Source organism: Eptesicus fuscus, chromosome 3 (assembly GCF_027574615.1).
Source record: "Eptesicus fuscus isolate TK198812 chromosome 3, DD_ASM_mEF_20220401, whole genome shotgun sequence".
In the NCBI taxonomy this organism is placed as follows: domain Eukaryota; kingdom Metazoa; phylum Chordata; class Mammalia; order Chiroptera; family Vespertilionidae; genus Eptesicus; species Eptesicus fuscus.
The window spans coordinates 40,941,857-41,013,945 of NC_072475.1; the positions used below are offsets into that span (position 1 = coordinate 40,941,857).

Consider the following 72,089-nt stretch of genomic DNA (forward strand, 5'->3'; position numbering starts at 1 on the left):
AATCTCCTAGCCATTTTTATCTGATGTGATCAGCAATAAAAAAGACTGCAACTTAACATGATTTATAGAGATTATTAGGAAGTGAAAAAATATTCTTTCTGAGATCACTGATTTGAAAAGTAAAGTCTTGCTTTGGAGGCAGAGTATAAGTATTAAAAAATTAAAACTTTACATAGAAGCCAGGAAACACTTTTATTTGAGAGATGACCTTGTGTGGTAGAAAAAACTTGAGTTTGACCTAGCTATGTGATCTTGGAAATATTTTTAGTATTTATCAAGGGGACCGAAATATTCTGGGGGAAGACCTCGTGACATTGTCTATCTATTTATTTTACAATTACCCAAAAGAAGGTCCTTCTAGAAAAATTTCACTTGAAGGCACACAATTTAAATTTATGACATTGCTCTCATTGCCAAAGTTTGTTCAGATGAACTAATCAGAGGATTAGCGAGCCATCTTCATTGTGACATAAGTCACCATAACCTTCCCCTTGTTATGGAGTTAGACACTGGTGTTACCCAGCTGAACAAAAATAAGGAATATTCTTAAAGTCACTGTGCCATGTCACTTCCTGCATGGGGAGCCCATTCATGGGCCAGGCAGATACAATGAGGACTGTTAGGGCAATAGAGGGATGAAAGGCACACATTGTTTCTGCGAGTCTATGGCAGCAGCTGAATAATGGCGTTTTCTTATGGACAGGAGCAGGTTTGCTTTCAGAGCATTTCTCTGTATTTTCCTTGGATCCAGGACTTGTCAGCGAGGACACAGTAAAACCCAAGGATAAGACTCAATCAGCAATAACTCAACACTCAAAGGAAGGGTGGTTTTCAAAGACAATTAGGAAGCTGTTTGTAATCTGAGCTTCTGAAACCACTTAGGAAGTTCAGGAAGTAGGAGAACAGCATGAGTGTCTCCCTTTGTGACCAGGTTGCATAATGCCATGGAAGGCCCATGGTGGGGAGCGCCTGCCTCATTCGTGTTACTTCATGCTTGGTCCTTATGTCTAAACCCCGCATGGTTTTGGTGCACAGGACCCTAGAGAAGGTTGGTAGTTTATAGGATTAGCACCCACAGAGTAGATGTCTACACATGTGGAATGATTTCAGAACAACCCTCTATAGTCTTCCCTCAAAGCCACCCCCTCCTGGTTTAGTTCCTCCAAATTCCTAAGAGGGTCAATGACTTTCATTTGATTAAAAGTGGTCAAGTTTATTACCACATCCCGAGTTTTTACAATTTAAACTCTACATAAATACTTTCAAGTTAACATGGGCTTCTCACCAACAGTGTTTATTCTTCACCATAACCCTAAGAAGGGATAGATACAAAGATATTATTACTATACTATTATTATACCAAATTATTACTGTAGATTATTTAGATTAGCTCTTTTGATAGGGGGATAGAGAGATCAATGTGGAACTGGAGTTGAAGGGGAACACATAGAAAAGATTCAAAATAAAAATAAATATGTCCTTTAAAGCAAGGAGCTTTACTTCTGGGAGTGTATCCTACGCAAGTACTTGTACATCCACATGAGTCCATCACCCCAGATGGATAAGGATATGCATATAACAGTGCTCACTGCCACAGAGTTTGGCATCACAAAAAACTGAAAACAAACCGAGAGTTGATTAAAAATAAATTGCAGCGCATCCACAAAATGGGGTTGTATGAAACAGTGAAAAAGAATAGGAACTGTGAACTGTAGGCTATCGTGTAACGATGTTAAGAACAAAGTGCCTATCAGCACGTAAAATATGACCTCATTTGTGATTATAAAAATGGGGAGCTAGCTACCTAAGAAGACCCTTAGATATACCAGGAGCATTTTCGGAAAGATGCTCTACGGTTACCTAGACAATAGGCCTAGAAATTTGGAGGCAGAGGGGGAGGTTGGAGTTATGCTTCCCGTTATGAACATACCGGTACACGTTTGAAATGTTTACCCATGGTAGAAACTTCACTCCTTTTTAAAAAATGAAAAAGAAGTCAATGTTTAAGTGTATATAAAGTTGTATATGAAAGGAAAAGAGAGGAGAAAAAATGGTCACAGAGTGTTAACATCTGCCGCACACCCAACTCTGCACATGTTATCGCATCGGCTCTTTATGACAACTCCTTGAGTTAGGACTTTTCTTCATTTTGTGAGTGAAAAGTAGAGGCCCCAAGAGGCTGATTCATTACCTTCACAAGCTGCATGAATAGACGCAACCCAATTTTCTGAGGCACCCAAATCCCCATGTATGCATTTCCATAGGCCATACTGATAAGATTGTGTATAAAGGTAATGCGAAGAACAACAAGCAAAGGCAAAAATATTCTAACTTGGGAATTGGAATTGGAAACCTAAGACTTGTCCACGGGGTCAGCCCATGATTCTGGCAGGCCACACCTTGACCTATACACTAGCAAGTAATAATTGCAGTGGTGCACTTGTCCTTATTAATTGCTTCTGGGGTTGTTGCACTGAAAAAAAATTAAAGGCAAACCAGAACACAGTGGCTCCAAAGAACAACGTGGGAAAGAAGGATTAGAGAGGCAACAAGGAGCAGTAGCCTCTCCGTGTTTCAAATATCTTCCGCTGTTCCACTCAGGGTTCGAAAGTAAAAAGCAAATATTGTTTCCTTTCAAGGCTAAATGGTAGAATGGAGAGCTAATTTGATGTTGCCTTTGTATCACCTTCCAATTAAAATTAAGGTCAGCCTTTTATAGAATCGGCTCGCCTTACCAAGGTTAAGAAATAATCAAACAAAATCCTATGAAATTACTCGTTTCGCTGTGACTTTTTTCTCTTTTGTTCTTCTACTGTTCAGAAAGCTTATTGACTTGTAAGTGACTCTTCATGCTAATATGCACAATATTTATACATCTATAAGTAATACCCACTTGCCCGGTGGCATTCCACACAGAAAAAATAGAATTTTATGTATCATTAAGCAGTTCCCAAGGTGTCAGCAATTTCATGCAAAGCGTAAGTATAATGACTAGTAGCAGTACTTAATAGCAAGTGTGCGTGGACATTTTTAAAACACTGCGCTGAATACACCTGGACTCCCTGCTTGAACTAAACTCTCCCTCCCTCATCCCCACAGGTTCTGCAGACACGAGCAGCCCCAGGCTCTTCACAGTGGTTTCTCTCTAGGGAAGCGGGCCTGGGGAGGGGACTGGGATCAGAGGCTCCAGCAGTCCCAGTGGCTGGCAGCAGAGAGACCCAGTGACCAAGGCCATTGCATGTTTGCAGGACCGGATGCCAAATGAAAATGTGGGGCTCCTTGTTTAAAAAGCAAGAAAAAATATGACATTAAAACAAAGTTTTTACATGTTTCCTGTGATCTCTCTCTCTCTCTCTCAACGTGTCATGGTATTTTTATTTGCTATTTAATGTCTTTCTAAGTAAAGAACAAAGTTAAAATTTTAAGTTATTAGCATGAATTTTACAATTCATCTTTATATTGTGCCACACCAGTTTCATGAAAGAGCATTTAACTCAAATGCAAAAATCATTGAAATTACACAATTCATTTATCATAGCTCGTGCATGCATATGTATATTGTTCTTACCAGAACAGTGAAAAATGTTACACAAAGCTAATTCAACTGTTTTTTTATTTCATTTCTTTTTTTAAAATATATATATATATATATATATATATATATATATATATATATATATATATTTTATTTCAGAGAGGAAGGGAGAGGGAGAGAGTGATAGAAACATCAATGATGAGAGAGAATCATGGATTGGCTGCCTCCTGCATGCCCCACCCTGGGGATGGAGCCCACAACCCAGGCATATGTCCTGACTGGGAATTGAACCATGACCTGTTTCATAGGTTGACGCTCAACCACTGAGCATTGCCAGCCTGGCTTTATTTTATTTCCACCAATACTTCTCCACTTGGTTTAAGATAAATCAGGAAAGACTGAACTAGGAGTTGCCCTATTTTTCCTTTTCCTTCCATCATCATTTGCAACATTAGTGGATGGCTAATACAAAGAAGTAAAACAACTAAGAATGGATGTGTTGAATTCCTTGGTGTTTTGTTTTTTTTTTTGCGGTTCTTAGAAGGCCCCTGCCTTTTTTCTGGATTAGAAGCAAGGATTGGATTCACTTTGAGGCTCACTGAAGTCCCACACATTGTGGGTCCAGCACAATTCTGTGCTTGCTGGCACCCCAGATCCTATATGCGAATGAGGAGGAAGGGAATGGTGACACTATATTGTGTGTATTTTCTTTGCTTAAGTTAATGCTCCATTACCCCACTGGTTTGACTTAGAAAATGCAGTTCAAAGGTAAAACTATTAAGAACTTAGAGACAGTAAGAGGAGAGCATTAACCAAGCATTGGCCCTTCTGAGTTGGAGGGAGGGGTCTTGTGTGACTGCTCACGTCACCAGGTCATAGCCCTGCTTTTGAATCAACAAAGGCAAACCTATGTCCCTTCCTATGATCAAAAGTTCAGGGGTGGTAGCTGCGCAAGTGGAGGATGGGGGTTGGGCTGGGGCGGGGGTGGGGGGGAGTGGGGTGTGTGGGGAGCAGAGTGAGAGAAGGGAAAAGTTGCCTCCCCCTGCCCATTCAGGAAGAACTATATAATTTCTCTCTCTCTCTCTCTCTCTCTCTCTCTCTCTCTCTCTCTCTCTCTCTCTCACACACACACACACACACACACACACACACACACACACACACAAATTCTAGCCCAATCCCAGCCTAGACAAATTAAGTTGGCCAGTAGTTTACCAGATCATTCAAATGCTTTCTGGTCCTTCACAAAATGATAATTTGTTGTCAATATATATATACTTAAATATTGTTTTCAAGCACAGGAAAATGTTCCTGTGTTATAATCAGTAGCAACAATTCTCTCCTATCCTGGGGCTGAGAGTTGTATTTCTTAAAATGCCAAATGTATATGTGAGAACCTCAACCTTTATGAGGAATAAGCCCCAAATACCTAATAATCCCAGACTAGAGAAAATGGAAATGTTTTTACATGGCCCTGGATGTCCCATGAATTATTTTCTGTGCATATTTTCATACCACAAATTTATGGCCTTTTCAATTGTCACTAAATATAATTCCTCATTTACTGGGTACTGTTGCACAAATAAAGTTTATTTTGAATTCTTAAGAGTTACTATATGAATAGGAAAAACACAAAAAATTATTCTCTTTCACAACTCAGATGCACAGCGCATGTGATTAAATTTTGTGCCTCAGAAAAATTGCAAAACACTACATAGGCTAGGCCAGCGGTCGGCAAACCACAGCTCGCGAGCCACATGCGGCTCGCGAGCCGTGGTTTGCCGCTCTGTTGACTAATGAGTTTGCCAACCACTGGGCTTGGCTGACTTACTAAAATGACAAGGGTTAAGTCTTCAGCTATCCAGGACATGCTCTCTATATTTCTATGTACACCGCACCTAAAATGTACCCTTCCTCTTCCTAAGGAGTTTGCAAAAAATAAAGCATGTTTGCTACTGCTAGGACTTTTAGGCTTTTTAAAATTCAGTTTTTCAACTATAGTTGACATACAGTGTTATATTAGTTTCATGTGTACAACATAATGATGAGACATTTACACTAAGTGGCCAGATTATTATGATCTCTGAATGCATAATAATCTGGCCACTCAGTGTACTTCTCTTGAGTACTTCATTTATTTGATATCAAAGATACTATAAATCGTGCACCTGATCAGTTTTCCCCTTTGCACTGGCTGATAGAAAGCTCAGGGCAAATAGGTGGTTGATCTCCAGCAAAAGTCTAGAATACTTTTGGTACCCATTTGAGATACAAATACACTGAGTGGCCAGATTATTATGCGTTCAGAGATCATAATAATCTGGCCACTCAGTGTATATGACTTACAAGGTGATCACCGCAATAAGTCTAGTACTCATCTGATTCCATACATAGTTACTACAGTAAACTTTTATTTATTTTTTAAAATATATTTTTATTGATTTCAGAGAGGAAAAGAGAGGGAGAGAGAGATAGAAAAATCAATGATGAGAGAATCATTGATTGGCTGCCTCCTGCACACCCCCTACTGGGCATAGAGCCCACAACCCAGGCATATGCTCTTGACCAGAATCAAACCTGGGACTTTTCATTCCTATTAGGAAGTCACTAAGTTATGATACTTTAAATGTCACAGAGACATTCTTTATTCATTCATTCATTTATCTTTTAATTAAGCAGCTATTTTCCTGGCACTTTGATGGGCAGGAAGGATGCACCAGTAAATTAGAGAGTTGTGGCATCTGCTTTAAGGAGCTTAGGGATTGGTGGGGAAGATAAACTTAAAGACTATATTGCTGGCAGAAACATTACCTTCATGGGCTGGCACACACACGTGCATGTGCATCAGTTAGTTGAGGAATGGGGGGAGGGGGATGAAATTAAGTGGCACACATGGTATCAAGGAAGGACCCCAGGGAAGGCACAGAGAGAAGGGGAAAAGTCACAAGGAGTGGGTAGAGAATGAGGAGTTGGAGATTTCTCAAGGTTAAGGTAAGAGTGTGTGTGAAGTAGTAGGCAGAAGTGATAAGGGATAAGGCACACTAAGAATGTTGGACTTCAACCTGGCATATAGGAATGCAGGAATTATCACAGTGGGGCGGTGGGGACTCAGAAAGGCACCTCAGAGCAGGTGGTACCATTGACACACGGGGTCTTGTAAAATGGTGGCATAACAAGCATATTATAATTCAACATAATGAACTGGACCAAAGCTCATCAAGTCTGGGTTCTATCCTAGAAAAGCTTTCATGATCTCTGTCCCTGGCATCTTGGTTTCCTTCTTTCTAAAATGGAGCAGCCCATCCTGTGTGCCTCAGTGGTTGAGCATCGGCCTATGAACCAGGAGGTCATGGTTTGATTCCTGGTCAGGGCACATGCTTGGTTGCGGGCTCAATCCCAGTAATGGGTGTGCAGGAGGCAACTGATTAATGATTCTCTCTCATCATTGATGTTTATATCTCTCCCTCTCCCTTCCTCTCTGAAATCAATTAAAATATATCCTATCTAATAAAGAGGGAATATGCTAATAGACCCTCACGCCATTGCAAAGATGGTGGTGCCCACAGCCAATAAGGAGGGAATATGCTAATTGACTGTCCCTCCCTCAAAGATGGCGGCACCCATAGCCAATAAGAAGGGAATATGCTAATTGACTGCCCTGCCTTCAAAGATGGCGATGCCCATAGCCAATAGGAGGGAATATGCTAATTGACTTCCATGCCCTCAAAGATGGCACCGCCCAGTCCCCTCAGCCCAGCGGGCCCGGCCTTGCTGTGTGCCTGCCTCCAGAGACCCCAACCGCCCAGGGCCGGCCTGAGGTGCAGGCAAGCCTCAGATGGCAGCTTCCCAGCCGTCCAGGGCTGCCCGAAGCTCAGATAACCAGGGCCAGCCGAGGCTTGCACTGCCAGCAGTGACAGCAGCAGAGGTGTGATGGGGCGTCACCTTCCCCTGATCGCCAGGTCACCTTCCACCCCTGGAGGGCTCCAGGACTGTGAGAGGGGGCAGACCAGGCTGAGGGACAACCCCCCCCCCCCCCTGTGCATGAATTTTCATGCACCAGGCCTCTAGTTTTAAAGTAAAATGGAGCAAGTATCAACTGCTAATTTCTTTGTAAAAGGTGTGCCACATGTAAGTTTCATTGCCTGTGAGCTATAAAACTGCTTAAACTGAAAGAAAAAAAAAACTTTATCAGAATACATTGCTAATATATTATGAGTTACAAGCTACTGATATAGAGTTAAAGAGCAATTTAGCTCAGTTAATATTCTCCCAGATAATATACATTAAAATTAACTGAATAAAAGCCAAACAATAAGCCACAATTCTTAAGATCTTACCTCTTAGTGGAGGACTGCATAGGGAGTAAGATTGGATATGTTATAGAAGATTCACTTGATGTAACATTTGTCTGCCTCTTGGCTCCATAGAGTCTAACAGCCATCTTTCATAGGGTTTCTTGAGTTCTCTCAATCTATAGTCATTTTCAACATAACTGTTATTCAGTTACCATTATCAACCAGGTTATGATGGGTATAAATGGAAGAAAAGTGGGCACCAGCTCTCTCAATTATCACCACTAGGATCTTTCATTTATAATATATAGTTAGTACCACTCTGCTTAGCACATGGTCTCTAAATGCTCTCTTTGTGTTACTTTTAACTCTTTAACCAGATCATTCTCATAACTGCCGTAAGCCTCAACGCCTCACTATGCCCAGAATAACACTCATGGATTAATTTCAAGAGACCCTGACCAGACCACTGTAGCCATTTCTTAACCTTTTGCACTCAGATGTCGAGTGTAACTCAACACGGTTAGCATTAGAATAAAGGAATCGAGAAAAAAGCAAGCGAGTGCAAAGGGTTAATAGTATAGTCTGCGCACAGCTGCTTCCTGGTCACATGATCATGAAGGCAAACAGAACTGGATCACAATCAGTATTTCCAGGCCCAGGTGAAATTGTGAAAAATAAAGTACCATAGTGACCACAACTGTGGGTCTGCAGCAATCATTTTCAGCAACAAAGTGGCACAGGTTTTTGCTAAATTTCAAAGTTGAACAAAATGATTGGTAAATGAATACTTTTTCTCCACTCCAACAAATTAATTGACTACTTAACAATAGATTCTGATATAAAACTGTGAATTGAGTGAATTCTGTATTTCACATCAGGATAAGCACAGTCAGCATTTTGCTAAGATTAGAGCAGGAAGTGTGTTTAAATACTCTTTCTGATGATGGTTTTGAAAAAGACAATCAAGCCTTTGCTAATTATTCTTCCTCGCTACCGTCTTTGGTCTTTGTAACAGAGCCAGAAGAAAAGCTCACCCACTTTATTATCTATGATTTCCACTGAAATCTTTTGCAAAGTATGCACTTTCATAACTCTAGTCTTAGGAGATGTTCTCTGAAAAATACTTTAATGAAAAAAAGAGTTCCAGGGTCAAATAAGTTAGGGAAAGACTACAAATTATGTCACTCCTTGCATATTCACAATAGACATTAGCATACTAAAACCACTGAGAAGTTCTACACTGAGAAACTTATGTGATTTCATTTCACCCACAGACACCCCAAACTACCTGACCACAAAACTCTGTTTTCAAATACCACTTATTAACATCCTGTCAAACAGTGACCCATAGAATGTCCTTGGGGAAGGATGCATTAGAGCAAGGAAACATCAAAGGTATTTTCTGAGCCCCAAATTTATAAAAAAACTAGAGGTCCGGTGCACAAAAATTTGTGCACTCGGCGGGGGGGGGGGGTGGTCCCTCAGCCTGGCCTGTGCTCTCTCACAGTCCCGGGACCCCTCGGGGAATGTCCACCTGCCGGCTTAGGCCCGCTCCCTAGGGGATTGGGCCTAAGCTGGTAGTCAGACATCCCTCTGACAGCCTGGGAGCCCACCACCACCACTGCGCTGACCAGCCATGAGCTGGCTTCTGGCTGAGCGGCACTCCCCCTGTGAAAGCACACTGACCACCAGGGGGCAGCTCCTGCATTGAGTGTCTGCCCCCTGATGGTCAGTGTGCATCATAGCGACTGGTCGTTCTGCTGTTAGGGTCAATTTGCATTTTACCCTTTTATTATTTAAACTAGAGGCCCGATGCACAAAATTCATGCAAGAGTAGGCCTTCCTTCCCTTGGCTGCCGGCACTGGCTTCCCTCCAGCACCCAGAACCCAAGCTTCCCTCTGGTTGCCGGCAGGCACCTGGGACCCGGGCTTCCCTCACAGCCCTGGCTTCGTCCGGAAAGACATCCAGTCTAATTAGCATATTACACTTTTATTATCATAGATAAATGCCACACTCCAGTTGCACCTATTCAAGTGCCTAAATTATAATTCATTTTATTTTATTTTTTAATTTTATGTACTTATTTATTTATTTATTCATTTATTTATTCTGAATTTATTTTAGAGAGAGGAAGAGGAAGAGAGAGAAACATTGATGTGAGAGAAAAGCATTGATCAGTTGCCTCCCTCACTAGGGTATGTGCTCTGACCAAGATTCAAACCTGCCACCTTTTGGTGCAAGGGATGATGCTCCAACCAACTGTGCCACATCAGCCAGTTATTTACTTATTTTTATAATTCATTTTAAAAATACATATTCATAACATTCACTAGGTTACACTATGATTGTAGTCATTGGGTATAGGAGCTATATCAATACAGTATCTACCCCTACGCGCTTCTAGTATTCTTGGGAAGAAAAGACATATCTCCTTAAAGGAAGTTGCACAGAAAGGCCACATGTAATTGTGTAAAAATTAGTGGGGCAGAAATAAGTGCTACGGGAGTTGAAAGGGGGAGGGCAAGTGAATGAACTTTATCTACTTTTAGAGACAATGGCAAAACATGCCCGCCCTTTGTTCCCTTCTGCCTGTCAGTTTCTTTTTTCCTCCAGAGACACTCTGAATACGAAATGTATTATTTGTTCTGTGCCTACAGCTTTGGCAGTTTAAGCCGAAAAACATTCAACTTTAGAGTGTATTGTCAGGAAGTCATAGGTCTTAGAACCAGGGTGGAAAGAAACTGTCACCCTCATCTAAGCTACCAGGATCCCTTGAGGGCCCCCAATAGTCCCCTTGCTTCTAACCTGGCCCCCTTATGCACAGTTCCCCTGGCAACAGCCAGATGCTTTTCAAAGGTAAATTTGAATGATCTTTTTACAGTGGCTTCCTATCACACTAGACCCGTGGTCGGCAAACTGCGGCTCACGAGCCACATGTGGCTCTTTGGCCCCTTGAGTGTGGCTCTTCCACAAAATACCACGGCCTGGGCGAGTCTCTTTTGAAGAAGTGGCATTAGAAGAAGTTTAAGTTTAAAAATTTTGGCTCTCAAAAGAAATTTCAATTGTTGTACTGTTGATATTTGGCTCTGTTGACTAATGAGTTTGCTGACCACTGCACTAGACTAAAACCCAAATTCTGTACCAAAGACTATAAAAACCTTGTGGTGATCTATCTGGGCTACCTCTCCCACTGTTCTTCCTACCACACGACTCTGAGCTCTATCCCACTGGGCCTCATGGCCTGTGTACTTGATATTCCTTTCCCCTCACTTCTTCAGGTCCCTGCTCATCTGCTATCTCCTCAGAGTAGCTTTCACCAGACCCCTCATCTAAAATAGCAGCCTTATCCCCCACCTCACTCCCACTGCATCCTCCATGCCCCTTGCCCTCCTTACTTTTCTTCAATAGGCTTATTGCTATTTTAAAACATATTTACATATCTATTTGTTTACCTCTCTGAAGCCAGAAGCATGATTCTATATTTCTGCTTTTGCCAGTCTATATGCCTAGCACATTTTAGGCACTCCATAAATGTTTGTTGAATGCATGAGTCTATCAGTGAATAATTGAATGATAAATTTACAGTAGAATAAACCTGTACAGCAAAACAGTTTATATGTCAAAGAATGGCTGAATGGACTAGAAAATATACATTTTCTCATCAAAATCCAGCAGGTAATAACTTTGGTGGTAGCACAGGAATGTTAAGAAGTTGTTCTGGAGAGAATCTGTCACATAGCTGGAGGCCTTGAATAAGCTACTCACATTCTACTTGCCTCAGCCTCTTATCTGTGAAAAGAGAACAATAATATCTATCTTGCAGGATTATTCTGAGGATTAAATGAGATAATGGATATAAAGTCCATGGGACAAGTGCCTTCCACAAAGGATGGTAGCTATTATTAATTCCTAAAAGCCTCTTTTACAGAATTTTCTTAAATAGAAAGGTACCTTTTATTAATTTTAAGTGGAGGTCCTTTGCCCTGCTAATAAATGAGAAAGATAATCAGATACTCATGAAACATATGGTGAGTACCAAGCCAAGAAAACTTTTAGGTTCTTGTTCTGAACTGTCTAGACAAAGTAACCTCAGCATTCTTAGGATATGAATATGTGATACATCACCTTTCCACTAATGTTTTTGACTTCTTAGCTTTCTGGGAAAAAGCTATATGAAGAGTTGTTTATATTTTTTAATGACTTTAATTTTGAAATAGTTTAGGATGCCGAAAAAGTTGCAAAAATACTACAGTGTTCACGTAGCCTTCCCCCAGCTTCCACCAATGATTACATCAGACATAACCGTAGTATAGTCAAAACTAAGAAATTAACATTGGTGAAATTCTGTTAACTCCGACATATACCTTATTTAAATGCAGATGAAGAACTTTTTTAAATCTTAGGATTAGAAATTAATTAGGAGCATATCTTGGCTCCATTAATCAGGCAATCTATAATAATAAAAATGTAATATGCTAATTAGACCGGACAGCCAAACTACTTTCCGGATGTCATTCTGGATGTTCTTCCAGATGAAGCTGCTGTGGCAGTGGCTGAGGCAGAGGCAGGTAGGGGCAATCAGGCAGGTGAGCAGTTAGGGGCATCAGGCAGGCAGGCAGAGTGGTTAGGGGCGATCAGGCAGGCAGGCAGAGGTGGTTAGGGGTGATCAGGCAGGCAGATGAGCAGTTAGGGGCAATCAGGCAGACAGGTGAGTGGTTAGGGGCGATCAGGCAGGCAGGCAGAGGTGGTTAGGGGTGATCAGGCAGGCAGATGAGCAGTTAGGGGCAATCAGGCAGACAGGTGAGTGGTTAGGGGCAATCAGGCAAGACTCCCTGATTTTAATCTCTGTGGTCAAAGCCTTTCTTTCCATGAAAAACTAATTCCTCCTTTTTATTAGTTCTGGATATTGTTGTGCATTAGTATTGGAGGAGAAATAAAGTTGAGAGCAGGCCCAAAATTGAAGAAGCATTTTAACTCCTGTTAGATGAGTATTAGGGCGGAGATGTAGGGGCAATCCAATCACTGGTGGAGGAAAGCCATCCCTTGTGCCTAGAGAAGGCCTGTGCTCAGGAGGCATCATCACCTGAGCTCCCCCAGCCTGTGCAGGTGCAGAAACCACCTGCAGTCCAGCTGGTCACACACAGAGGAGCACATCCCAGCTGTCCCTCACCCAAACCACATTCCCTTTGCCCCACAGCCTCCCCTCCCACCACTTTTGGGAAGAACACGTTAGGCAAGGAGGTATCTCCCAGCTCTGAATGTGTACAAATTAGCATCAAATTTGTTCATTTGATGGAGCAGAAAGAGGTACAAAAATGTTCTTTAAAGGGGAAAAAATTATCTAGAAGTACAAATACAAAATTAGCTACAGGTGAGACACTGATGCTTTTGTCATGTTGTTAACTAAATGCTTTCTGCTTTTCTTTTTTGTGTAACCCTACCCCACAGGGTGGTCTACTTGGGATCATAAAATGTAGCTTTAAATGCACCAGGTTTGAGATGACTCACTCTTTGTAATTAGAGTGTCCTGGGACTGAGAACATGGCTTTTCATGTCAGGTCTATCCTGGTATTTGAAATTTTGGTTCTCTATAAGACTTTCCCATAGTGTGATCATCTTATCCCAGAGAATAAAATTGAGCATGGCAAATGTCAAAGCACCACCTTCTTTTGCATGGAGTAAAAGGAACACAGAATTTGGAACCAGAGGACATGGGTTTGAGTCCTAGCTCCACGATTTATCAAATGTGTAAACTTGAGCAAATCATACTCTCAGATTTCTCATCCATAAAATGGGTAATATAACAACAAGAAAAATAACAATAACTATCTACAGGGTTTGTTTATAACAAATGAGAATCAAATAATATTATAAATGTGAAAGTCCTTACAAATGAAAGAGCTCTAAAGGTATAAGTTATTACAATGTCAGAAATACACGATCAAAGAAATACATGATCAAAGATCTTATTTAAGTCCGTTGGGACATTTTTTAAATGCCACCCTAATGAAATGATTTAACAAATAAGCTTTTCCTTTTTTTTTTTTTCCTTCTCTTTTTGTTTTTAATTGTCGAGTGAAAAGACTGTATAGAGAATGGGTGGTAGTTCTTCATAAAGAAATCTTCCAAAAGTTTTTCTTCCCAAAGTTCATAAGGTTTATGAAATCTGTAGTGTTATTTTTCTCTTCCTAAGTACTCCTTACAAAACTATTCCCTGGTCTGGCTTTTATGAAGAATCTGGAGGGAAAACCTAAAGCTAGTCTGCAAGAGATTTTTTTCATAAGTTTTCATGGTAATGAGAAAAATAACCACAAGTTGGTGAGCTAAATTAATTAAATTTACGTGACTGTCATTTATCCTGAGATTATGTCCTTCCTACATTATTTAGGGTAGAAATCCCCTTTCTCTTCTGCAATGATGGTGATAGTGGATGGCAACTGTTTTGTTTGTTCTCAATGTCCTTACTCTGCAAAATAAGAAGTTGGCTACCCCATGTCAGGTCCCAATTATTTTTTGCAGTTGGACTGGCCCCTGACATGCCAGCCTATGGGAACCCTTGGCTTAGAAGGTTAATTGGAGATGGCAGGGATGGCGGTAGGGAAGCCAGCTCAGCTGCCTGGGTTTTGCTCCCTTCCCCAGAGTCCCCCAGGGCCCACTGCCCCACATCCGGGCTGCCGCCAGTCCCTGGCTATGTATCTGCGCCCCAGCCCCCCTGGCTCCTCATCCCTGTCTGCTTCACTCTCCCAGCCTCTCTTAGCTGGCGTCATCCTTCCAGACACAGCTCCCTAAGTTTGCCATGTTCAGTGACCCTGTGTTGACCCCGAGCCATGATACAAACTATGGGATTGTAATGAATCTCTAATTACCCACAGTACCTCCATGAGTTGTCAGTCCTGCTGCTCAGCTATATTCCTCACCAATTTGGTCATCACCAAGCATTCAGAATGCAGCCAAACTCTGCGCCTGGAAGCTGGGAGGCCTCCCCCCGCCCCACCCTCCACCCTCCACCCCCAGTCTCTGCCAAATGAGGCTGGCTCTGCAGGCTTCTGGGAATGACAGGATGATTTCCTCCCTAGTTATGAATCAGAGAGGGCTTTTGCACGTGAATCATCCAGCTCTGCATGGGGACCTTGTCCTGACTTTTCTTTATTCCAGTGGGTCAGGCTGAGTAGATACTCAGGAACTCAGGGTTTGCCCGTGGGCAGAGGGCATTTTTAATTTCATGTGATAATTCTGAAATCCTACATCATCTTCTCAACCAAAAAGGGATGTTGCCTAGATTTAATAAAGTGACAAGCAGCTGGTCTTGATTTTTCCATCAGAAAATGTTATATTTGACCAGAGGGGAAAATAGCTTCATGACAGTAATAAGAGCTCCCCCGTGTGCCAGGTATTGTGCTACAGCTTTTATATAAATTCTGTCTCATACTGACTAAAACAAAAACAAAGGCATGTTACAGATAAGAAAACAGAGGCTTAAGTGGTTACGTAATGGTTACGTTTCCAAACTTATACGACTGGAAAACAACAACTTGCTTGTTCCAAAGCACATGTTCTTTCAGAGTATTTCATACTTGGAACTGGACAGAGATGACTGTTCTCAATGGGCAGATGGTCTTTTAATTCACTATTAAATCCCAGGTGAAAAATTACTCCTAGTTTTCAAAATAACTCATGGAATTATATTTTTTAAAGATTAAATGAGATGATCAGCATGAAAAAAATTGACTTGAGAAAAAAATTAGTAAAACACTTGAGAAAGTGCTTTGCTATAATTCAAAAGTGAATTCAATTAAAAGATCTCTGGCACAAATATTAAATGTTCAATATTTAAATATCCTCTTGCCTGCGAAAAGTGCTAAGGAAACAAAGATAAATAAGACAGCCTCCACCTTTAGAAGTTATTCTAATTTCCTACTTAATACAGTATTAAACATTATATCCTATATAATAAGGAGGTAATATGCAAATTGACCCTCACACCCTCACAAGATGGCTTTCTATGACCAGGCCAGCAGGGGGGTTAGTGAGGGGTGACCAAACAACTGAACAGCAGGCTGCATGGGTGATCAGGCCGGCAGGGGGGTTAGTGAGGGACAACCAAATGACTGAGCAGCAGGCTGTGTGGGGTGACCAGGCAGGCAGGGGAGTTAGTGAGGGATGACCAAACGACTGAACAGCAGGCTGCATGGGGCAACCAGGCCGGCAGGTTGGGGGCAGTTGGGGGCGACCAGGCCAGCGGGGGGGGGGTGAGGTTAGGGGTGAACAGACCGGCAGAGGGGGGCAGTTGGGGGCAACCAGGCCAGCAGGGGGGGGTGAGTTAGGGGCAACCAGGCCGGCGGGGGGGTTACAGTTGGGGGCAACCAGGCTGGCAGGCGGGGCAGTTGGGGGTGATTAGGCTGGCAAGGGAGGTAGTGAGGGGCAACTAGCCTGGCAGAGGGGGGCAGTTAGGGGCAACCAGGCTGGTGGGGGAACATAACGGGGTGACCAGGCCAGCAGAGGGGGGCAGTTGGGGGTGACCAGGCCAGTAGGGAGGGGGCATTTGGGGGCAACCTGGCCAGTAGGGAGGGGGCATTTGGGGGCAACCTGGCCAGCAGGGGGGGAATTAGGGGCGATCAGGCCAGTGGGGGGCGGGGGGGCAGTTAGGGGCAGGCAGGTGAGCAATAGGAGCCAGCATTCTAGGATTGTGAGAGGGATGTCCAACTGCCTGTTTAGGCCCGTTCCCCGGGATCGGGCCTAAACCAGCCATCAGACATCCCCCAAGGGGTCTCGGATTGGAGAGGGTGCAGGCTGGGCTGAGGGGACCCCCTCCTGTGCACGAATTTCATGCACCAGGCCTCTAGTTTATAATAATACCATACTTGAAATGTTTTAGGGTAAATTACTCATATTTCTCTGGCTTTCTGAATGCAAGACTTGTCATAGCATGAATGATGTCACACTGCCCAACTTGTGTGGGTGGAGAAAGCTTATTGGCACTTGGTATCCAGGGTATGCCCAAGCAGTCTGAAAAACATTTTTCAAGGAATAAATGTGTGTGTTCAGTGGTTGTGTCTTATTACAGAAATAGAGGAGCCATAGCAAATGGTCATATCCTGCGTTTCTGAAGCCAGCCTCTTTTCCTAACTTCAGATGTTTTTAATCCAGCGGTATCTTGCAGTCCAATTAATTCCTCTAATTTGCAGGTAATCTGTACATTTGCTGTACAACAAAGCTTTGTGGTAAAGATAGCAATACTTTGTTCTTGAGGCTTATAGCCTTCTCCTACCTCCTAGAACAGGTACTCAAAAGTAAGTTGCCTCTCAGGGAACAATTTCATAACTGAAATCCACAATTCCTAAACCTAGAATCTCTGAATCATGCCATCTTTCACCTCCTCAGTAAACTAATAGGAGATGTGAGTTAGAAGAGAATTTGGAGATTAGTTAACATCCTTATTTTACAGATAAAGAAAAGGACAGATAGAAAAGTAAAGTGATTTCAAAGACACATTGGCACACAGGATGCTCATGGGATAGAAGCACAGTCGATTGGGGATAAGAAGCTTGCATTGCCCTATATTTGAACGTTTGCTGCTGCTGTGATAATTCCTATATGCTCTGTAACCATGAATATAGTCTCATCTATGGGAAAGCTATTTCCCAGGAAGTCTGTAAGCATTTTGGAAATATGGGTCCAAGCACAAGGATAAATTAAGGCATTTATACATAAATTGAATAAAAGTAGGGTTCCTAATACCTACTAAGCATTACAGTTAATAATAATAGCTACCATTTACTGAGTGTCTTTTATATGTCATGTATCACTCCTTTTCACAACAATCCAGGGTGTATCATGAAGCCCATTTTACAAAGTAAAGAAATAAGTAATGTGCCGAGAGTCATACAGCCTGTAAGTAAAATCAGGTTCCATCTGCCTCTAAAGCTCAGCCTCCCACCTCCGCCATTTTGTGAACCTAAGTGCCAAAATGAGAAGGGGAAGAGTCGTCTCACCCCATTTTCAAAGCATGACACAATGTTTGTGTCATGAATTTAAGTCTGGGAAGAAGTTTAGACAAAACATCCTTAACTACGTCTCTACCTGCAAGGGCTTCCCCCTGGATCATGGTCCCCTCTGACTCACCATAGCCACCGAGTCAGCAAACGTATGGCTCTCCAACCCGAGAAGGAGGAAAGACACCAGTTACCCCTTAAAGGAAAGAGGAGTAAGCATTGATTAGGAGGATCTCTCCAGGGGAGGATTTGCCTTTAGTATTATTCTCTTGCCTGCTGTTATTGTTTCTACTTGACAGTTGGAGCCTGACTTCAGAAGGTACTTATTAAAATCAGAGTGTTAAAGAGGGATTGGCTGTGCCATTTTTAGTCCCTCCTGTGCTCACCTGCAGCTGAAGAAAAGAGACAATGGGCTTCCCCACAACTCTGCTGGAAAAAAAACAAAAGAACACAGCTGCATTGTTAAAGAAGTCAGATAACTGTCTGAAACAGGCAGCAGACGGGAGTGAACCCACAGAATAGACATGGGTGAATGTTGTCTGTCACACAGTTGTGTGCAAAGTTTTATCAGGTTCCTATGCACTTCCCTGTGTAGACCGGTACCTTGCGTTCATCCTTAAGTGACTTTTAGAGGAGAAATGGAAGTTTCCATATGTAAGAAAGGTCTATTTATGATATGAAATGGCAATAACCCAAATTTGCATAAGATTTGCATGCTTCAAAACTTTCCTAGATGACACAGTGGTATAGAGAAGCATCTAGGCTCTGGAGCCAGACTTCCAAATCTTATAAGGAAGCACCAGACTCCTGATAAATGAATTGCCTGGAGATACACTTTCAATGTCAGCCTTTCTCAGACTACCACAATATACATGTTTTTGTTGTTGGTTGGTCTTAAAATCAAATTGTGTCCAGTTGGCTTTGCAGTACACATTATGGATTTGAAGGTTTCAGATTATTTTTAAAAGCCTGATTTATCATTATGTAAATGTTAAATCATGTATAACACCTTGAAGGACTTATGAAGAGGAAGTTAATCATTGTTCATGAAGTGAAGCCCGTAACTCAAGGACTTAGGAGTGCTCAGAACATTAGGTAACATGTAGTGGCTATCAGAGGGAAATGGGATATGATCACCAAATCTTATTTTTATTTTCCTCTTTGCTGGGTGCCCAGAAAACTACACCTCTCAGTCCACGTGAAAATAAGGAGGTGAGTGTGCCTCCTGATGGTCTATGCAATGTATGCAGGTGTGATGCGAGTCACTTCAGAGATGCAGCAGTAAATGCCCCATGTGGTCTTTCTTCCGTCCTTTTGCTTTAACAAATGGCCAAGTCATGAGCTGAGATGGTGAAGCCTACATCAGCCTGGGTCTCTAGGTGATTCCACAAAGCAGAACTCTCCACTAACCTCATCAAGATAAGTATCACGAGCAAAAATAGCATGTAAAGCATTCCGAATTAATTTATTATTATCATATCATTTCACCTAATCTGACTAATAGTATCCACCACAAATGAGATTTTGTAACCTAACTCTATCAAGGTAGAAAGGGGAGAAGTTCTAAAAACTTGGACAAATAGAGGCCTAGGACCCCTACAACATAAGAATGCAAACGAATGTCCTCTACACAAAGATGGGACTGCATAAAAGTGGCCCCTTCAGTCAGTGAACTAAAGCACAGGTGTCCCATAGGAAAAGATGTTGAGAATACATATTGACCATGACCTTGGCCCTGGAAGGAGTAGAAAACAAAAAGAAAATAGGGCCCTCTGAGGAGTCCTATCCACATCTGACTGCTCTCCTGTAAGTTTGGGGCTGGAATTTTCATCACCTGTGTAGCCACATAAAACTTCCCGGTTGAAAATTCAGTTAAAGGGTTCTCGAGTTGGTAATTACCTCAGACACCTGACAGAAACAAAAGGAAATCCTTTCTGAAAGGGTTTACTATAAAACCAAGCCTTAAAGAATTCTATCAGGTAAAGTGGAAAGCACAAATGCATGAAGAAATAAGCTTGCATTAGTGAGAGTCATCAGATTCTTGAAGTATCAAGATGAGACTATAGAGCAGTGGTTCCCAACATGGGACACATGCCCCACATGGGGGGCAATTTGATTTTTAAGGGGGCAACTCGAGAATGAGTTATTAACAGTGAATTTTTTGCATTTCTAATGGTTCTAGGGGCCTCATATACAGTATATAAATATATATTGTGACATTCAGTTCACTATTATGTTTTGAAATTTTATTTGCTATTTTTTCAAATCACTTATATTACTTTTGTAACAATTTTTTAGTGATTTCTTCCTCAGTGCTTCCACTGTCCTTTTGTTCTTTTATTTTTCTTTTTCATGGTTGCCATGTTCTTTGGAAGCTTGTTTAGACTGAGTTAATGGCCTTTTAGGCTTCCTCCATGTGAATAGGAGTTCACTTTTTGAATAATAAGAATTATATGTTGGGGGGAAGGGGCACATCAGGATTTTAGAGATGCTTAGGTGGGACATGACATAAAAAAGGTTGGGAACCACTGCTATAGAGTAATACACCTCAAACTGGAGAATATGTATTTTCTTATGTAGATATGTAGTATTTTTTTAGTTTCTTGTGTTCTAATCTAGACCACAAAGCAATACTCAAAATAGTGCATACTATATACTTTCATTTCTATAAAATTCAGGAACAAACAAGATGAATCTATAATAGAAATCAGAACCAAAAATGTTTCTTAGAGATAAAGGGCAGGATTCCTGAATGTGGCATGAAAGAACTTTCTGAGTCATGAGAATGGAGTCATGAGAATGTTCTATGTATTTATGGATGTTCTTCCAACTGTCTGTGCATTTACCACATATAAGTTCTAAGAAAGTTAAAAACTTAAAAATCAGGTATGACAAATTCCTAGGGAAAAGTACATAATCAAAACTGACCCAATAGTTACTAAAACTTGAATTGTTCTAAAATATTGGGGAAAATACTAGTAAATTAGTAGTTCAAAAATCTTCTCAAAAACAATTTAGTGAGATTAGTGACAGTGGGACAAGGACAGATCAGATAGAACAATAAGAAAAAGTTAAAGCATAGGACAAGTTTACAGGTGAACTTAAATGTAAAAATCCTAAATAAAATATTATTAAGCCAAGTCTAATAATTTTTAAAAGATACTATCTCATAACATGTGGAATGCAATATGCATTCAAAGGAAAAACATCTCTTATTGTAATATTCTGTATTAACTGGTTAAAGAAAAAAAAAAATCTAATAATTTCCATAGATGCAGATAAGCATGGCCAAGGAATGAGTGAAAGATGTTCAATTTTACTAAAAACAGATAAATATAAGTTAAAACCATAATAAGATACCACTTACAAACCTTGATTTGCCAAAACTTAAAAATACCAAGGGGTCACTAGAATGTGGAGCAAAGGAAAGGTATATACTGATGATAGAGTCTAAATTGATACATTCATTTTGGAAAACAATTTGACCTTACCTACAGAAATGGGCTAATCCCAGGAATTCCATTCCTAAGTATATACCAGTGATGGCGAACCTATGACACGCGTGTCAGCACTGACACGCGTAGCCATTTCTGATGATACGCGGCCACTGAGGAGGCCGCATGCCAAGGATGAAACATTTGCTGCTCCTGAGGATGAAACATTTGCAAAATAATGTTTTTTACTCAAAGTGACACACTACCCGAGTTATGCTCAGTTTTTTGGTGAAGTTTGACACACCAAGCTCAAAAGGTTGCCCATCACTGGTATATACCAAGAAATGAAAGAACACATGTGACCATTAGAAGTGGGTGTGTTTCAGCCATGGGGAAAAGAGAGACCTCTAGAGACAGACATTGGTAATGTCTACCCATGTGCTGTCCTTGGACCATTGAAAGAAGAAGTCTTAACTAGTGTTTGGGAATATATCTAGTGCCAGGTTTAGAGATAAGTCAAAGGTCAAAGCAATTAGCAAGATTATTGCTTGTATTGGATAGGTACCTCAAGTTGGTTTTGCCTGGTTCTTTTAAACATTCCTTTAATATAAAACTCCTTGTTCTGATTCTATGTTCATCAAGCAATCTCCTATTCCTCAAGGAAGAGCTTGTACCATCTACCTAGGTTTAAACTCTTTCTGATGCCTGAGGATAATTTGTAGGTAAATTAAAAAAAACTGACCTCTGATTATGATTTGGCTTCTCATATACTTTGATTATGGGAAAAGAATTTTATACCAACCTGAATGGTCAGGTTATATTTCTTACTGAATTCATAAAGTAGGCATGATTCTGTGTGCCCTTGAGTTAGTGTGAGTTCCTCCCTCTAGGGCTGATCATCCTAAAGCATGATATCCAGGTCTTAAACAGAGTCCACATCCAGCTATTCTCACATTAGGTGACATTGCTATCTCACATCCATATTCCAACCCTTTTTATTGATTCCTGCATGAATTACATTAGTGTTCAACCAGCAATGAAAATTAAACGTACAAAACTACCTATACTAATAAAAGGGTAATATGCAAATTGGTCAGGACACCCTCACAGTAACAACCAAACAGCAGGTTGAGTGGGGCGACCAGGCCACCAGGGGGGTTAGTGAGGGATGACCAAACAACCGAACAGCAGGCTGCGTGGGGCGACCAGGCCAGCAGGGGGGGCAGTGAGGGGCGACCAGGCTGGCAGGGGGGACAGTTGGTGGCAACCAGGCCAGCGGGGGGATGGGGGGGCAGTGAGGGAAGACTAGGCCAGCAGGGGGTGACCAGGCCGGTGGGGGGGGCAATTGGGGGCAACCAGGCTGGTGGGGGGGGCAGTTAGGGGTGTTCAGGCTGGCAAGGGGGGCAGTTAGGGGCGATCAGGCAGGCAGGCAGGTGAGCAGTTAGGAGCCAGTGATCTTGGATTGTGAGAGGGATGCCCGACTGCCGGTTTAGGCCCGATCCCCGGGGATCGGGCCTAAACTGGCAGTCAGACATCCCCTAAGGGGTCCCATATTGGAGAGGGTGCAGGCTGGGCTGAGGGGACCCCCCTTCATGCACGAATTTTGTGCACTGGGCCTCTAGTAATATATAAAGTCATTCCTGAAACCACAAATTTTTGAAAAGACAACTAACTCATTCTATTTTATAAGCATATTCAAATTTTGATATGAAAAATTGCTGAACCTAAACAAAAGGATGTGTATACATAAAATTGTGTTTTGAATTCAGTTTTATGAGAAAGTTATGATTTAGGGAGAGAGGGGGAAAGTTTAAAATCTAATGAAGATAAGCATATGACAACTAAACACTGACCAGTGGGTAAGCTGACTGCATGTAGACTTACCTAGTGATGATTTTGTTCGAGACAATAAGCGGCAACGTAAATAGCCATACAAAACCAGCTGAACCTGTTAGGACTTGAATATGATAAGCTTGTTTCTCAACAACCACACCTCACACCCCCTTTAGTTGACCTTTTTTTTTTTAATCTGACTTTTTTTTTTTTTTTTACCTGTCAACAAATCATACCAACTCAGGGCTGCTTCTGGTCCATTAATTCTGCTTGGCTCTCTTTGAAATTTTGGACAACATGCTTCTCAGGTGATTGCAATATGAGTCAAGTAGAAAAAGAGGTTGTCAACAGTCCCAGTGAGGTCCTAAGCCGTGGCAGTGGGCTTCATGCAAGCCTGGTGCTGTCACCGCATCCATCAGGCCTGGAGCACACTGTTATTATCACAACCAGTCATTCCCACTGCCATCACAACAGGAGGGAGGAAAGCCTTCTCTTCACATCTGACTGCAAGCAGCTTGATCCCTGTAACCTTGAGAAGTACGGAATGTCACAGGTAGGAGTTGCCCTGTGGCTCATCTAGATTCTTTCCTCCCTGCCCTGCCCCCCCCCCCCTCCCAAGTCTTCATTCTTCTCAACCTGGAAGATAGTCATGAATGAGACTGCCTGAGCACAAGGATTTGGCTACAAGCCAAAAGGACAAACTAAAAGTACCCCAGAGGTGAAGCAAAGGTATAATTTTGGGCTGCTGCGGAAGAGAAAGCCAAATCCAGAGGCAGTCTCTGGGAGCACTTGACAGTGCTTTTTGTGAATGAAAACTGATCGCTAACTTCAACCAGGGATCCTTAGCAGGACCTGTTTCTGAGAAAATAATAAAGATAGTAAAGTTTATCAGTTTTGTTTAGCATTTCCATTTCCTGCCCTTCTTCCCTATCTGCTAATAAGGACCTGTTCTCTCCTGGTGGTCAAACTGGCCCTTGATTCTGGCTGATGTTGGAATCGTCCATGTTATAATTCATGCAAATGATGAAGGACTGCTATACCTTGCTGCGATGCTTCTAAGCATTTGAATATGAATGGGGGATAGTATGTCAATTCAAAGAAATAAGGCTTGATTAGTGAATGTTTGCTCCTCCAGTCCAGGCTCCTTTGCTGCTTAGTCAGTCTAGAACTAGATGTCATTTTTCATGGGTTGGTGAGAACAGCATGCGGACTAAGCTTATTTAAAGCTAATAACTCAGAGCTACAGCTGCTGTTAAGTACCTACCTGTTCCACTTACCAGATGCTTTACATAGGTTATCTCACTCAGTCATCAGAAAAACAATATTAAATGGATACTATTGTTTCTATTTTACAGAGAAGGAAACAAACTGAAGTAATTCTAAGCAACTAAATGTTAGAGCTAGTGAAACGCAGAGCTGGGCTTTAAAAGCCCTTGACCTCTCCACTATACAATATAGTTTTATAATTAAAACATTTAAATCAGGCTTTCAAAGTAGCAATAGAATATAATTATGACATTGAAAGAGGTGATTAGGATATATTTACCTGCTCTACTCACCAACCTCAAAGGGGTATTGTGATGATTAAAGAGCTTCTCCAAAAATCTTGGCTTTTTCCTAAGATGAAACTATTAGAATAAATCTCTATTTCAGTCTTTTAAAAATATATGTATTCTTATACCTGGACCACAAGGAAACTCTCAATGCCTTCTAAGAAGAAATAACACAAACAACATTCTCTGACTAAAATGCAATGAAACTAAAATTAACAACAAAATAAAAACTGAAAAGGAACTTCCACCTAGAAATTTAAAACATGTTGTTAAATAACCTAAAAATTGTAAGTGGAAGAAGCCAAACACTAAAAGTACATACTGGGTGACTTATGTATATGAAACCAACAAGAAAAACTTATCCATGATGATAAAGATTAGAATAATGATTACCTCTGAGTTTTGGCTGAGAATGGGTGGGTGAAGAGAGTCTAAATCTTGACCTAAGTGGTAGTTCCTTGGGTATATACATGAATGAAACTTTGTCAAGCTGTACACTTAAAATTTGTGTATTTTAATATATATAAATTATGCCTCCATTCAAAAATCAATTAATGCAATTCATGACCTTAAAAATTAGAATAAAGTTTATTATCACTCCATAGTTAGAGAAAAAGAATTTGATAAAATTCATCACCTGTTTCTTTTAAAAAAATAAGATACTAAAAATAGAAAACTAGGAATAGTAGGAAACCTCCTTAATCTGATAAAAAGTGTAAAAAAATCCTATTGAAATAGAATACTTAATACTGAAGTGCTGAAATTTCCTCTGAGATCAGAAATGAAGCAAAGATACATGTTATTACCACCCTTATTCAACTAGGTACTAGAGGTCCAGCCAGGACAATAAAGCACTGTTATCATTTAAAAATGGCATAATTGTACATGGAAAAATCCAAAATAATTTAAAGATAAGTTATTATACTTAGAAAGTGAATTTAGCAAGGTCTCAATATCTGATCAATTTATAAAATTCAATTATATTTTTATAAATAAACAACACTATTATAAACCTAACAATAACATTGAGTTTAAATACCTTGCCATAAATATAATAAAAGATGCACAAAACTTCAACATAGATAAGTTTAAAATATTACTGAAAGAAATTGTAAAATCCCTAAATAAAGAGATATGCTTTGTTCATGAATTAGAAGAGTCCATGTTGTAGACATGTCAATTCTCCCAAAATCAATTGATGGACTCAAAGTAACAGTCAAAATCCCAGCAAGTGTTTTTGGAGGGAGAAATTGACAAGTTTCTTAAAATTTATTTTTTTAAATATAAAGAACCAGGAACATACAAGGTAGATTTGAAGAAGATATTTGGAGGACTTATATCACTGGATATCAAGCTACATTAATTAAGACAATATGACACCAATTCAAGCTTAGGCAAATGGACCAATGAAATGCAAGAGGGAAGCCAGAAACAGACCCTGACATACACACGTGATTTATGGTGAGGTCGCATTACAGAATCATGAACAGAGCAGAACTGTAACAAACCGTGGCAGGTCAACTGGATATCCAAAGAAAAAACTTAATCTTGATCTTACTTTATCTTACCTAATAATAGACAAACATGTAAATTGACCGTACCTCTGCTACGCCACCAGCCAATCGGGAGTGATAGGCAAATCAACCCAACAAAGATGGCAGTTAATTTGCATATACAGGCGCTGAGTGACGGAGGTGGGACGCAGCCATTCTGCCCCACCCCCATCTCTCAGGGCCTCTGGGCAGCGTGGGAATGTGGGGCTGGAGCGGAAAGAGGCGGCTCCGGGGCCTGAGCGGAAAGGGGCTGGGCCAGAGTGGAAAGGCGGTGCTGGCAGCCAGGGAAAGGAAAGCCCATTCTAGCACAAATCTTCATGCATAGGGGTTCTAGTATCCTATAACACTTCAATTCTAGATGGACTGTAGGTGTAAATATGTAAGGTAGAAGCAAGTAAGTTTTTAGAACATGATGTAGGAAAATACCCTCATGATCTTGTCATAAGCAAAGACTTCTCAAATAGGAATTTAAAAAGTACTAATCATTAAGGAAAAATTGATGGTTGATTGCATACAAATTAATAACTTCTGCTTATTGCAAAACTCATTTTGAGGCTTAAAAGGTTAAGATGCAGAGTATCTTGCAATTCTCAGATATATCCAGAATATTTAAAGAACCTCTTTAAATAAAAAGTGAGACAATCTAATAGATACATAGCCAAGGACTTGAACAGGCATGTTACTTCTCTCCAAAGAGCTAAATCAATTTTGGCACATCCAATGGAGTACTATGCCACTGTAAAAAAGAATGTGGACTATCTCTATTCATGACTGTGCTATGCTAGGAGAAAAAGGGAAAGTGAAAAAGAGGCTGTATGGCAATATAAATGTTTATGTATGTATTATACTACCTCTGTACTAGTTTGGAAGCGTAACTACACAGAAGGGAAATATCCCAGGTAACTTTAAAATGCAGTATTTTGAATATTCATCCCTAATGGAATGAATATTCTAAGGATCAAAGAAATGCAAACACAACTTACACTGTTTTCAGTAATCATCTTGTTGGTGGTAATCTGAATATTATTCTGATTGTTATATGCTATTGTAAGATAAAGCAATTAAGTAATTATTTTAGTTCCAGAATCAGGAATGTTGGTGTGGAACAAAATGCAACCCTATAGTCCTGAATTTGAATTGGAAGCGTCAGTGTGAAATTATGATGTATTTTGTCTTAAAAAAATACTTTTGTCTGCCCCTTCCAGACCTGGTGGGACAGGAGGCATCATCATGGGAGTGGACATTCACCACAACAAAGACCGAAAGGCGCCCAAGAGCCAGGACATCTACCTCGGGCTGTTGGCCAAGCTGTACAGGTTTCTGGCCAGAAGAACCAACTCCACCTTCAATCATGTGGCGCTGAAGAGGTTGTTCATGAGTCATACCAACCTGCCACCTCTGTCCCCTTCCGGGATATTGAGAAAGTGAAGCTTCATAGCAGGGAAGGCAAACCCACAGTGGTTGTAGGGACTACTAGTATAACCAGTGATGTGTGCATGCAGGAGGTGTCCAAACTGACAGTGTGTGCACTTCGTGTGAGCAGCCACCAGAGCCAGCTCCTCAAGTCCAGGAGCAAAATGCTCACCTTCAACCAGCTGGCCTTGGACTCCCCCAAAGGCTGTGCCACCATCCTGCTTTCTGGTCCTTGCAAGGGCCAAGGAGTGGACAGGCATTGTGGCAAGGCCCCAGGAACCCCTCACAGCCATTCCAAATCCTACCTGTGGTCCAAGGGCTAGAAGTTCAAGTACGCAAGAGGCCCATGGGCCAGCCACAGCTGCAAAAATTAACCCCAGATCCTAACTTGTTATTAAAAGATTTGCATGCAAAGAATTACTTATTTCTTAGCTTTGTCCACTGAAAGGACCTAGAAGCAATGACCAATCCAGAAGCAATAGACACCCTTATCATCCAAATGGTGATCTTTAGTAGATACAACTTCCCATTAAAAGGATCCAGGGATCCTTGGAAAAAATGGCTGACTCTGGGTGTGGGGCAGGCAATCTACAGCTTGTCATACCAGAATGCAAGAAAAATTAGGACTATTCGAATTTTTCCCAATAAACTCACTCATCAACTTGTAAAGGTCTCTGAAACATAACAAGTATGTTTTAATTTGTGAGTTTGTGATACTTTAAAAAATGTTTTGATTACTTTGGGAAAATGTTAGAGATTTAACTCGTTATTTAAAAACTGGTTAACACAGGGAAAGAAATATTTATTCTGCCTCAAGGTAAACAAATAGTTGATAAAAAATGCTTCTTTGGAGAAGTGTTCCAGCTAGTAAATGCAAAAGGAATAATAAAAGAGTGCATTTTGCAGCTCTTAATGAATTAAAAGATCTAGGCAATGATCATTAATGGCTGTTAACATGTCAAAAAGAGAGACAACCAGACATTTTATGCCTCCTGATGGATGTACACAAAATAAAATATTCTTGCTTAAAAAAAGTCAAACCTGAATCTGATCAAGCCTCTATTGCAAGAAAACATTCTCAGAAATACTAAGGGGCTATGAATAGCAAAATGCACAAACAAAAAACTACAGACAAACTTTAAAAAGAAAAAAGATGAAAGAGAACATATAGATTAAATAAGGCTTAAGAGATATATTAATCAATTGCAATTTATGTACCTTATTTGGATCCTAATTTAAACAAACAATATATGTCCAAATCAGCCAGGAAATCTTTAACTGAGATACATATTAAAATATTTACAGAAGAAAGTTAATATCAGATTAGTGAATGTTTGCTCTAATAGCTATGTGATTTCTATGCAAAATCTCAGTTATAGTTTTTAAATTAAAATGCTTTCTGGAGCATCTGATATAATTATAGACACTCTGACCAACATTTTAATTAATCCTACTTATGATTTATTTTTCATAATATATTCTAAAAGAATATTACTTCTCTCCAAAGAACCTAGCTTGATTTGGTCACTTATAAATCATCTCACTTTTTTGTTATTATTATGCCTTTTATAAAACTAAACACCCATTCAGGAAAGCAAGATACACAATAAAGAAGACTTTGATCTAAAATGGACTTTTTAGGCATATCTTAGATGAAATTGAGAACATAATGAGACTTAAGTCAAATTTCATAATGAAAAGGACTGGATAATATTTTCATAATAAAAAAATCAAAATATAAACTCAGGTAAGGTGGCTCCAGTCTGCTTTGCATGGTACAGTCTGCAGAACATTGGGCACCATATGTGAAATGTGTCACATGCAGAAGTAAGTTAGAAAGAAAGCAATTATGCATATTGTATATGTAAAAATTGATATATAAATGTATACGTAGATATACAGATTAATAGATCTACATATAGATATGTATAAATAGAACATGGAGAGTGTTTTACAGTAATTGCTTTGATTATTTAGTATTGGGGGCTGGAGAGGTAGGTGAGCACATGACCCAGATCCATTGGGGGGTCCTTGAGCCAGCGTGGAGCAGGAATGACAATGCAATCCAGTTGAGACACAAATAAGAAGCCTATGTGTGAAAAGTAGTGGGAAAGTCTCAGCATCTGTGTGAGTGAGGATTTGATGATAAATTATGAAATATTTATTATGGTTTTCCCAGACTTTTGGGTCTCAGAGACACTTAAGGGAAAGTTTTAGCCTGGCTGGCATAGCTCAGTGGTTGAGCATCAACTCATGCACCAGGAGAACACGGTTTGATTTCTGGTCAGACCACATGCCAGGGTTGTGGGATCAATTCCCAGTAGTAGGTGTGCAGGAGGCAGCCAATCAATGATTCTCTCTCATCATTGATGTTTCTATCTCTCTCTCTCCCTCCCTTCTCCTCTGAAATAAATAAAAATATATTTTAAAATAAAATGTTTTAAATAATGGTGTTGGCATAGGGCTACCAACTTTCTCTTTTTTTTAAATAAATGTATTTTAAATTATCATCTACTATCTTTGTCACTTTATTGAAAATGATATTTTAATGAAAAAAGTAGGAAAGACATAATTTTGAAAAGAAAAGGAAAATAGTCCCTTTTAAATTACATATATTAATGACAGATATCAGTCTGGATACCATTTTAGCAGAGCTAAACTTTTATTAAATTCTTTTAAAACTCAAGTTATATAAATAACTTATATTCACAATATAGAAAACTTGAAAGAACATGGAAAATCACGAAGAAAGAAAGTTTGAATCTCCCCATCCAAAGATAAACACAGCTTGGTATGCCTGCACTTGGCATTTTCAATAGGTAATTGATAATTTTCATTACTCAAAAGCTATTTTTCTATATATACTCTTCTTATATTTTTTATTTAGCACTGTATCACAAATATTTTTCAAGGAAATATATATTCTTCCACAACATGATTTTTAATAACTGCACAATATTATACAGAGGTGGTCAAAAGCAGGTTTATAGTTTTGAGTACATGAAACGCAGAGTTTATTCTTGTATTATTATTTATTAATTATTGTATTATTTTCCATACAAACAACTATAAACCTACTTTTGCTCACCCCTGTATTTGTATAAGTACAGAATAATTTACTTAATCAATTCTTTCATTTTTTTAAATTTCTTTATTGATTAAGGTGTTACATATGTGTCCTTATTCCCCCATTACCCCCCATCCCCCCCCCCACACTCATGCCCTCACCGTCCTGTTGTCTGTGTCCATTGGTTAGGCTTATATGCATGCATACAAGTCCTTTGGTTGATCTCTCCCCCTTACCCCCACCCTCCCCTACCTTCCCTCTGCGGTTTGATGGGCTGATTGATGTTTCTCTGTCTCTAGATCTGTTTTTGTTCATCAGTTTATGTTGTTCATTATATTCCACAAATGAGTGAGATCATGTGATATTTATCCTTTTTTTCTTTCAAATTTTGCTCTATTGTAAGCAATACTTCAGCCAGTGAGAACAGCCGGGGTCTACCTAACAGTAGTAGCATGCCTGTCACCATTTCTTGTCCTCTACCCCCATCCATGCAAACTCTCAGCGTGAACATTTACAGAAGTCCCTGGGGATAGAAGCTTCACATGAGTTCACTAACAATTTGGCTCCCGTTGGGGTAATGGCTCTTCTTGTGAACATTCTCGGAGCACATTGGTGTCCTCTGGAAACCACTGGTGGCCCCAATAAGCTTTAAGTGGTCCACATTCCATTTAATATTTGGAGGAAGCCTAACTCCCCATGACCATTTGTGTTACTTTGTGTTAGAGGGATTCAGACCACCCATTGCTGCTTAATGCACAAGGCCCTCTCCTGCCCCCCATGAAAACAGTTCCTTCAGCTTCTGCCTGCAGGTGCTCTTTCTAACTCCTCAGACACTAATGTCTGGATTGTCAGGGGGAAGACCGGATGTGGTCCTAGAGGTGCCCTGCTTCCGCAGGCTCACCCCGACAAAGGTGTGAATGCACAGGCAGGACTCTGGCTTTGAGGAGCACTTTGGACACCTCTTCACCTGGAATAAATCCCTAGAAGTGAATTCCTATGTACACTTTTAAAGGCTTTTAATGTTGTTATAGGCTGAATTTCATCTTCACCAAATTTATGCGTTAAAGTCCTAACTCCCAGTAACTCAGAATGTCTATTGGGAGATTGGGCCATTAAAGAGGTGATTAAGTGAAAATCAGACCCTTAGGGCAGGTCCTAATCTAGTCATACTGATGTCCTTACAAGAGGAGGAAATTGGGACACACACACAAAAAAAAAACGTCTACAAGCCTTTGGAGGCCTCAGGAGAAACCAAACCAAACTTGCTGACACATTGATCTCAGACTTCTAGCCTCCAGAACTGTGAAAAACAAATTCCTGTTGTTTTAGTCACTCAGCCTGTGGTCATTCACCTGTTATGGCAGCCCTAGAAAATGAATGCAAATATATACTCTAGAATTGGGCAAATCATTTTTCATTTCCCATATCATTGTCTTCTTTCATTGTTGCCATGAAATTACAGAATGTAAATTTAGGGAGGACTTGAAGATCCATCGATGAACACTGACAACAAGCAGTTCTCCCTGGGATGGAGCACACAGCTTTCTACTAAAAATGCTGAAGTTGCACCCAGACTTCTGAATCATTCTCTAAGAATGGGGCCAAAATTTTTATTGCACAAAAGTCTTGCCTGTATTTCTAGAACCTTCCCATTAAAAAGACCACTAACAGCTTTCACTGAATATTAAGAATAGAGGGTGAAAGGTATCATCCCTAATTAATGGCTGAGCAGGCAATAAAATGGAGGCCTCTTGGGGGCTCTTTCCAAGCAACTGCACCACCCTCTCCTTTGTGGAATGTGGGTGCCAGTTCCTGCCTCCAGTTCATGTCAATAAGGATTTCTCATCACTCGTCCCAAGATGTTGCTTGCCCTGAAGTGACAATTACAATGAGAATGTGGATGAAAATAACAATAGGTGCTAGCATTTATTGAGCACTTTCGTGCTAAGCACTCTGAAAAGGGAATTGCAAAATTAACTCATTTAATCTTTACTGCAACCCAGAGCGAGATGTTATTATTCCCATTTTTCAGATGAGGAAATGAAGGCACAGACTTAGGTTTATAACATAGTATCAGAAACAAAGTACAACCCCTGACTTGGAAGCCCATCTAAATGATTCAAAAAGAGAACCTTAAACTCCTAAGGGATTTTCAAAGAATAGGATCGTACTTCAAAACATAAGTGTGTGTTCTCTACGTGGAATGAGGCCAACTATGGAAGATCAGGGATAGATTTAGACCCAGCCATTGGAAGGGAAGGTACTGAGTGTGGGTCTTGCGAGGTAGCTCAGGTCATAGGGAACCCGTGGTACCCAAAGTGCTTGACAGCAGATGAAAAATGGTAGTCCTTGCAGCCTGGGGTGTGAGTTCCACAAAGAGCAATAAGGAGCTTCTGTAAGTCAAGGAGAGCTAAGGCAATGCAGACTCTCATTCTGGGAAAAACATGGACAGACAGATTGTTGGCACTGGGATTTCATACAGGGAAAAAGACAGCAGTCAAGAGGCTATGACCAAGGCACAAGGTAAAACTAGACTGGCTATAAGAATGGCCTGTTGCAGTGTCACTAAAGGAGTGGAATAGGACTGCTTAAAGTCACTCCTTAGATGGCCTACAGCTCAGTGTCTGAGTGTGTGTGTGTGTGTGTGTGTGTTTCCTGATTGGGGCATATTTAGCTGTAGGAGCTCATTGATTAACCAATCCCAGGATCATCACACTGGGGCCAAGAGCACATCCTTTGGAATCAGACAGAGGCAAATGTGAACTCTAGCGCTCTCTCTCTCTCTCTCTCTCTCTCCCCCTCCCTCTCTGAAAGCAATAATATATATAAATATATATATATATATGTATGTATATATATGTATGTATATATATATATATATATATATATATATAGAGAGAGAGAGAGAGAGAGAGAGAGAGAGAGAGAGAGAGAGAGAGAAACATCAATGATGAGAATCATTGATCAGCTGCCTCCTGCATGCCCCCCTCTGGGGCTCGAGCTTGCAACCTGGGCATGTGCCCTTGTCCAGAATCAAACCTGGGACCCTTCAGTCCATACTCTGATGCTCTATCCACTGAGTCAAACCGGCTAGGGCTCTAGCTCTTTCTTTACTAGCTTTTGGACTCTCACAAATTATTTAACTTATTCTGATCCCAGGATTTATAGGATTCTGTAAACTTTCACATTGGGCTTTCATCAGAACACACACATTTTTTTCTTCCTAATTAAAAATGTTTATAGTTGTATTGCTATAATTTCACTTTTGAAAGCTTCTCATTATTAAAACAGTACCTGTGGTGTGATGGGAACTCAAGAAAGAATGTACTGAAATTGATAAATAAATCAATGCATTATTAGATGAATTTAGCCTCAAACACTCCACATATGGATCTGAAACCAGGGGTGGAGAGGAGGGGGCCATAGCTATGTCTTCTTTGGACTTACTGAAATCTAGCTTTTTAAACTCTAGATTTTCTTTGGTATTCCTTTGCTTAACTGGTAGGAATACACTCTAATACACTCTACCTATCCTCCCAATGTTCTTGTCATTTCCTTTTCATCCAATTCTTTCCCTTCTGTTTCATTCATCTGGATTTCAATTAAGATAGTTGGCCTGGAGAAAGTTGGGAATAAATTCCATTTCTTATAATTATAAGGAAAAAAATCATTTTACAGATATTTTTAAAGATATATTAGAGAAAGCATTTTTATTACTGGGATTAAAGGACTATATTGTCTGTTTCTGGCATAGAGTTCAGAGGAAGTCCCAGCTTGGGAATAAAATAGAGCTAATCGCAGGAAAGGTACTGAGCGTTGTACTTCATCTACTTAGTGCTACTCTAATCCCAAATTTCTCATAATATCTTTCCATTGAATTCCTTATCATCATAGGCAGTTTTTTATGCAATTCATGTTTCTGTATGTCACACGCTAAAATGAAACAAAGACCAGCCAAATGCCATAAACCACCCAGAAGCCTCTTCACTCCTTTGAGGAGACCAACAAATCTATTCTTATTGGTATTCCTGTTAAATCCTTATAAACAGTGGTTAGTCTTCCATGGCCATTTAAGAGACTTTTATATGGTTTTTGAAATCCTCTCCAGCCATACTGCTTTTATCTTTTTTTTTTCTTTATTGATTTTTCTCCTTAAGACTTTAATTCACTCTTCTGAGGTTGCTACAGTCAAGAGAGAAAGTCTGAAGATCACATAGAGATAACATTCTCACCCAGACTGGGTCACATGCATCTCACATAAGAATACCAGCTTCCTGCAGATAACTGGTCCTTGCCTGCGTTTCAAGCCCTTTCAGCCTCTCTGTTCATTTTTTTTTTCCTATCCCTTAGTATTTGAGACTTAATCTTTCCTCAGTTTTATTCTTCACGCTGAGCTCAACTGAAATGTCCCAATAATTGCTACCAGCTAGATCTAGTTTCATCGTTCTGAAAATTCCTCATTGAAACCAGCCCTGTAGAATACGAATCTGATCATTTCTGCAGGTTAGTGTGACATTTGGGCTTTGCCAATACACTATCATACAAGCATAGATAATTCCTGGGTGGATTTGATAATATTTCTAAGAGATACAAGGCATATGACATTTAGCTAACTGCTTTAACGAAACATACATTTAACTTGATTAAAGCGTCATCTAAGTGGAAATCTTTTTTTTAATAATGTGGTGACTAAACCTTTATAAAGTTTAATACTCTGCTGAAAACTATCTTTAGTTTTTATTGTTAGATAGACCAAGTTCTGGATGCACTGGGATAATGATAGCTTAAATCTATTTTATATTCCAGATGTTGTGTCTATTAAATTATCTGAGTTCCTATGATGTGCTAGGAATTCTGTGAGGTATTGCATATAGAATTTAAGAGAAGGTCAAGTCACTGTAAATATGGATATACTAGAGGCCCTGTGCACAAAATTCGTTCATGGGTGGGGATGTCCCTCAGCCCAGCCTGCACCCTCTCCAATCTGGGACCCCTTGAGGGATGTCCGACTGCCCGTTTAGGCCCGATCCCAGTAGGATCAGGCCTAAACGGGCAGTCGGACATCCCTCTCACAATCCAGGACTGCTGGCTCCCAACTGCTCGCCTGCCTGCCTTCCTGGTTGCCCCTAACCGCTACTGCCTGCCAGCCTGATCACCCCCTAACCACTCTGCTGCCAGCCTGATTGATGCCTAACTGCTCCTGTGCCAGCCTGTTTGCCCCTAACTGCCCTCCCCTTCAGGCCTGGTCAACCCTAACTGCCCTCCCCTGCAGGCCTGGTCACCCCTAACTGCCCTCCCCTGCAGGCTTGATTGCCCCCAACTGCCCTCCCTTGTAGGCCTGATCCCTCACAACTGCCCTCCCCTGCTGGCCTGATTGCCCACAACTGCCCTCCCTTGCAGGCCTGGTCCCTCCCAACTGCCCTCCCCTGCTGGCCATCTTGTGGCAGTCATCTGTGTCCACATGGGGGCAGGATCTTTGACCACATGGGGGCAGCCATCTTGTGTGTTGGGGTGATGGTCAATCTGCATATTACTCTTTTATTAGATAGGATAGAGGCCTGGTGCACGGGTAGGGGCCGGCTGGTTAGCCCTGAAGGGTGTCCTAGATCAGGGTGGGGGTTCCCTTGGGACGTGGGGCGGCCTGGGCGAGGGGCCTGTGGTGGTTTGCAGGCTGGCCACGCTCCCCCACTCCCCACCCCCGGTGACCCAAGAGAAGGCCCTGGTATCTGGGATTTATTTATCTTCTACAATTGAAACTTTGTAGCCTGGAGCAGAGCCAAGCCTTCTGCTCGCTCCGTGGCAGCAGCCATTTCTGTTGGGATTTATTTATCTTCTATAATTGAAACTTTGTAGCCTGGAGTGGAGGCCTAGCCTGGCCAGGGCTGCAGAAGCTTGGCTTCCTCCATCGCCGGGGGCAACCCTAGCCTCCTGCTCTTTCCAGCTCCGTGGCTGCCGCCATTTCTGTTGGAATTTATTTACCTTCTATAATTGACACTTTGTAGCATTGAGTGGAGGTCTAGGCCGGCAAGGGCAGGTGGAAAGCTTGGCTTCCTCCATTGCCAGGGAAACCCAAGCCTCCCTCCTGCTCTCTGTGGCTCCAGCCATCTTGGTTGGGTTTATTTGCATATTTGCTCCTGATTGGCTGGTGGGCATGGCTTGTAGGTGTAGCGAACGTATGGTCAATTTGCATATTACTCTTTTATTAGATAGGATTACAAATAGGCAAACAAATGAATGACATTGTAACAAATATATATTTGAAGTATATATACTAGGGTTGAGTCTGGGGAGTCAGAGAAGGTTTCCTGAGGGAGGTGACATTTGATATATTACATTGAAATATCTTTGAAGGAGACTATTAATTTATTCCTTTACAAGTTCTGCTTTTATCCCTTAGGCTGAAGTCATCATTATTATTACTGTCACATTAAATTACTTATAGTCTTGTCATTTAGAAGATACTAGCAACATTTCACAACTTATTCCAATTGTCCTCCCAGTATTAGGGATAAGAGGGGTACAAGGCATGTCTGCAAAAAAAGTAAAGTTGATTTGAAAACTTTTTTTCCTTCCTCCTGGTGTCCTATTTCTTCCCCAAGTCTATTGGCATTGACCGTGTGTCTTAATCTGGCTAGATACTTTAAAGTACTAATTGCTAAGTAAAGGTCTAATTTTTGTTCTTCCATATGTTTGCATTTTAACGGAGCAATAGGAAAACCAAAATGCCTGGGAATTGCAGAGCAGTAAAGCTATAATGATGGAAAGACTGGCAGTAGGGTTGATGTTTGGAGAGCAGAGTGCCACTGGGGCCACTTCTACAGATTAAATAATTTAGGAGCCAAGGCACAATGTACTCATAAAATTAATGATGGGATAAGCATCTCTATTACATTGATTTAATGGGTACATTGATTTTCCTCAAGGTCACAGAACAAAAAATGCAGTTGGCAGGAATCAAAGTCTCTTTAATTTCTGTTTCTAGTTCTATTAGACAATCCTGCAAATTATTATTGTTGTTATCATTATTATTATTATTATTATTATTATTTTAAATCCTCAACCAAAGATATTTTTCCATTGATTTTTAGAGAGAGTGTAAGAAAGAGGAAAAGACAGAGAGAAATATTCATGTGAGAGAAACACATCGATTGGTTGCCTCCTGCACAAGCCTCAATCAGGCCTAGGCCAGGGAGGAGCCTGCCATGGAGGCATGTGCCCTTGACCAGAATCGAACCCATGATCCTTCAGTCTGCAGGCCAACCCTCTATCCACTGAGTCAAACAGACTAGGGCTATTATTTATTAATTTTATTAATTTAAATAGTTCAATTAATAATGATATTCACTGTGTGGTGATTTGTAATTTGGATTCTTGTTCTTGTGTATATTATTGAATCCCTAAACAACCAGATGAGGAAACTGAGGTTGTGAGGGGTTAAGAGGCTTGCCCAAGATCACATAGCTGGTGGTAGAGTTGGAACTGGTCTGATATGTGAGGGCCCAGAGTCTGTCATTGTCACCTCTCTTTTGGCAGGTGGAAGCTGCTGATCTGTTGACCTTGGCATAATCCTACCACTGTCCACTGTGTGGCCAATTGAAGAAACCAGCCTTCCATGCAAGAGGTAGCTCTTCTGAGGTCAAGGATATAAAACACCTGTGTTCTGAGACCAGAACTTCCCCCAAATCCTCTTAAGGTCCGTCCCAAGAACATAGGATTTATAAAGCCCAGGTATTCTAACTTTTATTATTTTTGCATTTACTTTTTGTATATTTATGACACCAAAATAGAAGTCATGCAATGCCCATAGCAACTCAAGGCACAGAGGCCCCAGAGACCCTGGATACAACAGATCCGCACCCTCCCCTCCCTCCTCAAGTGGTATTAGTGGACTTCCTGTCTGATTCTGACGTGGAGTCAGCTGAAGTCGTAAGAGTTGGCAACCAGCTCCCCTCCATAGATGGCATTTATTTAGAAAGCATGACTGGTGGCTTCATACATTGGAGAAAAGGGGGAGGGGGAGCCAAAGAGAGGAGGAGGAGCCCTCGGCAGAATTCCAAGTTCCGTGGCACTGGCCCCACGGAACTTTGGAAACAAGAATCAGGCTTGGGCTGCACAGGTTCCAAGTCACAGGGCTTCCATGGCTGGCAAGCGCCGAGCCGGAAATTCAGTTGAATAGAGCCCTAAATGTTTTTTTGTTTGACATTCATGCTTAACAGAAAATGATGAATCCATTAGCAACTCCTTCCGTTGCCAAAAGAAACAGACTTGCACTTGTAGATTGCTTTCATTCTGCACTATCAAGCCACTGCATGTGCTGCTTTCACAAAGCTGACAGTCATCTATCATTTTTAAATGGGTTTAGAGGTACAGTCGTCTTTGTCTGGAGTGTGTGGATGTGTCAGCGTGAATGCGACTCATTAAAACAGACTGATCCAAACAGTTTAAATAGGATTCACAGTAGGGGGAAAATGTTTTATTTGAGGTTTGTTTGGAATTATTTTGAAGTTTGTCACTAATTTTGAAAAACAATGGGCTCATTTTCCTAACTTCTTTTTTCCCCCTGAGATGTGTCCAAGTGAACAAATGGCTATATTATACACACTGTCTCAAAAAACATGATCTTTTGGAAATGAAGAAAGATTCTATGATGATGAAATTTTAAGAGTTCCCTTGTGCTCTAGAACATTTCACATTCTTAAATGATTTCCTGAAACTCCCCAAGTTTCTCTGTCTCTCCTCGGCCCCTGACCCAACAACCCATAAATGACATCTTTGAGCATACTCTTTAGACCCATTTTTCATCATTTCAATTAAACTCTCAAGAAATACCTTTTGAAGTCAATGGTTTAACATATGGATTAAATCTTCCATAAAATGGGTTCAAATATTAGGAGGAAAGCACCTGGCTATATGCCCATATGCATCTGGGTTCCATAGGACATTGTTTGTTTAAAATGCTTCAAGATGTTCAATAAAATTGAATGTAGCCATACTCATCCCCAGTGTGAGCCTGTGGGCCTTCAACTTGCTTCCCAGTGGCCTCTCCTCTCTCTCTCTCTCTCTCTCTCTCTCTCTCTCTCTCTCTCTCTCTCTCTCTCTCTCTCTCTCCAAACACTAATATTATGTTCCTAAAGCAATAATTTAAGTGCAAATTTCAGGAATTAAGGAACAAGAAGACCTTAGATACATATCAATGAAGACATAAAAAATTTGTCCAGACTTTCGATACAACTAATACAGTTGATTTTTTTTTTTTGAGTTTTATATGGGGTTACAGAGGGATATTCAAAATGTTTAACACCTGCAAGTCCTGGGCACAGCCAATCAGAACAGTCACCAGAGCAGGGTCCTGGAAGGCCCTTGCTAGGGCAAGTGTTAACCCTTAGGTTGCTGGATGCAGGAGATTCAGAGAGTTCCAGTGTTGACGTCAAGGAGGCTGCGGCAGTCAATAGGGGTGGGTGGGTAGATGGAAACTGAGGGTAGTCGCTATTTATACACCAGGAGAGCAGCATTTCAATATTTCAATGCACTGCTCTACCAGTGTGCATTGGTTGAATTCCAGTACTGTTTTTACCATCTCTTGTTCTTCATTGCATAGATAGATTCCTTGGATTAAGGGGAGGGGGGTGGGTAGCAAGAATATTCCCATTATGTTTTGGCATTGCTCTATAGTCTACCACTTCTTTCTGTGCAACACAAATCAACCAAGCACCTGCTAAGTCACCAAGGGCTGTTCAAGCTGCTCCAAAGGAATAAAAGGTTGGAAAGTGAGGGATGAGGAATAAATCATAAGAAAATGGTGAAATCATGATTATGATATTATAAAAAATATTTTAATATAAGAATAATGTCTTAGTCTTCATCCCATTTTACCCAAAGACTTATAGATTTGTAGTTCATGTGCAGAATAAAATATGTAAAATATATATTGAACTTTTGTCAGGTTTCCTTTACAGAGCTAAAATAATTTGACATAAATTAACCTTTCAATCATTCTTCACCACCATTAATCCCACAAAAGGTAAATTCAAGGCAAACACTGTAATACCCATGCCCTGACTGGTGGTGGCTCAGTTGGTTGGAGAGTCTTCCTGTACAGCAAAAGGTGGTGGGTTTGATCCCCAGTGGGGGTGGTCATGGGAGACAACTGATTAATATTTTTCTCTCACATTTCTCTCTCTCTCTCTCTCTCTCTCTCTCTCTCTCTCTCTCTCTCTCTCTCCCCCCTCCTTTCCTCTCGCTCTAATAAAAATCATTGAAATCATATCCTCAGGTGAGGATTAAATATACTGTGACACCCATTTTTGCAGGTGGGTACCACTATATATAAAGTAATTTTCAGGACCCTAAGGCTCAAATCAACCAACGACCAGTTGAAGTCAAGTCTCTTGCATCCAAAACTGCTTTGATGAAGCTGCCAAGTTGTCTGACAACAAGTAACAAGTATATGACAATTCTGAGACCTCATTCTTTACAGAAGCATAATTGGATATCCCTAGTGTAGCTTACTTCAGAGCTTAAAATACACATCAAATATAAGGAAGAAAAAGAGACTTGTATCGCTTTTATAGGAAAAGCATGGATAAAAAAGTTTCTACTTATATGCATACAAATATAGTTACAAGCTTTTGATAGGGAAAGAGAGCATAGGAAAACCAAAGAGAGGGATGAAATGTTACATTCCTTCCAAAGTTGCTGAGCCAGAATGTGGCCATTACATCTGATTTTCCCAGGTAACATGCGCTGTAGCTGGAGAGTGGATTTCTGACCAAAATCTCAAAACTCAAGTGCACCAAAATATTTTGTTTAAACTATGAATTTATATACTATATACAATTATAAACTCGGTAATGTTTATGCAAACAAATATATGCTTAACAAAGATTCAAAAGGGCTGAAACTGTAACAACCTCATGCATTTTATTTAATAACTAGAGGCCCGTTGCATGAAGAGATTTGTGTAATAGACCTTCCTTCCCTTGGCTACCAGCACCGGTTTTCCTCTGGCACCCAGGACCCAGGCCTTCGCTCTGGCCAGAGTCTGCCTTCTTCCTTTGCTGCAGACTCCAGCCAGTTGGTCTTTGCTGCTTCGCTGCAGACTCCGGAGTCTGCAGTCTTGTCTTTGCTGTGGCACTCAGCTCCTGTAGATCCCTTCATCCCCCTACCCTCCCTCTCATAGCAGGCCTTCTAATTTGCATACTCACTCTGACTGGCTGTGGGTGTATCGGAGGTATGGTCAATTTACATGTTTATCTATTATTAGGTAAGACAAGATTAAAGGCAGGCTGTGGAGTCAGACTGCCAAAGTTTATAAACTAGCATTGCAGTTTTGTGACAGTATAACCTTGGAATAAAGTATCCTCTTTGGCCCAGCTCATAAAATGGTGATATTAGTACCACATGGTGAGGTGGTGAGGATTAAATAAGACACATTGTCAATGTCCAACAGAACGACTGATGAAGAGTAGATGTTTGGACGCCTCCCTCTCACTGATAAATCCCGCCCCCCTCTCAGTACTATTTCCCTTTAGCAATCAATGATTGCATTATTGGTCTTTCTGCAGCAAGGTTGGAATCTCCTCATTGTAAGGCAAATGCAGCTTCATGAAGACATGGGCCCTCCTCCTGGCCATCCAAATCTTTCTCATCATGGACCATCTGCCTAGTTCCCACTGTCATTTCCTGATAGACCCAGAACTTGGGCCACCGTTCCCCGGCATACTGCGGCCACCTCACTGACCGCTTGGCTTCTCTCTCATGTGGAGGTGGTGTACCCAGGCCCTCTAAAAAAGCAGGTATGAGCTTCCAAACTCTCCCCAGTTATTCATGTCTTATGAGAAAGCACAACACGTCTTTTGAGTTTAGAGTGATCAACTACAAGGAAAGACAGGGAGAAAATAAGGGAAAATTTCATAAATTATTTATAAAATCCCATTCGTTAAGAGTGAATTCTGCTCTTGACTGAATTGCAAATGGAACTAAAGTATTTCTTGGCTCTCATATTTTTTCTTTCATAGTTTAGGCTCTCAACATCTCCGATGTTATTAATTTACTCTGCAAATCTGTATTGAGTACCTACTATACCCCAGGTGCAGAGGCATTGAGATACAGCTCCTCAACTTGAGATATGTCAAGTCTAGTCTTCCTGCCTCCAGTCTACTGGTTCTCAAATGTTAGCAAAACAGGATCACCTAGAGGGATGGTTAAAGCACTGATTTCTGGACTACTTCCTCAGGTTCTGATTCAGGTGGTGAGGAGGGGCCTGAGAACTTGCATTTGTAACTTGTGGGTGCTGGTTGGGAAAAGACTTTAAGATCACCACTCTAGGCTATGCCTGTAATCCATTGTGTGTAAACCTTCTAAAATATAATCAATCGCTTTGTAGAGCAAAAGCCCTATTTGTTTCTCCAATAGAACCAAACCTTCAAGATCTGCCATTCAAAACTGTTACTTTTCTAACCCCTTTCTGGTGATGATTAAGTATGAGGAAGTACTCTACTTCCTTAGTTAAGTTTAACTCTATTGCTATAAAATACTGAATAATTAGCTTCTTTGGAAACTAAATGTCTTGGACTTTGTATTTATTAAGAAAGGGAGAGAGCCCAACCAGTGTGGCTCAGTGGTTGAGTGTCAATCTATGACCTAGGAGGTCAGGGTTTGGTTCCCAGTCAGGACACATGCCTGAGGTTGCAGGCTCAATCCCCAGTGGGGGGAGTGCAGGAGACAGCTGATCAATGAATTCTCTCTCATCATTGATGTTTCTATCTCTCTCTCCCTAACACTTCTTCTCTGAAATAAATAAAAGATAATATTGTTTTTAAAAAAGGGAGAGAGAAGTGGTCTTACTTTTGTGAGATATTGGTTCATTGGGCACAGGAAGCAGGTCTTTAATAGAAGAAAGTAATGGCGCTGTGAAATAGAACCCTGTTGTGAAGTTCAAACATTGAAAAAAGTTGTTTAAAAAAATGAGTTTAAATTGAAGGGATATCTGATAAAACTACTCACTGTACTCATTACTATACTGTTTTCATTCTACAATTGTGTCTAAAGATAATAACAGGACAAGAGACATCACTGTGTAAACATTAATATGGCAAGCAACTACATCAAAGAGGAATAGGGAACACTAGCTTTCATTTTTATTCAGTGAGATTAACCTAAAGTAACTTACTTGTGGTTTTGTTTGAATTCTCCAGGCAAAGTTTCAACATGTGGTAATTCTTAGGAAGCAACATTAAAAGTATTATACCCCTTATTGCTAGGGCATACACTTTCTGTATTAATATACTCTATGAGAGATGTTCTATATATTAGAAATATACACCAAAATAAAGCATTTCTAAGCAACTTAAATACTCAGGTATCACAAAGATATGGACTGTGCTACTGGATTGCTAAAATCATTGATTTGAGGAATTAAAAGTAAGAGAGAAAAATGCATAATACACAGAAAGACCATGTATAATATTTACCATTGTCTTCCTATCTCTGAAAACAGGTGTATTCATAGATGTTATATTTTCAAACATCTTGCCTGTGGGCAAGCTTCTAATTTAACACTGCAGAGAGGCAGAAGAAACTATATCAGTAATGAAGACAAACTTAGTAAGAGTGTCCAGAGTACATGCATGTGTGTAGGAGGCTGGTGGGGCATGGAGGAGAGCCTGAACCACTGTTATTCACACTTGGTTTGATGTGGTACCTACATTTGTAACTAAAGCGTCAAGGGTAGTTTTCCGATTCCACCTACTGTGACCTGGCCATATCCATCTACCCACCCTTGCTGAGGTCTTGTACAGGTTCTGGAAGGAAAGGGGGTCTCTAGAAGGATTCTGACCAATTGCAATCAAACAACACATTTGCAGGATTAATGCACAAATCCCACCAAATGATATTTGATGGCCATTATGCCTTTAAATCATTGGAAAGAGCTTAAAAAGACAAGCCTAATATTAAGCTTTTTATTATTATGTATATTAAACATATACATCCAAAACAGCAACAGAAACCAAAGGCCTTTTAGTAGTAGCCTGGTGTGTGCAAAGAACATTGAATTTGAGTCAGACACACGTGGGTGTGAATCCCAGCCTCAGAGCTGTGACCTTAGTCTTGTTTTCCATTTTTCTTCATTGGTATCATATTGTGAGTGATTACATGTGCTAACATATACAAAGTATTTGGAATAGTGTCTGCCCATAGTAGGCACATAATAAATAACAACAGTAGTGCTGCTACAGAAGTGAGTAACTTGAACTTCTGTATACAGCTCTCCTTGGCCAGAAAGCCAAGGGCAGGGCTCTAACTCGACAAACTTTCTCCTTAACCAAAGCTGCTCAATGCATGTGCATCCTATCCTATCTAATAAAAGAGTAATATGCAAATTGACTATCACTCCAACACACAAGATGGCCGCCCCATGTGGTCAAAGATGGCTGTCCCCATGTGGACACAAGATGGCCACCACAAGATTGCCTGCAGGGGAGGGAAGTTGTGGGTGATCAGGCCAGCAGGGGAGGACAGTTGGGGGGACCAGGCCAGCAGGGAAGGGCAATTGGGGTGGACCAGGCCTGTAGGGGAGGGCAGTTGATGACGACCGGGTCAGCAGGGGAGGGCAGTTAGGGGCAACCAGGCTGGCAAGGGAGGGCAATTAGGGGTGACTGGGCCAGCATGGGAGGGCAGTTGGGGGCAACCAGGCCTGCAGGGGAGGACAGTTAGGGTGACCAGGCTGACAAGGGAGAGAAGTTAGGGGTGACCAGACCATCAGGGGAGGGCAGTTGGGGGTGACCAGGCCTGCAGGGGAGGACAGTTAGGGGCAACCAGGCCAGCAGGGGAGGGCAGTTAGGGGCAATCGGGCCAGCAGGGGAGGAGTTAGGCGTCAATCAGGCTGGCAGGGGAGTGGTTAAGGGGTGATCAGGCTGCCAGGCAGAAGCGGTTAGGGACAATCAGGCAGGTAGGCAGGCAAGTGGTTGGGAGCCAGCAGTCCTGGATTGTGAGAGGCAGTATTTGAGTAAAATCATCAAAGTATTTTAGCAAAATATTCAAAGATCATTCACACGGGAGGAATAGACAGGCATAAGGCCCATGGTGGAGGGATGGCAATATATCATGTAAAAGAGAGAGATGCATGTGGTGTTTTGTATGCTTAGAGAATAAGAATGCACCAGGCATTTTTTTTTTCATAAACTTACCTTTCAACACAACAAACCTGCCTCATTTGACTTTGGTTTTACAACAATTTGCACAATCCTAATGGCCAAAATTTCTAAAATTATCTTTAGATGTTAAGTTCAAAACACATACATTATTTTAACATTTTAAATAAATATTTTTATTTTATGTAGAAATTAGACCCTTCATAATCCCACAAAGGATTTGACATAACTTACAATTTTATAGTATTTGTAAGCTAGCAAGTTTTCTAAGACAGAAATCACCTAGAGAAAAAAAAAAAAACAACTATGAAATTGTTTCTGAATTAAGTATTAAATACAGCCCTGAGATTCCTGGCAGTCAATGCAACAAGGGAAATGTGAAATTTTATTGTCTGATCAAAGAAAGTGTGTCATTTATTTGAAAAGGCAATTACTACTTTATTGCTAATGCCTGGGAGAAATATATTCCATATGAAAAGCATGTTGAATAATATAGCAAGAAATACCTTTAACTCACTTGCTTATCCACAACTTTGTCCTGGACTACTTGGAGAATTTTGCTGACTTCAACTCACTCTGGGACTAAGGTCTTCCTACCCATTTTTAATTCACCTCTGTTTCCTAAGATTAGTCAGACAGAATTGATGTGCCCATTCTACTTAGAGAAATACATTCTCTTTCTAATCGCTCGACACGGGAGAAAATACCTGCATGATCTTTCCGCTTTTGAGTTTTGTTGATGTATTAGCATATGCGATCTGTAAACCTTATATTTTAATTCCTCTTTGGTGCCAAGTGTAATGCTTAGAGAATCATTTGCCCACCTATATTGTTCCAAATGCATCACATTCTTAAAAGAAAACATGGGTAGTAAAACCCTCTTAAAATTTAAGGCATTTGAAGGAGTTATATTCTTAAGGCCTTAAGTCACTATATTGAGGTATATAAGCAAATTCTTATAAGCTTTCACACGCCCAATTTGGCAAGGGATCATCTATATAAATAGTCTTTTGTTTCCACTCCCAAGATATGTACAGGTTTTTACAGAACTCAAATTGATTCTAGCAATTATTTAAAATTCCTCAGGAATACCTTAAATCTCATATCTTCATTTCTGAGTAGGGACAATGCCAAAACGCCAACAGCTGAGTACTTTTAGATGAAAGGCAACATCCCTTTTGACAGCCTTTCAGACAGACACCGGCAAACAGCAGTTCATATAAATCACAAGCATCTAGTGTCTCACTTTATGTATCTTGATGGGGGAATCCTGTGGTTGACTAATCTAGGATGTGAACCTGGGCCATAATTTCTTGAGACTGATTTAAAGCCAGTCTAACTGAAAACTACGTTAAAGTCAACAGGTCATGTTTTAAATGGAGGGTTGTACATTTGGGTCTATTTTGCGTTGCCTTGCAAGATCACATATCAATTCCTTTGTCACTGCTAATTACAGCTATAGCAGCAAATTATCTCATACCAATCTAAATGTCTACATTTTTAAAGCATTGCCCTTTATTTGAGAGATGCTGATGACAAATATAATTGAGTTGTTTCCTAAGACTTGTTTTACACTGAACCAAGCATTCTCTCTCCCTCTCTCTCTCTCTCTCTCTCTTCAGACTAGCAGCTTGTCATGCACAATAGCTGGATGGGTTCAAGACTTAGTCAGTGAATATGAACAGAAAACTATGGATACAGTTTCATGTGAACATTCATGTTGGAATAAACTTACTGAATTTTCTAGAACGGGAATGGCTAATAGTCAAACACATTCATGCTCCTTTATAGAAAGGTGAACATTGACTAACTGATTACGAATATTTCTCCTGAAGGGCTTGGACATGGCCTCAGAATTCCTTTCAACCAAGGACATTATGTAGACCTTATTAACTGATCAAAGGGATACCTTGTTGAAACCAGTTTGCCATCCCTCTCCTAGGACTTCAGGTTGGCAGAGACCTTGAAGGTAATACAACTCAACCCAACATCTGCTGCTTAATCCATCTTTCAAACATCTCTAGCAAGTGACCATTCAGCTTCCTCTTTTTGTTGTTGTTGTTGTTGTTTTAATCCTTACCTGAGAATATTTTTTCCATTGATTTTTTTTTAGAGAGAGTGGAAGGGAGGGATAAAGACAGAGAGAGAAACATCGATGTGAGAGAGACACATTGATTGTTTGCCTCCTGCACCCGCCCCAGCTGGGGCCAGGGATCAAGCCTGCAACTGAGCCTTGACCAGAATCAAACCTGTGACCCTTTAGTCTGAGGGCCAATGATCTATCTGCTGAGCCAAACCGGCTGGGGCCATTCAGCTTCTTCTTGAACACTTTCATCAGTAGGATAAGTGAACCAGCCACATACAAAAGGGCCCACAAACTCTTGTATAAAAAATACTGAACACTTAACTGATTCATAAATTAGTAAAAATAGCTAGGAAGTTAATGAACTGTATTCTAGGTAGTCTTCTATTGCTGTGGCCCACTATTCACTCTGATCACAGCTCTTTGTAAAAGAAGGGGAAGGAAGAATTTCTTTTGTGTTTTATTTCCTAAGAAAAGCATTTCATATTCAGGAGTAAACTCTCAAATCTCTGGCAAAAGGAGACTGCATTTTAAAGAAGAGTTCATAGATCTCTCCAAGTATAGGGCAGTCTGAAAATTCTCAGAATAAATAAAAAGAGAGATGAGTTGGGGAGGGGCCAGAATAGAAGAGTCTGGAGAAGGGGCAGAATTCTGATCCCTTGTGGCCCAGATCTTATCACCACTGTTCTTGGCCATTCAATCATCTTACCATATCTCCATATAGTCAAAATCTCCACTTCTCCTTCCCATTCAAAAGACTCAATCTAATTGAGCTCATTAAAAATATTTACACTAAAGAATAACTAGCCCTTTCAGAAAACATTTTAATCCAAAAGAAAGACTTGTTAGTGCAAATGAAACTCTATTTTTAAAGCTACTTATCAGGTAGATTATTATCCCTTACTTCCCCCACCTAAATCCATTAGAAAATCCATGGTATTTGTCATCATTTCATAAGTTGCAGCCAAGTTCTTTTCTAGAACTTTTAAAGTTACTGTACTTCCTAGCATTCTGGTATTCAAGAATACCTGGAAACATTTAGAATGTTTATATTAAATATTTTACCCAAGAAACTATAAATTTCAATAAATCATTACTGTTGAGGCATTAAATAGCAACTTGCTATGTGAGATTTTTAACTATTCTGCATTCACTATAGACCTTAACCAAAGATTAGTCTTTAACTGCAACGCATACACATGCAAAAGCTAACACACACATAAGGAACAATGCACTTTTAAGATCCAAATGACATTACAGAGGTCTTTCTAGTTGTAGCATGGGCTGAAAAGACCACAGTAACCCTTCTAGTGTCCAGTCTGAATTTTATTGGCTGAATTACATTTTTTTTTTTAGCCAGGGCATATTTGGAAATTGTTGCTGTGAAGATATACTAAAGGTCTTAATAAATATGGTATCTATTCATCTGGTAGCTGTTCCAGATATTTATAAGGGCAACCCTTTCTTTAAGTGATTCAGTGAGGCATAATCATTGAAGTTCCTTAAGACTAACATAAAGCAGGCAAAATAGAACAAAAGTTAAATCATACGCCCAATATTAAATCTGGAGTTGATCTGTTTTATGCCTCGGATTTCATTCAGCTCCTTAGATTGATAATAATAATTAATGGCATGCCTCAAAAGATTAGAAAACCAGCTCGTCTGCATCTCAAATAAGCCACGTCTCTCAGAAGTACAAAGTATGAACAGGTAATTTTCATCATGAAAACATTCATATATTTCCTTTTTGCACAAAAGTAAAATTATCATGTCTCATGTTGAGTTGATTAGGACATATCCATCTCTGATCAGCTAGTGCTTTAGGAGCAAATGCTAGAGGACTTGCACATTCAACAAGTTTGTATGTGTGGTATAATTTATAACTCTATTTTCCCCCTGAACCCTGGGGCAAAATGTCACCTTCTGTTACTATGCTAATTCACAAATAGGAGGTGGATAGTTGTCCCTATGGTAACAGAGGCTCGTTTTACCCCTAGCCCATTTCCAACCTGTTACTAAATTACTAAGCACTGGAGCGATGCCTCAAAGAGCACAGGGAGATGCTGTGAAGGTAATGAAACCAAACACCATCCACTTAAAACAGGTTGCGTCAGCTTGGAAATAAGGACGGATAAGCCCCGTACTTTCTCCTTCCATCCTTATAGCTGACCACCTAGCAACTGTTACATTTTCTAAGTTACAAAAAGGTCCCCACTCTACACAACATCATTTCCCAGAGGCAGAAATGACTCTCTGGAGCGCTTGTGGTTTGAGCATGGGAATGTTGTTTGTTATGCTCAGAAACATGTATTTTAACTTTTCACTTCTCTGTTATTCTATATTCATGATCAGCAATTAGATACATTTTCTTTGGAGACCATCTGTAAGTGTCTATCAGCTGCAAAAAAAAAACCAATGCCATTTATTTAGAGTATCCATGAGTACAGGAGGCCAAGAATGAGATTTTCCCCTCCAAGTTTTCAAAAGGTCAGCCAAGAGAATTGGGACAGGCTGTATTCCTTCCTCACGGTGCACCAGGGCACTCTAATATCCTGCTGAGAAGAGCCTTTTACTTTGAAATTTAAAGTTTCATCTGACAGAACCAATGCCTGCAGGAGCCGCCATTTATCTACTCTAGAGGAAGAACATCGAAATCCAATCTGAGGAAATCAAAACCTTGGTTTCCATAGTGAGGCTTCCAAAAAGCTACTGAACATTCAATTCTGTCCACCAGAGTTATGGGTATGCATGTATTTAAGAATGTGACCTTAACTTAGCACAAAGGTACACAAAACATCTGTCATTTCTGCGACTAAGAGCCAGGATATTGCGGAAAGACATTGTGGGTATTTACTTTGGAAAGTATTGGGATTGTGGGTACCTGTGAAGTCAACTTGTCTGGAAAATGAAGCAGTTAAATTAGATGATCTCTTGGGTCCATTTTAGGTCTACACTTTATTAATCCTCACCTGAGGATTATTTTTCCCATTGGATTTTAGAGAGAGTAGAAAGCAGACAGAGAGACAGACAGACAAACATCGATGTGAAAGAGACACATCAATTGGTTGCCTACTGCATGCTCTGACAAGGGCTGAGAATTGAGCCTGCAACCGAGGTACGTGCCCTTGACAGAAATCGAACCCGGGACCCTTCAGTCTTCGGGACGACACTCTATGCACTGAGCCAAACAGGCTAGGGCTAAGTCTACAATTTATCTAAGAGGTTCGCTAACCCTGTGACCTTGACTAAGTTACTCAGCTTCACTATGTGTGAGCTTCCTTCCAGTTCTAAAACAAGTCCAGAGATTCCTATATAATTTCATGGGTTCTATTTTCCCTTAAAATTAACAGATCATTTTAGAAATAAGATTAGTATTCTATACACCATCTGAGATTGAGGAGGGAGGCAAAGAATAGGGAGTAAATTTTTGTCCTAAGAGTCAATTCTATTGCCCAATCTGACGGGCAAATAACAAACCAAAAAGGTAATTAAGTAAAAAGTGCTTAAGAATGTAAAGTTACATAATGAATCAAAGAATGATAATTGATGAAGAGCAATATTTCCCATTAGACTAATGTCTATAGATCTTCACTTATTTGTCTTTTTCATGAAAAAAAAAAAATCTCATCCCTACCTACAAGTCTTGAGTTCTACAACAATACATAATAGGCTTTTTTGAGAGCCATTCTTTGCAATGGCTCCTCTATCAAGTTTAGTTAGATTTCAGTCCAGTATCCAGTATGAGGTTAATCTATGGACTTGGATATATATTAATTGATCTAAGGCCCATACAACAGAATAAAATTCCTGAAGGTAAGGAAGTATGATATAATGAAAAGGACATAGGATTTGGATTTAGAGGACCCAAGCAAAATAAACTTTGTATCCTATCTCTGTCCCTTTCTAGTTGTGAAGCTGGACCCTGCTTTTAATATCTCTGGGCTATAGTTGTATTAAACATAAAATCATGATACTAATACCTTCTTCAAATAATTTTCATAAGGATTAAATGAGATAATGGGAAGAATGTGTGAAGACCTCAATACATGCTTGAATTACTTGTTGAATTTACTCAGTTTCAATGCAATAATCATTTATGGATGGCCTACCAAATGCCACACATTGCATAAGGTGCTATAGATTAAATGATGGAAAAGACTTACCCCTATTCTGTTGGTACCCTTTGATTAGAAATGATCCAACATGGCCAATGAGCCTAAATAACTGGTTTGCCTTGAAATTAGAGACTAGAAGCAGTGCTGTTCACCTTTTCCCTGGCAAAATTCTTGAGAAAACAAACAACAACAACAAAACAAAACAAAAACCCTGCTGTTCAAACTAATCAGTCACTCGCTTTTTCAGAGGCATAATATTCTCATTTGCTCAAGAAATATAAATTGATCGACTGTTCTATGTGGAACACAAAAATCTTCTAGATTTTGCTAAAATGTTTATAATCTCATAGTGAGAGAAGATATCAACCTATGGCAAGTTAAAGTCAAGACAAAGAAGTAATTAATTAAACTCAGAAGATATCAACTATAGCCTTTGAATCCTGCTCAGACTTCTAGAGGAGAGAGAAATAAGAAATGGCTCCTGACTCCAAGGTAGTCACACTCTATTGGGGGAAGAACACCAAGAAACATAGTTTGCTAGTACAAAATTGTATATCAACTGAATCAACTGAGATGTCCAGGCAGAAGTTCTATTATGACTTTGTAGGAACTGTGAGTTGCTCTCTTCGAGAAATGATTGAAGGAGAAGGGGGGTTTCAGCTTAACTTTGAAGAATGCATAGAATTTAAATGCATGGATATAAGCCCTGGCTGGTTTGGCTCAGTGGATAGAGCATCGGCCTGTGGACCGAAGGGTCCCTGGTTGGATTCCGGTCAAAGGGGCTTGATCCACAGTAGGGGGCATGCAGGAGGCAGCCGATCAATGATTCTCTCTTATCATTGATGTTTCTATCTCTCTCTCCCTCTCCCTTCCTCTCTGAAATCAATAAAAATATATTTTAAAATAATAAATAAATAAATAGATGATAGATATATAGATAGATAGGTGATAGATAGATAGGTAGATAGATAGATAGATGATAGAGGAAAGTTCAGATAGAAAACTTGCATTTAAAAGCCTGAATGTTAAGAGAAAAATGAGCACAACATATTCAGGGGTCAAGGAGCAATATGAGATCAGGATGGAAAGACAGGGCACCTTACAGTGGTAGAGCATCTATGCAGACAGTTGTTTTCCTTAGGTCTAACAGCAGATGGCAAAGAGACCTGCTGTTACTGAGACCCGTCCACTGTACTCTTAGACCACAAATGAGGAGTTATAAAAATGCATCAAATTTTCTGTTACTGAGAACACAACCAACATCACAGCTACTCAGTTCATAAAAAGGCACTATTATAGGGCTCGATTTCCATTTGAAAGAGAGTAAAGTAGGGATATATTCAGAAGAGGCCAAGGGTGGAAATTGGATAAGATGGGTCCAAGAAGTGGAGTTGTTATTACATTACTATGTCCAATTTCAAAGCAAGAAGCAGTGGGGAATATTGGAGCCAGGAGTAAGAAAAGAGAGCAAGAGTGGACTTGGGAATATGGGTGCTTCTTCTGAACACTCCCACATACTAGTAGTCCAGCAAATAGTCTATGCTTTTCAAGCCCTGCCTTCAGAGATTGATGTCTTCCCAACACATGCCTTTGCAAGTAACTTCTAAGTAGATATGAATTGAAGACAAGTGTAACCTTTTCATGAAAGCATCGATGATATATGTATGAATGGGTGAATCCAGTTTGGATTACAGATATGTGCACTATTTAGTGATCATATATTGAATCAGTGAAAACCTTCACATTCTTCTAGAGTGAGAGCAAATGTGCAAGTCTCTTCTAACTACCCCACCTCAATGACCTAGAAATACCAGAGATATAGAAATAGAGGATATATAGAAAAACAGAAATGCTTAATGTAAATAATACAACTCTTTCCCTTCTTTTTCAGTGTCTAATTTCAACACCTTAACTTTATTGATATTGTCAATAATGTAATGTGGTTTAGGCTCAATTAGACTTACGAAGTAGATTCTAATAAATCCATCTATCCTGGTATATTTAAGCTAAATATTACTGGGAAAGTATATGGAAAAGAAAACCTTGATTTCTCTGTAAGATGATAAAATTTTATTGTACTTTGAAGACTCCTCTAGGTCTTTTTCTCCAACCTAGCGACCTAAAAGTATCAAGAGATAGAACCAAAGAAACAATAATTTTAGCTTGGTAATATACTAGTATTAGGTTTCTTTCTATAACTGAAATCCAGAATTTAACTTTTAAGTGGAATATAGTTTTTGCCCACCTCTGCCCCCTAATTGGCTTTGCTGTTTTTGAACAAGTCCTTCAACTGATATTCTTTAATGTAATATCACAGGCTCCTTTCCTATAATTGCAATTCATTTGAGATCATTTTTTGGGACTGTCACTGTAAAGGTGAAGAAGGTTTAGCCAGGTTGGTTCTGCCATTTTTTTATTGCTACTGTCAATAGATTTGGGGGAGGGAGGGGTGAGGATGGATGAAGAGCACATGTACTGTATTACAAAGAAAAAAACATGTCACATATAATTTCCATATTGGATACCTAGATCAGAGAGCTGAGCATATGTCCCAGATGCAGGCTGTAGAGTTCAGATCCATGTTATATTATGACTTATTAAAGGGCTTTAAATTATATTACTGAAATTCAAAATTATGACATACCTCTTTTGGATTAAAAAGTGCTGCCACATTGGCAATAAATAATAATATTGAAGATTGCTTACCTTCAACCCAGCAATTCCAGAACTTGGTATATTTCCAGAGAAATGTTCATACCTATGCACAAAGAAACATATGAAAGATTTTAAACTACTATAAACAGTGCTCTGATAAGCAATTAGAAACAACACAAATTCTCATTGTTAACAGAAGAATAGATCTATTTTTCACACTTATACAATTGATGAAGTAAAATAAATTAAGTAGAGTTATGTAAATCAACATAGGAAAAAGTCCCACAGACACAATTTGCATCAAAATAAATAACATTTGTACAAGGATATATTCAATACATTACCATGTATGTATATAAGCTTTAAAATCATGCAAAACAATACTACCCAGTGATTATTGATACAAACGTATGTAGTAAAAGCACTATAGTGTAGCACCGCAATTTTCAACCCTTTCCATCTCATGGCACACATAAACTAATTACTAAAATTCTCTGGCACACCAAAAATTATATTTTTTGCTGATTTGGCCCAAAAAAAAGTATAATTTTGATTCATTCACACCGAACAGCTATTGTTGTGTTGACTGTTGTCATTTTTTATTTGACAATCTATGGGAAAAGAGGTCAATGCCCCTGACTAAATAGTCAGGTATTGCATGTTTTCAAAGTTCTTGCAGCACACCAGGTGAAATCACTGGTGTAGTAAATGCAATAGCAGAAGGATACACAATGGCCTTCTGAATATATAAAAGTGTATTTCTTAACAAAATAATTCAAAGCAAACATCATAAAATGTTTGGGAAGATAAACAGTGTGTGCTTGGACATTAGTAATATTGAACTTTTCTATAGGGTTATAATATTTCATTTTAAAAGAAAATTGAACAAAAACAACAAAAGTCTACTTGCTTTCATAGAATTTTTAAAGATTTTGAGGTATTTTATGTGCCACATTACTTTCTTTTTTCTTTTCTATTCAGGTTTTGACTTCTCTACAAGGATATGTGGGAGTTTTAGAAAAAGATTCCATAACAATTCTTCAAAGAAATTGTTAAGTAGTAAAGCACAAACCGAAGGAACTTCTCTATTTCTAGTGCAATTCTTTTGCTCTGCACTGAATTTTTTAAATGAGAGGTCACGAATCATAAATGTTGGAGTTGTATTTCAGTCTGCCCAGAATATCAGAGCCCAGAATCCTATGAGACTGGTCCAAGCATTTCAGAATGAGTATCTATTTGCTCCTCAATCATCTCTAGGTGCTTTCTTTAACTTTCTGAGCTTGGCTAAATGCATCTCCCATCAGTGTCCCTCTGGATCCACATACTATTCTCTGTGGTCACATGTATACTATTGATTATCTGCATCCACTCCTAAGAACGTTCAATAATTGCTCTTGGGGCTACATGGTAAAGCCTGCCATTCTTATTTACCTGTAGGATAAACAGGATCCAGGTAAAGCATCTTACAAATGGCTAGTCTGAAGCCTCCCCAACCCCAACCATCAAATTTTCATTTGTAGATACATGCTTTCTACCTAATCAATATGACCTTTAGAAATAATCAAAGCAAGCCATCAGTTTAGAGATTCCTCTTCAATACACATTTTCCATGGCTATATCCCTCTAGTCTCTTGTTTTTACTTCTGAGTTCAGGGTCATGTAACCTTCAACAGAACTAAAAGTTCTCCAACCAGCAATAATCTAGGAAGACATCAAAAACACCCAGACAGAATAAGGCTAATATTTCCTTACCAGGTGTCTAGCCTCTTAATCTAGTGATAATATCACATTCCAAAGGAAAAGACACCAGACCCTCCCAACCAGTGCTCTAAGCACTTACTTCTTCACCTAGGATTACCAGCTTGTTGAAGCAGCAAACATTCTCACCTGCATCAGAGGTGGGGGCTGGTCTCCAAATGCTGAGGACGGCAGCATTTGAGGAGTAAATAAGAGCTCAGGCAAAACTTTAGAAACCAAAACCCAGCAGCAAACCTGCTGGTTTCAGGTGCAGGTGCCAAATGATCTGAGGTTTCATTTATGCTTCCGGAGCAGTGGCCTTTCTTTGGAATTTGGGATTTAAAAGGTGGTCTTCTCTGCCCTAGCTGGTTTGGCTCAGTGAAATAGAGCATCAGCCTATGGACCAAAGGGTCCCATATTCAATTCAGGTCAAGGGCACGTACCTCTATTGCACGCTCCTCCCCGGCCCGGGCTCCTGCAGGAGGCAACCAATCGGTGTGTTTCTCTCACATCGATGTTTCTCTCTGTCTTTGCTTCTCTCTTCCACTCTGTAAAAATCAAAGGAAAAAATATCCTCAGGTGAGGATTAAAAGGTGGTCTTCTCTGAAGAGGCATATTTTTAGAAAGCTGTGTTTTACAGGTACATTTTGGTTTGGTAATGAAGAGGGGATGATCCATCTTCTTTGTCAGAGAATAAATGTGGATATTCCTCTATTGATGATTAGACTCTAGATCCTGAGCAGAGTCAAGGGTCTTATCTGACGAAATGCTTGATGGTGAGAAGTGTAGGGAGAGAGACAAAGTAAATGACATTTTTTTTTTGGATCTAATTTATCCTCCAGTGGCCATGAACTCCCTCTAAACAATTCAGACTTCCCTTTGAAAAAATGGAGAAGGGCTATTAGAAGACCCTTCCTAAGGTTTCTGAGTGATTATTCAGAGACTGTAAGGAGACATGTGTTCTAATCACAATTCAGCCACTGAATTGCCATCTACAGCATCCTTACCAATGCCATCAGAAGAAGAAGGGCCCAAGTCATGGACCAGTTATTCTAGTTGGGAATCACTTGGGAAGTTCAAAAACAGTAACAACAACAACAACATCCTGCCTGGCCCTTCCCTGGATGAACAGAATCAGAAGCTCTGGAAGATGGTGCCTTGCACAATTGATATTTGTAGACTCTCCCAAGATGATCTATACTAATAAAAGGGTAATATGCAAATTGGTCAGGACGCCATCACAGTAACGACCGACCAGCAGGCTGCGTGGGGTGACCAGGCCAGCAGGGGGGTTAGTGAGGGACGACCAAACAACTGAACAGCAGGCTGCGTGGGGTGACCAGGCCGGCAGGGGGGGGGGGGGGGGGGAGTAAGAGGTTACAGGCCAGCAGAGGGGGGCAGTGAGGGGCAACCAGGTCAGCAGGGGAGGCAGTTGGCGCAACCAGGCCAGCAGGGGGGCAGCTAGCAGCTAGGGGTGACCAGGCCAGCAGAGGGGGGCAGTGAGGGGCAACCAGGCCAGCAGAGGAGGCAGTTGGAGGCGACCAGGCTGGCAGGGGAGGCTATAAGGGGCAACCAGGCTGGTGGGGGGGGGCGCATTTGGGGGCAACCAAGCCAGCAGGGGGGCAGTTAGGGGCAACCAGGCCTGCGGAGGGGGGGGGAGATGTTGGGGGCAACAAGGTGGGTGGGGGAGGGGGACAATTGGGGATAACCAGGCCAGCAGGGGGGGCAGTTGGGGGAGATCAGACAGGCAGGCAGAGGCAGTTAGGGGTGATTAGGCTGGCAGGGGGTCAGTTAGGGGCAATCAAGCAGGCAGGCAGGTAAACAGTTAGGAGCCAGCGGACCTGGATTGTGAGAGGGATGTCTGACTGCCAGTTTAGGCTCGATCCCTGGGATCAGGCCTAAACCAGCAGTCGGACATCCCCCGAGGGGTCCAGGATTGGAGAGGGAGCAGGCTGGGCTGAGGGGACCCCCTCCCAGTGTGCACAAATTTCATGAACTGGGCCTCTAGTTTTAACATAAAGCCAGACCAAGAACTAAAGTAGTGTTTCTCATACTTTAATGGGCAAGCAAGTCATCCGAGAGCTTATTAAAATGACGATTCAGATTCAGTAGGTCAAGGATGAGGTATTTCTGACAAGCTCCCTGGTGATGTGGTGCTGCTGGCCCACAGAGCACACTTTGAGTGGCAAGAAACTAATGATTTCTGAGCGCCCTTCCGGCACTGCGTTTCTGTGAATCTGTGTTAACTTTCAATTTCCACAGAATCGCCCGACAATTTCCCACCTAAGAACACACGTCTCCGAGCGAAATTTCTTTTATAATGCCATGTGCTGTGCTGGGCTCTGTGAAATAATGGTCTTTGGCAGTTTAGGAGGTACTTCAGAATCTTATAGTATCTGATGCAACACCATGGACATTAATTATCACTGAATGGTATGATAGATATAAAAACGACAGGGGGCTTGTGGGGGTGTCACATAAGTTAGGAATTCTGCCGCAATGTGGAGAATTGAGTGCTATGAGGGGATGTGTACAGGGACATCTCACTCAGGAATGTGTGTGCATGTGTGTGCCTGGGGGAGGGGTGCAGGTTAGAGTTTGGAGTGGTTTAGGGAAGCTTCCTGGAAAAAAAAAAAATTACTTTCAAGCTGAGCTTTAAAGATGAGTAAGATTTGGGAGTTGAGAGGGATGTCCAGACAGAGAGAGTTGTGTGTAAATGCCTACATATGTGTGTGAAAGAGAGGCTGAGGAAATCAGGGGACTAAAAGGAGCTTCATCTGGCTAGAGTATAAAAAACATGAGGAATGAGCTGGGGATTAAGCAGTGGCCAGAAATAGGACTTCATAAACCCTGTCCATCAGTTCGTCATTATCCTGAAGCAAGAGAAAGTCTTCAAAGCATTGTAAGCAGAAAAAGAAACATGATTTATATTTTCAGAAATAACTTTCTATGTGCTGTGTGGGCAATGGGTCATGGATGGAGGCGTATCTGTCAGAGGGGTGTTTCTATCTGCTACTAACAGTTGAGAGTGAAGGAGGCCAGCTATTCCACTTCCAGAAAACTCTCCTACAGAAACTTATTTGTGTACACAGATATTTGGGCAAGTATGTTCATTGCACTATTGCTCTTTTTTATTTGTTTGTTCATCCTCACCCGAGGATATTTTCCCATTGAGTTAGAGAGAGTGGAAGGAAGGAGGAGAGACAGAGAGAGACACATCAATTGGTTGCTTCCCACAGGCACTCCGACCAGGGCCAGGGACAGAGCCTACAACCGAGGTACGTGGCCTTGACTAGAATCGAACCTAGGACCCTTCAGTCCACAGGCCAACACTCTAACCACACAGCAAACTGGCTAGGGCTCACTATTGCTTTTAATGACCAAACCTTATACACATAGGTGATGTCCACCAATTGGACACTAGTTGTATAGTTTTTGATATATCGTGCTATGATATAGTGGCCATTAAAAAGAATATATTAATAATACATCTATATATAAAGATGACCAAGATATCTTGTAAAATGAACAAACAAAAGCAAGTTAAATAATAGATTATGTAGTATGGACCCCATTACATAAAAAACACAAATACATTCTCTAGTGTCTGTATAAGTGTATGTGAATTAATAGCACTGAGCAACCATGTCACAAACTGATGACAATGTCTTCCTTTAGGAAAAGGGATGGAAGACGAAGAGCAACTTCCACTCCTCATGCTCCTGTTCCATTTCAGATATTTTCAAAGAGAAAGTGTTTGTGTGTCACTTGTGCAATAGAAAAAAAAAAAAAAAGAGAGAGAACTGAATGCTATTTTCACATCTTTTTTTATTCATCAATAACATGCAATTTGCCTTCATTCAGTCTAACAATTCCTACCATTTTAAATTCAAAATTTCTTTTAAAAAATAAAGCTCAAAAAAATCTTTTAATAATTTAAAATTCTAAAAATGTCTCACCTCTCCCTAAGGTCTCTTCCCCCACCCATTCCAACAACCTCCTTCACTTAATCTTTCCTCTAGTTCCCATTATGCAGCTACCCTAAACCTAAGATAACTCCAGACACAATCTAAACTTCTAGCAGTTGAAAGTCATTAAAAAGGTTAAGTAACAAGCAGAAATCAACAGGGTTAGGAAAAAAAAAAAAAGTTTTTCTCTTTACTCTTCTGGGAGCTGAGAATTTCCAGTGCTGCCATAATTTTCTAGAAAGATCCTCTGATGACCTCTGAAAACAATCTAGGACCCCCCACAGCTGCTCTTGCATCCCAGTATAACCAATTCAGCTGTGCACTGAAGGGAAAGTTATAAATTGCTTAGAGAAGGAGATTACAAAAGGGAGCGACCAGCCTGGCTTTTGTTAGGGTAAATCTGGGCTCCCCAACCTGTTAAGATGCTTTGAAAGAGGTAACAAAATGATCTATAAAGGCCAGCCAGTGGGTGTCATTTCTTTAGATAATCAAAAACCTTTTGATTGGGGAATACACAAAAGGCTGAGGAAGGTTAGTAACCCTGGGATAAAAGAAAAATTTCCTTCATCAATTAAAAAGCAGTTATGGAAAAATGGAGACTAGAGCCCCAATTTCCCAAATGGAGGAAGATTGAAATATTGGCATCACTCAACAGTTATTGTATTCAATGAGCAACTGAATGAAGATCTCCTGTAAGAAATCAATTATATAAAATTAATTTAAAATTCTATAAACAAAAACATAAAATATAAAAACAAATTTTTATTTTATAATTAATTAATGAGAGTAACAAATATTTTATTTCCATTCCAGTGTATGCTTTTTGGCCAGTACCCTAAGAAGCATTCACAGGCACTGATACGGTGTCACGTTCTAACGCCGTTCCTCTTTTCTCACCATGCCTTCATTTTCCACTGGATCTTTATTTTAAATAGTGTAGAGGCATCTTCTGATACTTAACCTGGGTTGTTTTTGCTTTTTTACCTAACTCAAAGTCACTAGGTATTAGTCCTGTCTAAACAGAGTCAACGCCAAACCACAGCAACACTAAGCTTCTTGATAATAACATTTGTAGTTTACTTTTCTCCGGAGAAACTAAAAGACTCTTTAAAGGTACCTGCGATTTAACAATAATTAAATATGAATATGTGCTGACATGATACATGTATTAGAAAGAGGACAACGAAATCTGTATCACACCAGCTTAAACCTACAGTCCCTAGGAAACCTTCAAGTTGTTGAAGCATCAAGCCATAGAGGGGTTGCATTTGCATTGGGACTTTGAATGATTTGGCTGGCAAAGGAGAGCAGAGCAAGGAGATGCCAACCGTATATAAACGCAGAGTTGACATAGTGACGGCAGAGCAGCATGCCCAACTTATCAGCCTGCTCCAAAGTACAAAGGCAGTGCAATGGAGCCAGCTTCTTGGAGGCCAAAGGACTCTACCTTGATGCTTTACATTGTTGTAGAACAACTATGATAGAAAAAACAACTGAACATCTCCAGGAGTGAGGGATAATGAACAAGGCTGCCCCAAACAGATCAGGTATAAGAAAGTACCTATGGAGTGGAGGATGTTACACTAGCCAGGACAACGATGTCAAGGGCTGGCACTTCTTTGCAGCGTGTTAAACACTTGCTGAGGAGTCCGGCAATCTGAGCCTGATCATGGCTTGGCAGCTGATGGCATGCACTGAGCTCCTCCTGCTGAGTCTCATGCATTTCCAGCCCCAACTTAACACCTAATACCAGCCCCTGCTCACTGCTTGTCTGTGTCCCTGTTTATGCCGTTCTGTGGTAAAATCTGAAAAAATATGAGCAATGAGCTGAGGTGCTATTTTTTTTTAAATAAAACTCCATTTATTTATTTTAAAATGTTTAATACTCTTGCCCTATAAAATGATGGTTATAAGAGATACTGGAGAAGTAGTAGCAATCTTTAATTGCTAAAATAAAATGTGGGAAATCCTGTGTGGTTTTTAATTTTAATTTTAAAAAATGTTACTTTGTTAAATCTAAAAATCTGGGACTTCTGGTGCAATCGTTCAAAATTATGGCTGAAATAAAGTGGACTTGGTCCCAGCTTTACCACTAAGTGGCTATGTGACCTCCTCTAAGCCTCAGTTTCCCCATTTGTGAAATAGAAATAACAACACTGCCTACCTAGTAGGTGATCATGAGGATTATGAAGATAATGCAGAAGAGGCTCAGCACAGAGCATGATATAAGGTAGCACTCGAGTGCTAGCGTTATCAGAAAGGCTAATCATTAGGTACCCTCAGTTTTCTCATCTCTCAAATGAGCCATCTGACCTCAGAAACTTCTACATCCCCTCCAATTATGATATCCTACATTCTACACCAAAATTCTAGTCCTTCTACTCCTTCTGGCTATTCAAGCACACAACTGTTTACAGGTTCACATTAACCTATCCTCCATCCATATCATGAACTATCATCCAGCCATAGAATGACATCCATAGATATTACTGAGTGGGGAAAAAACATAGTTACAAACCAACGAATAACCACGTGATTCCATTTTTTCAATGAAATACATACATATAAATATATACACAATGGTAACTTCTAACTCAGCCTCCAAAACCCTCCCATTACTCTAGACCAGCACTGTCCAAAAGAAATATAATATGAGCCACAATGTCAGCCATTTATAGAATATTAAATTTTCTAGTAGCCACATTAAGAGAAAGAGATGAAATTTGTTTTAAATTTGTTTTAATCCAATCTAAACAAAGTACCCTCATTGCCACATGTAATCATTCCAAAAATTATTAATGAGCTATTGTATCTTATTTTTGTATGAAGTCTTTGAAATCCAGCATGCATTTTATAGCTATAGTACATTTTAAGATGGACTAGCTGCATTCAAGTGCTCAGGAGCCAAGCGACTCATGGCTACAACATCAGACAGTACAACTCGAGGTAGTTAGTTCCCCTCCTCACACTGAATTAGAATGATCACACTGCAAGGAAACTTATCTTACTTATATGACTTATATACCCATTGCCTAAAACAATTTCTGATAGCAATTGAGTATTCAATAAATGTTAGTTTGAATGAATGCATTTAATTCAAAGTATTCTTGGGCAACTTTGCATTTTTAAGTGCCATATGAATCATAGAATAAAAATATATTGTACCACTCCCAAAGAAAGAACACAGGGATTTGGAAAGCATCTCCTGAAAAGTATCACACCTCACAAGGAGCCTCCTACTTTGTCTAGGGGCAAAGCCAGCTGTTCAGAAATGTAAGATACCTTCATGAATTAACTAAAAAAAAAAAATCCAGAACTAAAGCTAATGCCAAAATGTATATCATAGACAAATAAATGTAAAAAGATAGTAGGACTGAGAGAAATGCATAATAATAAAAACTTTACTAAGTGCCTGTTACAGCTAAATGCTTTACATACATATTTATCATCTTCACTAACACTTCTTAAGATAAGGTGGAGAAATAATGACTCAAAGGAGAAGATATTAGCTATGGAATCATTAAAACAAACAAAAACTCTTAAGCTTTATGTCCTGCCTCTGTCCATTTCTAGCTCTATGATCTAAGGTAAGTTTTTTAATCTCTCTAGGCTCAGTTTTCTCACCTGTAAAATGGGCATTAAAGTGATTATTGTGATGATTAGATTAATTGACACATGAACTCTCAATAAATGACACCCAGGATTATGATGGTAAGGCTCAGTTAAAATAGGAGCAATTAGCCCTAACCGGTTTGGCTCAGTGGATAGAGCGTCGGCCTGCAGACTCAAGGGTTCCAGGTTCAATTCCGGTCAAGGGCATGTACCTTGGTTGTGGGCACATACCCGGTGGGGAGTGTGCCAGAGGCAGCTGATCAATGTTTCTCTCTCATTGATGTTTCTAGCTCTCTATCCCTCTCCCTTCCTCTCTGTAAAGAATCAATAAAATATTTTTTAATTTAAAAAAATAGGAGCAATTACTGTGATCATCCTATCTGAACCTCAGTGTCCCCATTCTGCAAGGGTACCCACATGGCAAAGGCTACAGATGAATACCTTTTGAGGAGAAAGGCATCTCACTTAACCAGATCAGATCAGAATACAAAACTGGAGTAGCTGAAGTTGAATCAGTACAGGGAGTTTGGCTTACAGGAGGCCTTGAGCCAGCTGGAGGAGTTGAGACTTGATTACTGCCTAAATCCCGTCATAAATCTGTGAAACAGTTGATCACTCTCCGTGCAATTATGAAGCTCTTCTTTTTTAAACTTAATTCTTTAGGCTGATAGGAACATTCCTTTACTCAAGTAAAGGCTGAACATATGCTTTTCTACACTCCTCAAATCCTACCTTAAATTTGTCTTAATCCTTTGAATCTACGTGAGGAGTGGCATTCACGTTCCCTGAGTTGTGAAAGAAAAACCAACCAAACTCTTATCTGTGGTTAGAGCATTGCAACAACTTTACTCAAGTTAGATCCTCCAGGAGGCCCATTAAACCAACACAGCTGCTCACCATTAGTTACCCCCTCTCATTTGGCTGTTTGCCTGAACCACCTCATCTGTGAGCTATGAGCCACCACACCTGCCATGCTCATGCTTGAACCAGGTCATGTGAAGAATGTTATCAAAAACATTTTTAAATGAATAAAGTAGCCCTTGCCAGTGTCCCTCAGTGGTAAAGTGTGGGCCTGTGCACTGAAGGGTCACCAGTTTGATTCCCAGTCAAGGGCACATATCTGGGTGGCAGGTTTGTTCCTCAACTGTGGTCAGGGTGCATGCAGAAGACAACCAATCGATGTGTCCCACTCACACTAATGTTTCTCTCTCTCTCTCTCTCTCTCTCTCTCTCTCTCTCTCTCTCTCTCTCTCTCTCCCTCCCTCCCTCTGCCTCATTTCCACTCTCTTTAAAAAAAAATCAATCAATATAAAAATAAATAAAAGAAAGAAAAGCATAAAGAATATGCATGTGTATTATAATCTGAACATAAACATACATGTTCATGTTATACATATGATTAATATATGTGTTCAAGAAACATATGCAACTAGGAATTTTCCCCAATTAAAAATGGAAGCAACAGCATGGTGGGAGTTGCTCAGTTGGTTGAACTTAGTCCTATGCACCAAAAGGTTGCCGGTTCGATTCCCAGTCAGGGCACAGGCATGGATTTTGGGTTCGATCCCTGGTCAGAGCATGTATGGAAGGCAACTAATAAATGTTTCTCTCTCTCTCACTCTCTCTCTCTCTTTTCCTCTCTCTAAGCATGTCCTCAAGTAAGGATTTAAAAAAAAAATTATTTTTAATTTACACAAAAATTTCCCTAATTATTTTGTTTTTCCAAAGACAGTACTCTCTTTTTTAAAAAATGGTAATCTCTTTCTCAAATTATTTACTTTGGCATATATTATTTACTCCATATACAAAATGAAATGGAAAATTTACTAGCAAAAATGACCAGTAAAAGGACAGCTAATGAACTTTTAGGGAAATTGTCATTAACATTGAGAATAAATTATTATTCCCTGCGATAAATGCATAGGCAATTTTCCCCATACTTTTCAGAAAAAAAAAAAATATGCTTATCCATTTGAAAGGAACTGCATGGAAGATTAAAATTGGCATCTTGAAATCTTTTGAAACTTTTCAGTCTTCTCAACAAGAAAACAAACCAGAAATTACTGAAAAACTGAACCATCGATTGAAAACCGAAAAGTGTTGTAATGTCTCTAGACATGGTCTCCTTCGTGGCCTGTTAGCATTCCCGGTGGTTTCATTATACGCCACTTTTCAGCACTTTTAGCTGGTCTGTGGCACAACCTTCCCTGAAGATAGAAGAGTAATTTTCAAAAAGAACTTTTATTTTTAATATGGATTGATTTTCGTAAAGGCAGCACCAAGTTGCCCAGTGTATCAAACATGAACCATCACACCAATCTCAACACATCAAGGAGCAGTTTTAGCACGCGAGGTTTGTTGTTTCTAGCAGGCATCCATGTAGCCTGAGAGGTCACCACTCAGCAAGGCGCTTTCTTTCTGGTGTATAAGAAAAGAAATCACTAGGAATAAGCGGCGGGGGGGTGGGGGTGGGGGAGTGGGGGGGTGGGGGGGAATAGGCTTGGGAAATAGGAGAGAAACTTGTCAATCTCCAAGACGCTAGAAAATGATTGTGGAAGCCTTTTGTTAGGGGATCCCATAATGGTATTGCTGCTCCTCTCTTGTGGACACGAACAGCAAGCAACTAGCCTAAGATGGTGAGGGCGACAGAGGATTAGACAAATGGTGAAAAGGCCCGGGAAAGGACATTACTGGAGTTTGGGATCATAAAGGACAAAACTGTATCATTATTTACCTTCAACAGCAGTGTCCTTATAAATGGGATTTTGTTTGTGAGGGGGGAAAAAACCGAAGGCATATATGAAATGTTTATTAGGAGCGTATGTGTATACATTATTTTACAAATGAGGAAAGAAAAAGGCCCTGCAGCACTATTCTTGTATAGTCAATGGATCATACACTGATATTTTTTTTAATATTACTTCCAAAAGCAGGACATCCAGGTTGTTCCCAGTCCTTTTTTTTTTTTTAACATATGAATCACTGAGAAGGTTAGCATTGTGCTGGAAATGATTTTGATGCATGTAACAAAGCTATATAAAAAATAGTAACAGGAAGAAATAGATCAACTGTGAGGTTGCAAGATAGCTAGTAGGATTGTAAGATCACATGGCAGGGTCCTTGGTATTATCCACTAGGCAGGAAAACAGAATATTCCTGAATCTTGAATTTTAGGAAACTACATTGTAAAGAGCTGGAGTTTTTTAACACACAAGTCAGTCTCCGTGCATATCTCCCTTAATCCTCCCACAGACACTTTAATGAAACGGAGAATCTTTTATCAATATTTATATAGGTGATAGAATCCAAGTTTTATTATTTCATAAAGACAAGTGCGTTTTTTAGTAAGGTCAAATAGTATGTCATTAACTAATTATATCCCTTTTCGCCTGCATATTTTATCTAAATTGGTTGTTATGGGCCATCAAAATTCATGACTTACCAGTAAGTTAGATAGTTGTTCCTTCAGATAATAATGGCAAAGGCAAAAGCCATATGGTTATAATAATAATCATGAGTGTTTGTGTAATGAGGTGGATAGTCACCTATGATGTGCCAGGCACTGTACTTGAACCATTGTACTTTGGGAGCCGGGACGGGGGTATTACAGAGAGGAACTAGTCCCTGCCCTCACAGATTCCAGACTCGTGGGGGGGGGGGGGGTGTTAAACATAGACATAAATTATTGTGATTCAATTGGGTAAGTAGTCATAAAGGCACAGGGTGGCCAGGAATACTGTAGTACAGGAAATATCTGTTGCATGTTTACTGAGTAAATGAAGTGAGGTGGCCTTCTGCTTGCCAATCTGCAACCTGCACACTACTCTGGCATTCTCGTCCTCTCTTGATTGGACTCAACTTACAGCCCATTTGACCTGCGGTCCTCGCCAGACTTTTGGTGGGTCTCCCAAGCCTAACCTATCCCAGCCACTAACACTCTATTGTATCAAAGTATCCAGAATTATTTCTCCTGAGGAGAGCTGAACCAAAGCTGTCCCTAGTAGCAAAGAAATATTTCAGAAATCACATCAACTCTTTTCCATATGTTGGGAAGCAGGGCAATCTCTTTATTAGATAATTATAAGAGCCCTGGGCTTAGATTAGAAGGCCAGCCCATGGTGAGTACGGGCAAGCCGTTTCAGGAAAATCTACCTGAGATTCTTATCACTACTGCACTTACCTGAGTTCACAAGACTCTTCCTTCCCATGAAGGTATGTTGCATTTAGGATAAGAAACCACAAGGTAGATTGCTGAGCCTTTGTTATAGCCTCGTGGTTCAACTAGGCTTCCTACAGGTATAATTCACAAAGAAATATACTTTTATTTTTTTGTCCCATGAAAACAAATTTTTTTTTATTAAAACAGTTGAAGAAAATGTTTTAAAAAATATAAGGGAACTCTATTCCTAGAAAGGGCACATGACAGAGCAAGACTTGGAAGAACAACACCACCATGGATTTTTAGAACTGGAAAATCTTCTCCAATTCAAGCTCAGAAATGATGGCCCAGAGTGGCTTAGTGACTTCACCAAGGCTGCACAGCCCATCGTGGGGAGAGCTGGGAGTGACGCCTAACTTGCGCTCTCCTATTAGGTCTCCCTCCACTGAACACATTCCGCACTTAACTCTTACTAATCCGCCGAGGGTTCTCTTTATACTTGAGGACGCTTCCTTAAGTTCACCTTGAATCTCTTCACTGTAAGGCTGCACACAACTCTGGGACTTTTCAGGGCTCTCCAAGCCCTTGCACAAAGACCCCAGGTTTTAACTCGCTGGAAAGACAGCTCTAATCCTCCTACTTAGGATTCTTTCAGAACCACCCCAGTTGCCTACATGTGCTCCCTGCTCTTTGTCCTCATTTCTGAGATAGGAGCAAAGTGAAAAAGAAAATAAAAAGATAGGTATAAATAATATTTGTTCATACAACTCTAATTATCTGAAGCAAATGGGGAAAGTTTTATTTCTTTTCCAGCTGGATTAAGTCACCCCCAACTTCTCCATAATCTTGCTTTTTGATACTTTCAAATGTAAACAGATTGCTACCTCTTACTCATTAAGCTTTTGTTCCTTGGAGAGAAGTTTATCAAGCACCTATTATGTGCCAAGCAGAGATGCTGAGTACTGGAGATACTGTGGTCACACCACACTTGCCCTTCTGAAAGGAACTAAACAAATCACATCAATGCATACATAGGTATGTCTACCTGGTACTAAGTGATCAAGGAAAACATCGGGGGCTGTGAGAATGAATATTGTGAAGATCCGATTTAGATTGGAGTGGGAGAAAAGTTACTGCTTCCTTCCTGTGGTTTTCTAATTTGACTTTTGACAAAAAAAAATAAAATAAAACAACACACACAAAAAAAACAACCTAGACTTTTTAAGAAGGATGGTATTTGTTTTCTAGGAACAAAGCTTTCAGCAAAAGAAACAAAATTATTTCTCTCTATTGCCTCAACTTCATCCTCTATGGCAGCACTTTCAACCTTTTTTTATCTCATGGCACACATAAACTAATCACTAAAATTCCGTGGCACACCAAAAAATATATTTTTTGCTGATCTGACAAAAGAATAGGTTTAATTTTGAACCATCATATCGGATAGCTATGGTTGTGGTGACTGTTGTCATTTTTTTATTTGACAGTCTAAGGGGAAAGTGGTCAGTGGTCCTGACTAAACAGTTAGGTAGTGCATGTTTTAAAAATTCTTGTTGAAAATGGCTGCTCTATAACATAAGTGATCAAAACGACCCTCACCCTACTTACTTTATACAGGCACTTTGAGAATAAAATAAGACTATTATTGAGAGGTTGCCTCCAACATCCCACATATCACTGAGAACAACATCCATAGAGTTTATAGTTAAACACAGTTTTCAAAAACGGTAAGAATAACAGTAATGCTTTTGGAAACACTTTGACAAACTGAAACTTGAACGTCGTGTCTCACCACGGGCTCTGATGGTAATAAAAGATGCCAACTTTCTAAAAGTATAACAAAACTTAGGATTTCCAAGTGGACCAGCAAATATGCCCTGTTAGCTCCAGTGCCAGTATTATAAAAATCTGCCTTTAATTTCGCTTACCAGTAATAAAAGCTTATCACGCAGCCAAATCCCTACAGCAATGCTCTCAAAGGTTCTGCATGTGGCAGCCTGCTGCCTCTCAGCTTCCCCGTTAAACACCTGTTCTGGGCTGGGGCCATGCTTCTGGTTTCCCACTCAGGTGGAGAGTCTTGCTTAAGGGGACAGGCAGGTATTTTTGCTGTCACCAAAGACAGCCAATTTGGGAAGCCTAATCTTGCAAAGGGGCCAAGTTTCAGTTTCTCAGAGTGTTGGGTTTAGGGTAGAAGGGACTCCGCCCAGAAGTGCAACCTGAATACTTCCCGATTTGCCCCTCTCTTGTCTCTGCTGAGAATCCCCTCGATAACTGACACATTTCATAGATTTCAGGCAACCAGGTCTACAGTACGTAGCTCCCATTCTTTCCTGTCACCTGGCTAATTGAATACTTGCCTCCTCTGATGGATAGAGCAACTCCTGACAAGCAGTGGCCTTGTGGTTGATCTGAGTTCATTCAAACACAATTATAAGCTGAGACATTAGTTATGGGGATAGAAGGAAGAAGGAATTTTACAGGTGTGAATTCATAGCCATTTCTGACCCAAATATTTCCAAAGGAAGCCTTGCTGAGCTGAGCAAATACCATCTCCCAATTCTCAAGGCCTCTGCCTCTCTTCATGAAAAAAGAAGCATTTTACAAGCTATAATTTTGCCATTTCTTTTTCTTTTTTTCAATTTCTTTCAACCCTAAGGTTAAAATTTCTTTTAATCCTAAGGATTAATCTTCACTTGTCCTCCTTTCAAAAGCACTACACCGGAATAAAAAACAACGTTCATTCAATAGCTGTTCTGATGATAAAGGGCTGGTGGTGCCAGTCAGTGACTTCATTTCTAAATTGTGACTTAAAATGCACAGCAGAGCTGGTGGCTGCCGATCACCTCAGTGCTGGTCAAAACCAAATGAAGCTACACTCCATCACAGAGGGTTTTGATTTTTGAAAGGGAATTCTGCACACAGAGCATTGGCTTGGGGGATTTTGTCATTAACGTTTTGGACAAAGAGCAAATAATTTCTGCTTACTGGGTCATAACACTATTGCACAAATGGTGAAGTGCAGGGTCCAGAGGTGACACGTGAGTCTTACAGCCCCCAAGAAATTCTGCTGGAGGATTAGCTCTAAGAACAATTACAACTGACAACATGGTTGGACTCCTGGCTATTCATTTTACTCACTATTTATTGAGCACTTACCATGTTCCAGAAGCTCCAGATCATCAATGAACAAAACAAAGATCCTTGTCTTCATAGAGCCTACATTCTAGTGGTTTTCAGTAATAATGTCCAAATATTTCTTGGTTAAGTTTGTCTGCACTAAATGCTTCACTGTTGTTTTTGGTTCTACTCCACTGAAAGATAAAACCAACACACTTGAAACTAAAACAAAACATTTACGTGAGCATGTTTATAAGAATTAGAATAAAACTGGGAGTACTAAGAGCCGCCTAAGATTAATCAGGAAAAGCCACTGGGTTTAGTAGGCCTTAAACTTGCTTTAAAGAAGAGATGAAATTAAATGTGAAGGGAAGGAGAAAAAATGTCCTGGGTGGGATAAGCAAGAGGAAGGACACAGAACAGAAAGAGCATGTGATTTCAAGAGACAAAGGAAACTATTTACCAATAAGGCCAAAATTTAAAGATATTCTGTGGAATTTTAGTTACCCTGCCCATTCTCTTTATAGAAGAATTAATGATAACAGTATAATATGATATAACATATCATATATTGGCACATTATGAGATAACCTATATAGGATGACTTTTATATAATGACACATAATATTACACAAGTATAATGGCATATTATACAACGACTTTTCAAGAAAGAAATGTGCTTTCCAAAAGAGCAGCCATGGATGAAACCATAGGTTAAGATATAACCTCAACAAGTCAAAATACTTTATGAAAGAGTTAATAAATCTTTGTTGTCTTCTCTGGCAATTAGAACTCGTCTTTTCATTATTTATCTC

The 72,089-nt window shown here is 40.2% G+C and overlaps 1 pseudogene; it reads left to right on the forward strand.

Moving 5' to 3' along the window:
• The first annotated feature begins 27,426 nt into the window (after positions 1-27,426).
• LOC103286818 (60S ribosomal protein L18-like) lies at positions 27,427-27,983 on the forward strand (annotated as a pseudogene).
• Positions 27,984-72,089: the final 44,106 nt, after the last annotated feature.